This window comes from Ursus americanus, chromosome 2 (assembly GCF_024610735.1).
Source record: "Ursus americanus isolate L20-20 chromosome 2, mUrsAme1.1.p, whole genome shotgun sequence".
Taxonomy (NCBI): domain Eukaryota; kingdom Metazoa; phylum Chordata; class Mammalia; order Carnivora; family Ursidae; genus Ursus; species Ursus americanus.
Genome location: NC_142128.1, coordinates 18,209,708 through 18,280,107, shown reverse-complemented (window position 1 = coordinate 18,280,107; position 70,400 = coordinate 18,209,708). Strand labels below are relative to the sequence as shown.

The following is a 70,400-nucleotide window of genomic DNA, read 5'->3' as shown; positions in this document are numbered from 1 at the left end:
AGGATTGGAAACACTGTCACAAAACTCACACTAGGGGCCCTCTAGGAAAGGGAAAAGGGATGTGGGATAGAGATAAAGAAGTCTTGAGGCTTCTCTGTAATGTTCGAATTTTTTTTTAAGATTTTATTTATTTATTTGACAGAGATAGAGACAGCCAGCGAGAGAGGGAACACAAGCAGGGGGAGTGGGAGAGGAAGAAGCAGGCTCATAGCGGAGGAGCCTGATGTGGGGCTCGATCCCACAACGCCGGGATCATGCCCTGAGCCGAAGGCAGACGCTTAACGACTGAGCCACCCAGGCGCCCCTGTAATGTTCGAATTTTAAAATAAAATCACAAAATTATATATTCACAGAGTGTCTAATTTTCCAATACAAGCAATTATGCCTAAATGCTAACAGTGGTTACTGTTAAGTGCTGGGAAAGTGGAGGACTGTCACTTTGTTCACTTTCACTGTTCTGTATTTAAAAACAATTTCTAATAGGAAAATTGAACATATGAAAATGAATGAAGAAGTTATTTTTGTTTTTTCTAGAAGTACTTGGCCATCAGTGGAAAGGGGGAGAGGCAAGATCAGGTTTCACCAGAGCCCAGGTCAGACCCTTTCCACTTTTCCATGATGGTCCTCTTTCCCATCTATATACTCACATATTTTTTTGGATTCATTACATTTTAGGTTGGATCCGGTGGAGGTGATGGGTATGAGCCAGCAGGGCAGGAAGGGAAAGCGATTCCCCTCTACTCATCCTTCATCTTGGAGGGTTGATGACAGGTCCCAAAGGTCAATTTTAAAAATGATTCCTGTTTAAAGTCCAGGAAGACTCAGACACGGGATTGAGAAATATGCCCACTGCCAGAGGCCGGTGTAGACTGTTCAATCTTTCTGAAGGGCAATTTGGCTGTGCTCATCAGGAGTGCACACATAACATGTTCTCTGACCTTGTAATTCCACTTCTGGGAATCCATCTGAGGGAATAATCAGAGACACACACTAAGGTTAATGGACAAAAAAAAAAAAAGTGCTCAGAGCCTTAATTTTATCAGGGAAGAATGGCAACAACTTGAATGTCTCCAGAGCTAAAGAGAGGAATGGTCAGAGTAAATAAAAATGTTGCAGAATATTATGTAGCCTAAAAATCATGTTTTCAAAACATAGTTGAGGTCAGAAAAAAAAAAGCCATAATGCAGAATATTTTAAGAGAGAGAAAACTAGACGAATACATGTACCAAATATCAGTGACTAGCCCTGATTGGGGGGATTATAGGTACATTTTTTTCTTGTCACTTTCTTCTGTTTTTCAAATTTCTCCAAAAGCATTTTTTATTTCATAAGCCTAAGAAATATTGTCTTTCAAAATAAATGGAGTCTGTGATCATAAAGATTTTGGGTATAATAAAATTGATGCTATGTACAATTAGGAGATCATTAAAACCATATTTCTCCAGCATCTGAGACTGTTTTATGTGAGTGAATATTCCATATAACTAGATTATCCCTTCAAGCACGAGCATTTAAAAAACTTTTTCTATTCTCTGTGCTTATAGTTCTAAAATATACACTTATCTGCCATCGTGAGCAAACAATGACTTTTTGCGATGAGTACAGGGCCATCTTTGAGGACAGTTACTATGTCTTCATGCCTTTACACAAAGTACCCCGACTAACGCAGGCCGTTAACTGTGGAAATGAAAAACTCGTGCTTGGGGGTGCCAGGGTGGCTCAGTCTGTTAAAAGTCTGCCTCCTGCTTAGGTCATGATCTTGGGGTCCTGGGATGGAGCCCCGAGTTGGGCTCCCTGCTCAGCAGGGAGTCTGCTTGTCCTTCTCCCTCTGTTCCTCCCCCTGCTCCTCTCTCTCCCTCTTTCAAATAAATAAATGCAACCTTTTAAAAAATATTTTATTTATTTATTAGTCAGAGAGAAAGAGAGAGAGAGCACAAGCAGGGGGAGGGGCAGAGGAAGAGGCAGAAGGAGCCTCCTCGCTGAGCAGGGAGCCCCATGCCAGACTGGGTCCCGGGACCCTGAGATCATGACCTGAGCCAAAGGCAGATGTTTAACAGACTGAGCCACCCAGGCACCGCTAAATAAATGAAATCTTTTTTTTTAAAGATTTTATTTATTTATTTGACAGAGATAGAGACAGCCAGCGAGAGAGGGAACACAAGCAGGGGGAGTGGGAGAGGAAGAAGCAGGCTCACAGCAGAGGAGCCTGATGTGGGGCTCAATCCCACAATGCCGGGATCACGCCCTGAGCCGAAGGCAGACGCTTAACCGCTGTGCCACCCAGGCGCCCCAATAAATGAAATCTGAAAAAAAAAAAAAAAAAAAGCTCATGCTTTTCCACCTCCTTGCCTCCGTCAAGCCACCAGCAGCCCTACTCTCTTCTTATAATTGCCTTCTTTTAATGCCCCTTAGCTAGAGCAAACAAATGTCCAGTCTTGTTGGAAAAGTGGCCAAAAATAAATAAATAAATAAATAAATAAACAAACAAACAAATAATAAATAAAGCTAAGGATCAGTAAAGTGTGCAAGTTTCAGCATGTAGAATTTGTTACACTTATTTTTCCTTCCTGGGACCCTGCATTGTTCTCAACGATTTTCTAGAGAGCGAAGCTGCCAGGGAAGGTTTCCAGACCAGATGCAAGGTCACGGTGCTCTCCTAATGGACCGACTGACAAAGAAAGCGAATCAAAGGTCGAATTCACGAATTCATGACAAGCTAATCAAAACCCCAACTGCGGTATGGTCCCACATAGGCCTTTTAAGAGCTCTAGAAACTGCTGGGACCGGTTCGCATCACAGAGGGGTATCCCGCACTCATTCCCCCAAGGGTGGTCGGTGAACTAGCAGCATCGCCTCCCCCCTTCCCGGGAGCTTGAGAGACCTCTAGCAGGATGCGTCTGAGGCTCCGCCCGACCCACTGGGGCAACTCTGTATTTCAACACGATCCACAGGTGAATGGCACGTATGTGGAAGTTTGAGAAGCGTTGATTTCCAACACACTCACATTTATTCACCTCTCCCACTTCCCATGCTCTCAAAGCTCACTCCAACGAAAGCATTTCCTCCTTCCCTCCCTCCCTCTCTTTCTTTCATTGGGAGCAGGTTATAAATTGTTTTTACTTCCCATGGATTTCTTTTAAAATGAACAAAAGCAGGGAATCCCCTCTTCTCCGTGGTTTTCTACTGGTTTAGCAGCTTCCCGGGACACTTTTTATTTTTTATTTATTTTTTATATTTTTTGAAGTAGGCTCCCATGCCCAGCGTGGAGCTCACCCCAGGCAGGGCTGGAACCCACCACGCTGAGATCAAGACCTGAGCTCGGAGGCTTAACTCACTGAGCCACCCAGGTGCCCCCCCCACTTTTTTTTTTCTGATTTGAAAATTACAAATCCCTTGAGGAGCAACAAATAGTTCCAGATGGTTCTCCCCTTGTCTACGATATAATGTTAAACGTCAGGAATGGGGGTGGGTGGGATAGGGACACACAACTAACAACCCTACATCAAGTGTCTGTCATGAAGTAGGAGCTCAGTGAATATTGCTGCCATTCTGATGTTTCAAATGTATTTTTATTCTTTGGCATTTAAGAAAATCTTCTTGATGTTATGACAACCAGTGATAATGTGAAAAATATATATGAACTCTGATATATAGATATATATATAAATGATATATAGAGATTTATATGGCATATGATATAATGATCTGTAGTATGATATATACGATATATAGAGCATGGGTCCTGTCCCCATGCTATAATAAAAGCACATTTTTTTGAACGGAAAAAAAAAAAAGAAAGAGAGACAAAGAAAAACCAAAACCCAAGAAACCTCACTTGTAAATGGTTTTGGAAACCAAGGTTAAAAAGAAAGCACCTAGTTGACTCACCAAATTTTTCATTTTCTTTTGCTTTTTTGCCTTCCTCCTAATGAATGATCAAGAACCTTAGAAGGTATACAGCAGTGTGCTATGATGTAAAGATGAGTCTTCGGCCCTATAGTCAGGTTGATTTAAAAAATAGCTGGTAAAAAAATTAAGATGCATACACGTTCGTAAGTGTAATCAATGAAAAACCTAAGTGGTCTTAGAATTTACTAGTTAAGCTATTTTAAGTGCCAGAAACTGACTCTGGATGACTTAAGCAAAAAAAAAAAAAAAAAAAAAAAAAAAGGTTTATTGGAAGAATACTGGGCATATGTTTATTATTCAGGACAGTCCAGGTCATGGCGCTGTAACAAACATCCTCCATGTGTTACTTCTAGGGCATGCCACACGTCCTGTGTGGGTCAGTGGAGGCTCTGCTCTGCACTCAGCCGGGGCTCAGACGAACAGAGGCTCCCTAACCTTGTAGCCACATCACCTAAACATGAAGCCTCCGTGACCAGGCAGGGATCTCGAGAGCCTGGAGGTTGGCACAGGGGCTTTCTACTGCCTCAGCTTGAAAGTGCCACGTGTCATTTCTATCTAGTGTCATCAGTCAGAACTAGTCACATGGTCTGCCCTCACTGCAGGGAGCCAGGAAACATACGGGGGAAAATGGAATAACTGGTGAGCTCACTGTCTCCGGTACAGGGAGGTTCACACTCCAAGGAAAAGCTGAAGCATCACCTCTTACAACAAACAGGGATCCGAGCACCGTGGGAGGCCTGGCCATCAGGAGATGCGGTCGGGCCGTCACCTGTTTGCAGACCTTTCTGTCTCCCATCTCAGGATTTGCCCTGGAGGAAGGGAGCAGCTGATTGGTTCAGTTGGGTTTTATGTTCCAGGACAGAGGTTAAGTGGACAAGTCGATGGATGGTTCCACCAAAAAGGAGGGCTCGTGCGTCCAAACGAAATTGGTGAGCTGTTAGGACAGAAAGGGAGGTGAGTGCAGGTGGGCCAACCTACCCAACTCGGCGGGCTTGATGTAATAGTGGTTTTATAGGAGAGGTGGCATTCGAGATGAGCCTTGAAGGAAGGGATATGTTTGATGAGGGGGAAAGATACCCCAGGCCGAAGGCAATATAAGCAAAGTGTGGATGCAGAAGAGTGGCAGTCATCCGCAAGAAAGAGAAGATGAGTTGACTGTGATCAGAGACAGTGATTCTCAGGGACTGGTTCACCACAACTGACCTGCCTTGTCTTTGCTCCACTTGGACACAAGTGGGTGAGGACTGGTTGGAATGGTTCCACCTCCATCACCAGTTTGAGGTCTTGGTCTTTTGTGTTGGCTGAGGTTCTCAGCTCTCCTCCACGTGACCTCCCCTGTGGTTAGCTGACACTGCCTCGTAGCATGATGGTCTCGGCACAGGTGGATTGCTTATTAGGGCAACTGAGGGCACAAAAGTGGAACCTGATGGCTCGTCTTGGCGCAGACCGGCAGAGCATCAGACCCTCTGCTGAGGTCTAGGGGTTAAGCTATTTCATGGGACCAGTGTAGATTCAGGGGAGGGGGCTGCACAAGAACGTGACTGCTGGGAGACAGGGTGGCCTTGGGGCCATGTCTGCAGACCAGCTGCCAAGGAGGACGTCCCTCTGCTTAGGCGTACCACCCCCAAGCTCCAGCATAAGGTATGCAGTGGGAAGTGGGTAGCGTTGGAGGAAAGAGAAGTTGGGGGCCTGGTCCTAGAGTCCAAAGAGTTTATGCCAGCCCAGAGAGCTTGAACTTCTGAAACGTAAATGAAAATGATGGCAGCTGGGAGGGGCACGGAGGTCTTTCTCTTCATGCGCCTCTTTCCAGATTTGCCCCTTTTGTCTTATTGGCCAGAATGGGGTGATATTGTCACCCCGCTGCAAATGAGTCTGGGGAAGTGAGAATGTGCTCCGGGGGGAATGGGATTTCTTGTGATTATTCTCTAGGTGTGGGCCATTGCAGGCTGAATCAAGTGGGAGGGAGGAAGGGGTACAATGGTACTGGGGATGGGGGTGGTGATATACAGAGATAGCCCCAGCAATGCAAAGCAGGGAAGGGTGTCACTTTAGGTCATACAAGAGGGAGTTAGAGCCTGGGCCAGGACAGAGGCAACAGTGAGAGGAAAACAGGCCGGATGTGAACATGAATACACAAGTAGAGTGGACCGATTGTGGTGACTCGTGTTTATCTTTCATGAGAGAGAAGGGGAAGGAGAAAGAGAGACAGAGACAGAAAGAGGGAAGTCAAAGAGGAGGACGTGGTTTCCAGCTTGCTTAATTGGATGGTGAGGCCATTAACCCAGGCTGAGAACACAGAGAAGTGAGCCTGGAGAAAGACTTCGGTCTTAAGCATTTGGAGTTTGACGGATTGGAGAGTTAGCTGGGGGCAAAGGCCCACGAGACGTGGGCCGTGAAGCACTAGGACATGGGAGGATGGACAAGGTCAGATGGAGAGATTGGGGGTTATCAGCCTAAAGCTGGAGAGTGGTCACCCTTATCTGCAGTTTTGGTTAGTCTAGGTCAAACTCGGTCCGAAAGCAGACAATCTTCCTGGTATCATCAGAAGGTCGATAGTCACCTCGTGCTGCGTCACAGTGCCTAGTCATTCTCCTCACTTTGTCTCATCATGTAGAGATTTTATCATCTCACATCCTCACAAGAAGGATAGGATAATAAGTATAGGATGAGATATTTTGAGAGAGAAAGACCACATTCATGTATCTTTTATTACAGTCCGTTGTTACAGTTGTTCTCTTTTATTCGTAGTTATGCTAGTAACCTTTTACTGTGCCTAGTTTATACATTAAACTTTATCACAGGTATGTGTGTATTGGAAAAAATGTGGTATATATAAGGTTCGATACTACCTGGAGTTTCAGGCGTCCACTGGGTGTCTTAGAACAGACCCCCCCCCTCGGATAAGGGGTGGAGTACTGTAGTCAAAACCATGCTATCAAATTATGTCTCTGCTTCTGCAAGGTCCAAAGGAATGTACGCCCAAATACTCACAGAGGCTCCTTCTGGGAAGAGGGAGGGGCAGAGGGGAGGGAGGTCCAGGGGAAAATGTTCACTGACATTGTATACTTCTGCATTGCTGAAGCTTTGATAATGGCCACATACCCAATGAGGGGAAAGTGCAGTTAGAAATGAGCTGAACAAGAAGAGAACGGCAAAGCAACAAGATGAGGATGTGGCAAATGCTTCCATCTAGGGGAGGATGAGAAGGAAGAGGGGGAGGTGTTTAGAGAATTAGAGGATCAGGATTGAACCCTAGGAGAAGAATGAGTGAATACAGAGGTGAAGGAAGACCAAAGGAGAGCCTGAAAAAGACAGGCTTTGTGTTTTGTGAAACCTCATCGCTGACCCTAGACAGTGCGGGTCGTATGCAGAGGAAATATGGTCACGTACTTGTGATGGGGTTCACAGCAGGCCGCCCTGAAATATGCCGTTTGGCATATTGGTTATTTTGAATTCAAGTTATTTAAGAAACAGCCAGTGCCAGAAGGACACTTTGACCCCCCCCCCGTCCCCCCTGACCCTCCTCTGTGCCCCCACCTTGTGGAGAGCGCCCTCCCTGCTCCTGGAAGGGAGAAACATCCTTATCACCAGAGATGGGGAGATCAGGGCCAAGAAGGCTGTAGAAACAACCATCGTTACTTCTTCATTAATTTGCTTGCCCCTGAGCCCAAAGTGCTTTGTGTTGTCAATTCTTCACAAATACATCATGTCTTTGTCTAAAAAGCAGAAAAAGCTGCCTGCTTTGGTCACTTCTTGGAGTCTTAGATTTTTATGAGCCCCTATGCATATGAAGTTGAGGTTGTCTTTCTCCTGTTCATCTGTCTTATGTCAATTTAATTATTAGGCCCGGCTGAAGAACCTGGGAGAGAAGGGAAGAGATTTTCCTCCCCTACACACAGAAATGTGAGCCCATGTGAGAACACAGGAGCGTGAGAAAGCAGAGAAATGATATTTCGTGGCTACATATCCCTAAAAGACCTGTCCTTAAAATGTCTCATCTGCCACCCTCCTTGTTTTTCGCTTGTTTTTGACCCACCGTAGGACCCCCCCAAACCGAGAAGGATCATGTGAACGTGAACAAGGTGCACGCCAGTTATCCTTGCAACATCCTGCAGCACCATGGGACCGGTAGTCGTTGTGGTAAAAATAGGTTGTGCATTCGTCTTTCCCACGAAATTTCTTCTAGCCACAGAATTAACCAGAAACAAGAGAAGCATAACCCCTGCCCCTCCTTTTCTCAGCCACGGAGAGACAGAGTCTTCGATACAACAGAATGAATAACGTACCACAGCTAAGTTAGAAAGACCACTGAAAAAGGTTAGCCAGGAAGTGTTTCTTTGCCAGCCGATAGCCCTCTGACCTGATGTTCCAATTGGGATTATGGGAGCCCCAGATTAAACAAAACAACACTGTGTGATAATTCAGAGCAAAAACAAAGCCAGAGGAATTTGGATTATTCACTTGTGAGTGATTCTTCTCCCCCACTCTTTGGTACTTTTATTTGCTGTGTGTTTACTGGCTTTCCTACGAACACACTGCAGAACTACCATGGGCCAACACCCATCTATGACCTCAGTTGGCAGCCAGCTCTCGTGCTAATGTGACCTGGGGTGGGAGTGGGGGCTGGACAATAGAAGGTGCTCACCAAAACCCCACTTACCCGAACCTCCAAAAGTCCAGGATTCCCACCCTGGCCTTGCCACTTTCTTTCAATAGTCACGGAGCATAAATTTCTGTAATAATGTATGCAATGGAGTAGTTTCAGCTGCTCGTACCAACTAAAAGCAGCTTTCATAATAAGGTCATTTCAGATCTAATTTGCCAAAGTGTTCTAAGATAGGAGGTTCCAGGGTTGGAGCAGCAACTCAACAATGTCATAAAGGCCCCTGACTCTTCCATCTTTCCACTCTGACATCTTCCACATGCTGACTTTTCTAGTGAGCGCTGCCCTCATGGTCACAAGATAGCTGCCACAGCTCCAAGCATCACCTCTTTCCATGTCAATGTCCAACATCTCTTTCCATTTTCCTGTCTTTATCAGAGGGGAAACTCTTTTTCCTCCCCTGGCACACTCCCAGTCTAGTCCTGCAGCTCAAGATTTGGTCACATGCTTATGCCCAGCTGGCAAGCAAGGCTGGGAGATGAGTACTTTACATTTTCAGTTTCTGTAGTGGGAGAAAAGAGCTGGGGATGACTGTTAGGTAGGCAATCAAGCAACCACTGCAAGTAACAATGATGACAACAAAAAGTAATCATAGCAGCTAATATCAGTTGAGTCATTACTACGTGTCAGGCACTGTTTTAAGGGATCGGCACCCATTACTTGGGTTCATCCCAACCACACTACCACGAGGTTGTATTATTGCTGCCCCCATTTTATAGGCAGGGAAATTGAGGCTCAGAGAGGTTAGAAAACTTGCCACAGTCACAACTGGAAAGCCCACTCTTGGCTTTTTGGAGAGCAAGTTCAACGAGATAGTACTTGATTTCCAAAGACTCACAGCTCAGAGGAAGGTCCGGGGTGGGTGGGGGGGAATAAATCACTGTAACGTGGTGAGATCAGTGCTAATCCATGTGCAACAGGGTGTGAGTTAATAAGAAACCGTCTGGCATCAGCATCCCTCTCCCCTTCCCTAGGCAAACCAGACCACACTGTTTCTATTGAAATCTCCCAGGGAGGAAGGAAACAGAAGTGCTGGTGTGTGTGTTTGGGGGGGTGTAGATGGACAGAAGCAGGGAGCCTCAGGAGGGGGAGAGTTACCCAAACCTGGGGGAGGGGGTGGAGGCATTTTGGGGTGGCGTGACAATGCCGTGCTGCCTTGCGGTGCCCCGGAGGTGACAGGACCCCAGTGGGACTGCACGATGGAGGAGGGGGGTGCCCAAGCTGGGAAGGAGCAGTGAGGACACCCGTCGTCCTTCTGGGGGCAGGCAGAATCAGACAATAGCCACTCAATGGTGCCTTTTGCAGATCAGAGCCCAGAGGACTCTCCGTAAGCATCTGTCCTGTGTATGACACTTCCACCCTCGTGTCACCCTGGAAGTAGAGAGAGACTCCGGCAACCTCTGAGAGCATGAGGGCTTGGCATCGGGCTTAGTTTTATTTGGGACAACAAATTCCTGTGGCTTTTCATACATTCAGAGAGGAAGCCAGCCTGACATTACAGCTGCATGCGCAGATAGGTGGAAATGCAGAGAAAGGAATCACTACCACTGTCATAAGGAGAAAGAATCCGGGTAAGTCTCCATAGGTGAGGTGCAGCTTAAGCTGGGTCCTGAAGGCTGAATAGGAGTTCACCAGGGGGACAAGAGAGGGAAAGGGTCTATGCAAAGGCAAAGAAGTATGAAAGAGAATCTCTCTAAAAACTGTGAGTATTCTGAGCATTGGGTAAATGGCACAGAGGTCAGGAGATGGGGCCGGTAAGGAAGACACTGGGGTATTATCTGAGCTGCAAGACCATGAGTAGGTGAAACTCTTAAAATGAGTCTGAATGAATGAGAGGTTTCCAAACTCGCACTTTCAAGTAGCAGACTATTTTCTTATTCGTGATCCCCTTTAGAAAAGTTGAAATTAAATGTAACTCCAGTATATACATCAACTGTAATAGGGATACATTTTTCCCTGACTACAATTGTCCTAGATGCGGGAAGTATGATTTTACTAATAAATGAAATTAAGCCTGACCCTGTGTGCTCAGTGACGGGCCGGCGATAAAGCTACCTTCTCTCATAAACAGGAGAACCTTCTTCCATCCAGAGTCACGTGAAAATCCAAGGTCTGATCCAGTCCAGATGGTTGAGGAAGGCTTTGATTTTTCATCCACACAGGTGATGACTTTCAGAATGCCCACTGTCCTCTCCTGTCACCCCAATGCTGGCCCCCTGATACAGGACACAGGATTCTTTCCCTGGTCCAGCTTCCCTGGGGACACAAGACAGCCATTTACCTCTGAGCTGGGCATGAACCTCAGCTACTCCCCAGGACCTCCAACTAGTCCTGGTCCTAGAGTGGGGAGTCGGCCCAGCTGAGTCCATGTCTGGGCTCCTCAATCTCCCCAGGCTCTCTCGGGTTAAAGTTCAAGTGCCTTAACCAGTTCTAAAGCAATGTTCTCCAAACTGCAGGGCATGGCCAATCGATGGCTTACAAAATCAATGCAGCGGGTCATGACCATGTTTTAATTACTGTATTTATTATTTATTATAATTTAAGATTTGAAGGGGGGAAATGAGTCACTTCTTAAAAAATCTAATTAATTGTTAGTTTGTTTTGGTCATACATACATTTATTCATTTTTATCAACCACCTCACATCTTTTTGACATTTTTTTACCAAACATCTGGTTAGGAATATTGCTCAAACATACCAAAGGGTTGTAAGAACTTTATGATGAATACCCGTAATCCCACCACCTGGATCCTACCATTAACCTATTTTTAAAATTTGTGTAGATTAGGGTATAATTTACATACAGCGAGATTCACCTGTTTTAGAGTACGGTTCTATGAATTTGGACAAATACAGTCACGTAGCCACCACCCCATTCATCATACAGAATAGTTCCTTTAATCCAGAACATTTTCCCCCGCGTTTCCAGTGACCCTTCTTCCCACCCCTGGCCCCTGCTACTGCTGGTCTATTTTCTCTCCCTACAGCTTGTCCTAGAAAGAGAGTCGTACAGCACGTGGCATTTTGAGCCTGGCTTCTTTGGTAACGCATAGCGCCCTGGAGACTTTTCCATAGCGTTTTGTGTATCAGAGGATTGTTCCTTGTTATTGCCGAGCAGGATTCCATCATGCGGATGTACCGAGGGTTATTCATTCATTCATCACCAGCTGCGGTGCATTCGGGTTGTTTCTTTTTTCTTCCTCTTTTTTTTTTTTTTTTGTTGCAATTACAATTGGAGTCACTGTATGGAGACATTTGCAGACAGGTTTTTCTGTAAATGTGTTTTCATTTCTCTAGAGTAATACCCAGGAGTAGGACAGTAGGTCATATGGTGAAACATGTTTTACTTTATAAGAAACTGCCAAACTGTTTTCCAAATGACCATATTACTTTGCACTCCCACCAGCAATGTCTGAGAGCTCTGGTTGGTTCGACTTTCACACTTACTTGGTATTGTCGGTACACTGAAAAAATTTGAGCCATTCTAACGTGCGATGAGGTATCTCTTGTGGTTTTAATTTGTAATTCCCACATGACTAATGATGTCGAGCATCTTTTCATGTGCTCATTTGCCACATGTCTATATTTATAGGTGAAATTCCTGTTCAAGTCTTTTGCCCATTTAAAAAAGTTGTCATTTTCTTATTGAGTTTTGAGAGTTCTTTATATATTATGGATACAAAGCCCTTTATTAGATATATAATTTGCACATATTTTCTCACATTCTGTGGCTTATCTTTTTATCCCCTTGGTACTGTCTTTTGAAGAGCAGAAGTATTTATTTGGGGTGAAGTGCAATTTATCAAATTTTTCATTTATATCTACAAAAACATTTTTAAACAGATTTACTGAGATGCAATCCATAAATCATATTACACTCAAGACACTGGGTGTCTCAGTCAGTTAAGTGTCCAATTCTTGAATGTGGCTCAGGTCATGATCTTGGGGCTGTGAGACTGAGCCCCCCATGGGACTCTGCACTCAGCAGGAGTCTGCTTGAGATTCTCTCTCCCTCTCCCTCTGCCCCTCCCCCATGCTCTCACATGCATGCATGCTCTTTCACTCTCTCTCTCAAATAAATCTTACATAATAATAAATCGTTAAATAATAAGATTTATTATTTATAATAATAAATCTTTAAAAAATAAAAATAAATGATATAATATAAAAAATGAAAACAAATCCTATAATTCACTCATTAAAAATGTACAATTCAATTGCTTTAGTGAACTCACGGATTTGTGCACCTTTCACCATGATCAATTTTAGAACATTTTCATCCTCCCAGGGAAACTCTGCACCCCTTAACCATCAATCTCCTACTCTGCCCTTCCCACCTCCAGCCACACTACTCTGCTTTCTGTCTCTGTGGATTTGTCTACTGTGGACATTTCATATAAATAGAACACACAATATGTGAGTCTTTGCAATCGGCTTCTTTCACTTAGCATCACGTTTTCCAGGTTCATGCATGTTGTGGCAGGAACCAATACACCCTTCCTTTTCATTCCCAAATAATACTCTCTCGTGCGGATACGCTACATTTTACTTACTATCAGTTGATGAACCTCTGGGTCGTTTCCACCCTTTGGCCATTGCACATAATGCTGTTGTGAACATTTGTGTACAAGTTTTTATGTGGACACATGTTTTAATTTCTCCTGGGTTATATGCCTAGGAGCGGAATTGCTGGGTCATAAACCGCCAGCCGGTTTTCCAAAGTGGCTGCAGCATTTTACATCCCCACCAGCTGCATACAGGGTTACAGTTTCTCTACGTCTTCGGCAACACTGGCAATCGTCCATCTGTTTGCTAACTGTTGTCCTGGTGGCTACGAAACAGTATCTCAGGGTGGTTTTTATTTGCATCTCCCTGATGGCGTTGAATATCTCTTCATGGGCTTGTTGGCCACTTGTCTATCTTTTTTGGAGAACTGTCTGTTCAGATCCTTTACCATTTTAAAATTGGGCCGTCTGTATTGTCATTACTGAAGTGTCATTGTTGCTCACACAGCCTAGAGACAAGTCTCTTATCAGATATATGACTGGCAAAAATGTTCCTCGATTCTGTGGATCATCTTTCCACTTTCTTGATGGAATCCTCTAAACCACAGAAGCTTTTCAAGTTGATGATGTCCAGTTGCTTTATTTTTTTTCTCTTGTTGATTGTACTTTTTTGTGTCATAGCTAAGAAACCATTGCCTAATCCGAGGTCAGGAAGATTTATATCTATGCCTTCTCCTAAGAGTTTTATAGTTTAGCTCTTGTATTTAGGTCCTCAATCCGTTTTGAATTAATTTTTGTATATGATGTGAGGTAGGGATCCAGTTTCATTCTTTTGTAGGTGGATATCCAGTTATTCCAGCATCATGTATTAAAAAGACCAGTCTTTCTTCATTAAGTTATCTTGACAAGCATTAGCATTTTTATTATATTTTCTTTATCACACTTCTGTCAAACTTTCCATTGCTCTAACCATTTCGAAGTGGTGAGTTGCAGATACCACAGTACTTCCTCCTAACATTTCAGCATGCATTTCATCAACTACAGTACAATTTTTGTTCACAATCTTTTTTCTTTCGGATGTAAAATTTACATACAATGAAGTGCACAAATCTTAAGGGGACCATTTGATGCGTTTTGACAAATGCATTCACCTGTGCAATGCAAATCCTTCATCAAGATATAGAACGTCAACACCGCCCGAGAAAGTTCCCTCACACACATTTATTTTTATGTATTTGTTTTTGACAAATGCATGTGCCCATGTAACCACCACCCCAATCAAGATATAGAAAATTTCCATCTCTTGAGAAAGTTCTCTTCCACTTCTTTGCAGTTAATCTTGCCCCACCCGGTCCGCACCCCAGGCAGCCCCTCATGTCATTTATATCACTATAGATTAGTTTTGCCTATTATAGAATTTTATAGGAATGAAATCATATGATGTGAACAATTTTGTGATCAGCTCACTTCACCCCTGACCAACATTGTAAAACAAATATCAGAATGAATGCCATGTTGCAGGGGGAAATATTGTTTTGCTGAACTTTGCTTCAGATATACACACATACGTGTGTGTGTGTGTGTGTGTGTGTGTGTATGTGTGAATGATTGTACAGGGCCAAAATAGGAAATGCATTTCTTACTGTGGTTTGTAATTTAAAAAAAAATTAAAAGCCATTGTTCTCCTGAAGCAGAACCTTGTTTCTTTTCTACCTGTCTTTGTTACTCTCCCTGCCCCCTCACCTTCCCTGATCTCGTATCAATTACCCCAGTGATTGGTCTCACCTTTACACCTTTGCAAAATTTGTTCCTTCGCTTGGGTCACTCTCCCCACCTCATCCCAATCACCCTCAAACTGGAGAACTCCTATTCATCCATCAGATGCCCACTTGGTTGGCCATTCTCTAGAAAATTCTCTGTTTGCTTGCTTTCCTCTCAGAATTGGTATCACGTTGTACCCTAATTACCTGGTGACTCTTTCCTTCAGCTGACCACAAACTCCCTGGGGTACAGGGACCATGTCTCACTCACCTTTGCAGTCCCTAGCTCCTGGGATGTGATGACACAGAAGAGGCATCAATAAATATTCATTGAACAACTGAATGAATAAACCCTGGGGTTCGGGATGACAGATAACAAACCAGCCTGATTCTTTCCCAAGAATCTTTCCATTCCTGCTTATTTTATTGTCCTGTGTATCTCTGATTTCTTAACCATCGTGTTTTTATAACCTCCCTCAACCGCCCTGAGACCTTAGCCTTTTGGTCTTCCTCTCTCCACGCCCAGTGCTAATCCTTTCATCATTGTTACTTCCTCCCAGATGTGCTGAGGCAACAACTACCCTTTGGAGGATGACATCATATCCTTATCTTTGTGGCCTTTGCCCCAGAACCCTCTCCCATCTTGCCAAAGTTATAGTAATTCTGTGACGGGGGATGTGCATGGAGGTGTCTATGGTGTGTATGCCCGTGCACATGGAGAAATGTTCACCAAAATGTCACCGGGGGGCTACCTTTGAGATTTCGGGTGATTTTCACTTAATTTTTTTTTAAAGCTTTTCTATATGGCTCCAACTTCCTGACTGAGAAGTGCATCAATTATCTGCTGCTGTAGGAAAGCTGCCGAAAGCCCTCAGGGGCCTGCGTGAGAAGTTTGTATTGCTGACGTTGCGATGGTCGGCCAGGTGGCTGTGCCGATCTTGGCTGGGCTCTTTCATGTCTGGGCACAGTCTGGCTGTTGGGTGATCTAGACTGACCTCGGCTTGGCAGTTGATGCAACTCGGCTCCACATTCTCTCCTACCCTGTGGGTGGGCCCAGCCTCCAGGCCTCCTCCTGGCAATGGCAGAAGTGCAAATAAGTCCAATCATGGAAGCGAATTTCAAGCTTCCGCCTCCCATCACATCTGCTCATATCCCATTGGTCAGAACAAGTCATGTGGTAGAGCTCAGACTCCCAGTGAGAGGCACGGATCAGTTACAAGGCAGGGAGTGTCGATATGGGGAGGGTTGAAGAGAGGCCATCATCACAGTCTCCTACAACACATGTTCTGTCTTTATATTCAGAAGTGGTAAAGCTGGTTTCAAGCAAGATGGCTGCCAGAGCTCCAGCCCCACAACCTCCAAGGGGTACAGGTGGGGCACCTGTGGAAAGGACAGGTGGCTCTCTATTTCAGCAGCCCCAGAAGAATCTCAGGGTCTCATGGGCTCCAGTGAGTCCCATGCCCGTCTCTTACCAAATCACTAAGGGTAAGGGACCAGTGTGTTCTGATTGGCCACTCCTGAGTCACCTGCCCACTTCTGAGCCAGGGTAGAGTCAATTCTACCTAATTTATAGGGACCGAGAGCCAGGGAGGGTGGCTCATCGGAGGAACATCAAGGGTGCTACAAGAGGTGGCTGACTTAGGTTAGGTCGCCCCCGAAGTCCCTCAGACAAGGGCTGGAGAATAATTTACATGGGACGGGATCCCAGAAAGCACTGGGAGAGAGTGGGGCAGTGAAGGGGGTGGGAAGGGAGCCAGGGCAGGAGTGCTGATGAGCAGGTTAATGCTGGGGGACTAGCGCTCCCTCTCTCTGGAGCCTCCGGGAGACTGCAGAGCATGCCTTTAAGTTGTCCCGGCCACGTGCCCTGAGAAGCAAAGAAACTGAGCAACTTACCCACCAATTCCAATCACGATTGGCTGAGACCTGCTCTGTGAGCACCAACTCTCTGACACTTCTGCTTGCCCTCTGCACAGGCCAAGCTGTCTCCTGGGGCCAGAGAATGTCCTTGGGCAGAGTCGCTGGTGCTTGCAGCCAGAAATTGGACTGGTAAGTGCTAGGGGATGGGGGGGGGGGCATCAACAGCACCTACTACGAAGGGAAAAACAGGTCACAGGTTAGGACGTTGGCTCATTTTGGCCTGGGTCCTGCCCTTGAGACAAAGAAGCCCATAGGTAGAGCCTCTGGAAAGAATCCCAGAGAGGAAATATGGCAGCATGGTTCAAGGCACAGGCTGCGGAGTAGAGGAGATAGAGGGTGTGGTCTGCTTTCCCCACTTGCTAGCTGTGTGACCTTGGGCAAGTTACTTAACCTCCCTGCCCTCTATACAATGGGAACATACAGGGTTGTTTGAAGATTGAGACAACTGATTACATGGCAGGGGGCACATGGTAAGTTTCTAAGAAATGAGAGCTACAGGGCTGAGTCCAGTCTGGAGGAATGACATTTCCAGAAGTTTCTCCAAGTGTCCTGAGACAAGGAGCAGGTACAAGAACCAGCCAGAGGTAAGCTGAGTTAAAGACACGGATGGCGCTAAAGGACCAGCAGAGGATGTCACCAAGGTCAAGAAGCATTGATTGTACCAGGGTCTGTAAGAAGACCCAAGAAGAAAGTCTGGAACCAGGAGGCCACTCCTTTTAGGAAATGTACTTTAGGCATGCAAGGCACACATTGGTTTGTCCCTTGTTTAAAGGATCTGGTGCTCTCCTGCCTTCTTCTTGCAAAGCAGCCAGAGGGCAGGAGCGGGGTGCCACCCTGTTGACAGCTTTGCCATGGTGCATTCCTATGTCCTTCCACTGGGGACTAACCAGTACCAAGGTTTCCTTGCCACAGGTTGAGCACCAAGTAGAGTACTGCAAGAGTTAAGATTGAAAATCCAACAGACTGGCTTGAGAAAATAACCAAAATGTAGGTGAGGTGAGATTTTGCTGGCTTCAGGCCTGGCTGGATCCAGGGGCTAAGACAGTGATGTCGCGACCTAATTTTACTCTCTGTTTCTCCACCCCATGACTCCCTGCTGTGGCTTTCCATGTACAGAAAGGACCTCTCTCCTGGCGGTTATAAGATGGCACCCAAGCAATGAAGTTACAATCCACAATTCCATGCTCACATCCAGGCCAAAAGGGTATTAAGGCTCTTGTCCCAGCAGCCCACCAAAGCCTTGAAGTTCACCCTGATTAGACGCTAGCTGAGGGCACTCAGGTCACACGCTTGCCCCTAGACCAAGTTTTGTGGCCTTGAGGCCAGCGGCACCAGGTATAATGAATGATGCAGGCCAGGACCGCATGCTCCCATCCTAGGAGCCCTGAGCATGTTTGTGGATGGAAAGTTGAGGATGGCTAGATTCCCCAAAGGCAAAGGAGGCTGTCGCCTCACAACAAGGGGACAGGTGTGTGTGGGAGACAAGCCATTCCCATCCACTACAAACATGTCCGTAGTTCCTACATCTTTGGCCAGCTAGCTGAAGAAGCAGACAGGTCTGCTGACAGGTGTGGGAACAGAAAACCTCACAGAAAAGCCCCAGTGTGGAGCCCCATGTGCCATGCACCCGTTTCCATATTCTTTCAGCCCTGCCCCAGCTACATCTTGCCAGGCCGCCATGGTTAAGTCACCGAGCCTCTCCAGGTCTCAGCCGCCCATGTCAACCACCCCACGGTTCATGCGTTCAAGCGTTCATGCGCTCATTCACTCACCAGGCCCTCTGGGGCTGCGTGGGATACGAGACAGTTGTACACAGCTGTTTCCCTGCACCTAGCACGGTGCCTGGCACATACAACGTGCTCGTTCAATATCGGTTCAAGGAATAAACGCACGAGACAAAGTCATCGCCTCCACATGCTCACTGTCTCCTAGAGAAAACAAACGAAATCATAACCAGCCCTCTGTCTGGGGCTCAAGAATTCTCCACCGAGGAGGCATGAGGCCTTTAAGGAAGAGGGTGGATGCTTTCCCAGCCTGAGGAAACAAGGAAGCGCACAGCTAGCCTGGAACTGCATCGACAGTGGCACAGAGCTGGTGGGGAAGAAAGTCATGCTATTAATCACTGACAGGGGCTGGAAATTTTATATTTGCCTTTACACCCTTGGGAAGGATTAGCATGTATGCAGCCAGAAGTTGCACAACGGAATCAGAGGACGCTACCTCCTGCTCTCCCCTCCGCTGGGCCCTAGGTCTCACTTGGATTATTGTGACAGCCAGCTGTATCTCCCTCAGGTTCACCATCCACATGGCTGCCTGAGAGAGAGGTTATTATATTTACTTATTTATTTTCGAGACAGAGAGAGAAAGCGAGCACAAGCAGGGGGAGGGGCAGAGGGAGAAGCAGGCTCCCCGCTGAGCAGGGAGCCCGATGCAGGACTCGATCCCAGGACCCCCGGGATCATGACCTGAGCCGAAGGCAGACGCTTAACCAACTGAGCCACCCAGGCGCTCAAGAGAGGTTATTCTAAAAACCAAGGCCTCCAACCCTTGCTCACACTGCCCTTTGTGACTCAGAAGCAGTCTTCCCTCCCACCTCCGTTGCAAAGCTTCTCTACCTTCCGCTGCAGCTCTCTCCTCTTCAGAGATGCCCTCAGGACCTTTCAGAGTCCCCCCCCCCCCCACTCCTTGGTACTTCCCATGCTTTCTGTTTGCATGGCTTTCTTCCTGACCACAGTCTGGTTACGCCTGATTTGACCACTCTTTCTTGAGTCATCATTGCTCTGAGCTACAGATCAACCTGGGGGGAAGAGAAATAGGAATAAGAGTGGCACCCCACCCTTCGGGGAGCCCACCATCTGGCACAGGTCTTCCGAGACCTGTGGTCAGATCACTTTCTCTAGCTCAGAAGCCTGGTTCCTTTAACCCGGTGGTTCTAAAGTGGGGGCCATTTTACTCCCCCTCCCCGAACAAGTGGGCATTTGGCAACATTTCGGGACGTTATGATTGTCACGACTGGGAGGGTGTTTCTGGAATCTGGTGAGCAGAAGCCAAGGATGTGGCTAAACGTACTAGAGAGCGCAGGGCAGCCTTCCACGGCAAGGGCTCATCCAGTTCAAAATGTCAGTAGTGCCGAGACTGAGAAATTCTAGCAATGGGGAGCTACAGAGGGATTCTTAACTGAGAGAGAGGGCGAATGATTGATTCAACTTTGTGAACTCCAACAGCTGAGTCAGCGGTGGCCTGGAGGAAGACAGCCTGAGATCAGGGTAAGTCAGGACTTTTTCCATTTCCCCCAGGAAATCAGTGAGGTGAGTAAGCTGAAGTCTACTGCTTTTCAGCCAGAAACACTAAGCCTCATGTACATTCCTCCCAGGTGGTAAGTCGTACCCATGGCCACAAGCAAAGTGAGCATCTCATGTCTATCAGGTTCCTGGGAGAAGTTTCTCGTTTCTGAGAAAGTGCCTGCTGGTTCACACTCACCAGTTACCGGATCTGAGCAAGTTACTTATCCTCTCTGTGCCTATTTTCTGATCTGTGAAAAGGAGCTAAGAAGAGCACCTAACTCCTAGAATTTTTGTAATTAGCATTTTAGCCTACAACGGGGTCTGGCACACGGTGCCACAGAACTATACAAGTATTAGTTCTTAGCACCATCCTGTCATTAGCACCAGCACCATCATCATCCCATCATCATCAACATCATCACCTTCACTCCATTGTCAACAACATCCTCCCCACACCCATCAGCATTACCATCATCACCATCATTACCATCATTGTCATCATCACCATCATTACCATCATCAACATCATCATCACCATCATCGCCACCATCATCACCATCATCACCGTCATCATCGTCATCATCACCGTCATCACCGTCATCATCATCGTCATCATCACCATCATCACCATCATCGTCATCATCGTCATCATCACCGTCATCACTGTCATCATCACCATCATCACCACCATCATCATCATCATCACCATCACCATCATCCTCATTCTTTCTCTAAACAGTCTCCTGTTTATGGCGACCGCCTTAGTAGGGTATGATTGGATGTCATTCTGCCCCAAGAGTGGTAGCAGAAAAGATCAGCTCTCAGCCTCTTTGACACAGTCTCCTTGCTTTGTCCACAGAGCTCAGCTCGGGGTCGTTGGCTATCCCTATCCCTCTGTCTTCACCTGCCAAAGCCAAGGAAGCCACAGTGCTTGGAGGTTTCAGACAGCTCTAACTCTTGAAATAATCCCACTGGGTCTGTTCTGTTAAACTGCAACAAAACAAAGCACCCCCCCCTCACAAAACCAAGCAACAGAAGCATAAACAGAGGTTCAAGCTTCTCCTATTAAATGGTGTCTGGAGGTTGGCCACAGCTGGTGTGATTCAGCTGTTCAAAGAAGTCACGGAAATATTTCTCGCCTTACAAGAATTCCAGATACTGGCTGTTGCCGGAGTCCAGTTGTTCATAGATGTCAAGGCTCCCACAATGCACTTGTCTTGGCCTTCTCTCATGGTGGCAAGATGTTCTGTGGTCACAGCAGGAAGACCATGTCTATCAGGAATGCTAACATTTTCCCAGAGGCTTCTCCCCACAGACTTGCATTTGTGTTTCATTGGCAGAACTGGGTCACTCAGCCACCCCCGGGGACAAAGGAGGCTGAGAAAGCTGGAATAGGATTGCCATGATTGGCCCAAACAAATCATGATCCATTGCCTCCACCAGGGTACCTCACTGCCCCTAGATAAAGTCTGCGTTCTGTTGGCAAGGAAGAATGTGGGAGGTGATTATCATGGTTATACAGCAATTCAAGGTACTATGGCAGCATAAAAAAAAACTATCCCCTAACTTAGTGGCAGTTATTCTGTCCATAAATCTGTAATCTGGCAGGGCTTGGTGGAGACAGCTTGTCTCTGCTCTACTTGGCGACAGGTTAAAACAACAGCACTTATTTTGTGCGTGATTTTGCAATTTTGTTGGAGTGAAGTGAGCTTAGCTCATCTCTGCTCCCCTTGGTGTCAGCTGGGATGACTCTGGAGCTGACCGTCTGATGACTCACTAACTCAAATCTGGACCTGGGCTGGAAAGCTCCAAACACCTGGGGCTCCTTGGGCTTCTCTCTGTATCTCTCTGTGGACTCTTCATGTGCTCTCTCCAGCGTAGCTGGACTTCCCACATGTCAGCTCAGGGATTCCAAGGTGTGAGTTGAGAGAAAGAGAGGGAGGGAGAGAGAGAAAGGGATGGAGGGAGAGAGGGGGATGGGAAGAACGGAAGGAGGGAGAGAGAGAGAGAATTCCAAGGGGAAGCTGTTTCTCCTTGTTAAACCTAACCTTAGAAGTTACTGCATCATTTCTACCAGATCTTATTCATGAGAAGAGACCCACTGAGGCCAGGTCTTCCATAGGAGAGGGGAACTAGACTCCTTCTTTCGTGGAAGGAAAAATCACTGGACATGTTTTAATGCCACATCAACCTACCAGTGACGGAGACCTAAAAATAAAACAGACGGTAAAGCATTGTGTTGGATGGAGAATGAAGAGGACAGCTGACAAATTCTTTGAAACACTTTTTTCTCTCTAGATCCTAACACTTAGATCATGCTGCTTTTAGAAGAATCGGAGTGGGTTTTGCTCAGAAAAGGAAGTCATTCCTCATTTTAGAGGCAGAGCCACCGTGTTGCAGTTCCTTCCTTCCCGTGTCCCATCAGCTTTGCCGTCTCCTGACTCCCAACCGCCAGTGCAAGCAGCTCTTTGAGGGCTTGTCTCCTGGTTGTTGGAACCTGCTCTGCTCCCCTTCCCGGTCCCTGTTCCACTTCCACCCCGGTAGCTCTGAGCCAATGGCTGAGAGGAGTAGGTGTATAAATACCCCAGCTCTCTCCCCCTTAGTGAGATGACTTTCCGGTGCATGTTGTCCACTGTCTCCTAGACTTGTGTAGCGGAACTGAGCCTTAACTGACCAGAGAGATTGCCTGCTCGGTGATGCCAGCTGTGTTCACGCTTTCCCTTCCCAGTTGTACTTCCCATACCTCTCCTGGTGGTCCTGGGACCACTGGCCAAATAAGCTGCTTGTGTTACAATCCTAATCTCCGAGTCTGCTTCTGGGGAAAACAAACTAAGACAACTAGGCTTCCAACTGGGGAGACAGGACTTGGAGTTCCAGCTCCGACCTGGAAAGAGTTTGGAAGTCATCACTGCCATCCTCACAACGAGAGAAAAGCTGAACAAAGTGAAGACTGAGGACTTTTCTTAGACCCTTTAGGGAACGGAGGTCATGGGGCAGGCTGTCACCTCAAAAGCTGGGGAGACAAGGTGAACACAGAATTTCACAGCTAAGATCAGCTTACTGGATGCAGAAACCACTACAGCTAATAACTGGTAGGAACACTTGAGTGATACTTTTGATAAATTGCAGGAGGTTGAGTGTGAACTAACTTGGGAGATGAAAACTGGGGGCCCAGTCTTAGGAGGACCCCATACTTTCATAGATTTTACCTTGAGGAGCCTACCACACGCTCCCAGTTAATATCAGAGAAAAAAAAATCCCCTCATGTTTTGGGGTAGGGAGCAGGAGGGAAGTGACTATTCTGAAATGCACAGAGAGCGTTCTCCGTAACAAAGGCCTGCCCTCTGAGGGAGGCTGCTTTACCAGAGCCACATGGGAGCTGAGGGAAGGGAAATGCGGTCAACTCCAGCTCCATCTAGCCTTCCTGTCTGTAGGAAGGCAAGAAAAAAAAAAAGTCTAAGAAATGCTTCTGAAGGCCACAGACCAGGAACTCAGGCCCCCTAGAAAATCGAGATTTAATTATATTACTATAGACGGCCTCTCCTCTCCAACACCTCCCCCCTCCCATCAACAGGGCTCCCGTATAATAACAGGGGAGCACAACTGAGAGAACTGAAGGACGATAACTACATGACATACATAAATAAAATAAAAAAGACAACAAATAAATAAAAGACATTTTATTTAAGAAGGAATTCTTAGGAAAACCTAAAGGCCACAGAGGGTTAAAAAAAAAAAGGAGGGGCGCCTGGGTGGCACAGCGGTTGAGCGTCTGCCTTCAGCTCAGGGCGTGATCCCGGCGTTCTGGGATCGAGCCCCACATCAGGCTCCTCCGCTATGAGCCTGCTTCTTCCTCTCCCACTCCCCCTGCTTGTGTTCCCTCTCTCGCCGGCTGTCTCTATCTCTGTCAAATAAATAAATAAATAAAATCTTTAAAAAAAAAAAAGAAGTTCTTTGGAAAGAAAGAAAATAATGTCAGAAACTCAGATCGACATGAAGAAGAGTGTCAGAGAAGAAATAAACTAAGGAAAATTAAAAATTAAATTGTAAAAAAATCTTAATTGACTTAATAGATAACTATTCAACGTAAGAGTAGTATTAGGTGATTATAACATACGGGTAAGTGAAATGAACGGCAGCAGTGTCATAGGGGATGGGAGGAAGGAAAACTGGGAAAACTTTGTTATAAGGTAACCGCACTACTTGTAACACAATACGGCATTGTTTGGAAGTGAATTTAGATTAAGTTGTAAACACATATTGCAAATTCTAGGACGAGCATTAAACTTTTTAAAAAAGAAATACAATTGATATGCTAAGGGAGGAGAGAAACTTTAATCATATAAGATGCTCAGTGAGGACCAGAGAAAGCAGAAAAAGAGAATGTTAAGAAAAAAAATAAGTGCAATGAATACGAAACAGTTAACCAGCATGGTAGATAGTAGCCCAATTACGTTGATAATCACTTCAAATGTGAATGGTCTAAATACATCAACCAGAGAACAGAGACTGTCAGAGTGGATTAAAAAACGAGACCCAACTGCATTTTGTCTACAAGAAACCCTTTTCAGGGGCGCCTGGGTGGCACAGCGGTTAAGCGTCTGCCTTCGGCTCAGGGCGTGATCCCGGCGATCTGGGATCGAGCCCCACATCAGGCTCTTCTGCTATGAGCCTGCTTCTTCCTCTCCCACTCCCCCTGCTTGTGTTCCCTCTCTTGCTGGCTGTCTCTATCTCTGTCGAATAAATAAATAAAATCTTAAAAAAAAAAAAGAAACCCTTTTCAAATGCATACATGCACTTAGATGAAATCTAGTGGGATATAGAAAGATATACCATGCTAACCGTTCATCAAAAGAAAGCTGTAGCCATATTAACTTCAGACAAAGCCGACTTCAGAACAGGGAATATTAGCAGGGAGAAAAGAGGGTATTATGTAATGATAAAAGCGTCCGTTCTCCAAGACGACATAACAATCTTTAATGTGAACGCATCTAACAACCGAGTGTGAAAATACATAAGGCAAAAACTGAAAAGTCTGCAAGGAGAAATAGATAAATCCATCGTTATGTGGGTAATCATATATTGGGTAATACTAATAATATTCGAAGTTGGAGACTCCAACACCTTGTCCGTAACTGAGAGATCCATGAAGCAAAAATCAGTAAGCACATGGCTAAACCAAACGGCCCTATCAATCAACTGGATCTAATTGACATTGACAGAATACTTCATCTAACAACAGAAGATTATACTTTCTTCTCAAACTCACATGGCACATTTGCCGAGACAGACCACATTCTGGACCATAAAACAGACTTCAACAAATTTAAAAGATTAGAAATCATAGAAAGTATATACTTAGTCTACCACAGAAGTAAACTAGAAATCAAAAATGGAAAGAGATCGGGGCGCCTGGGTGGCTCAGTTGGTTAAGCGTCCGACTCTTGATTTTGGCTCAGGTCATGATCTCTATGCTGGGCATAGACACTGCTTAGGATTCTTTCTCTCCCTGTCCCTCTGCCCCTCCCCTCCCTTAAGAAAATAGAAAGATAGCTGGAAAATCCCAAAATATTTGGAGAATAAAAAGCACACTTCTCAAAAACACATAGATTAAAGAAGAAATCACTGGGAAATTTTAAAAAGTACTTTTAAATAAACAAAATAAAAACATAACTTACCAAAATTTGTGAGGTGTGAAGGAAGTGCTTAGAGGAAAATCTATAGCACTGAATGCAGATATTAGAAATGAAGAAAACTCTAAAATCAGTAACCTAAGAGACGGCAAAGAAACATAGAAAAAGGTGCCCGACATAATATGTCCTTTAGGGAATTGCGAATTAAAATAATGACGATATATACCGTTATACATCCACCACACTAGCTAAGATCCAAAAATATCAACAATACCGTGTGCTGGCAAGAACGCAAACAAGCAAGAACTCCCACTGGTTACTGGGGGGAATGCAAAAGGGTAGAGACTTTGGAAGAGTGTTTCAAAGTTTCTTACAAAACGAAGCGTCCTCTGAGCATATGATCCAGCAATTGCACTCCTCAATATTCACCCAAAGGAGTTGAAAACATGCCCACGCAAACCTTGCACACAAGCGCTCATAGCAGCTTTATGCCGAATTGCCCCAGACTGAAAGCAATTGAGGAGTCCTGTAACAGGTGAACGAGTAAATGGTGGTATATTCAGATGATGGAATTCAGCGCTTAAAAAAAAGGCAATCAACAACAAAAGGACAAGGAGGAATCCTAAAATCATATTGCTAAGTGAAAGAAACCAGTCTTAAGAGACTATATGCAGCCTGCGTCCCCCTGTATAACATTTTGAAAAAGGGAAAACTGTAGGGACATTGAACAGACCAGTGACTTCCACGGCTTCCACGGTCCACATTGCTATATTGGTGGATACGAGTCATTATGCATTTGTGTGCTCTCTCTCTCTCTCTCTCTCTCTCGGGAACGTGCATGCGTGCAGGCGAGGAGGTGGGGGGAGAGGCAAGAGGGAGAGAGAACCTCAAGCAGACTTCATGCCAAGTGAGGAGCCCGACTTAGCGCTCAATCTCACGACCCTGCGGTCAGGCCCTGAGCCAAAATCAAGAGCCAGATGCTTCACTGACTGAGCCACCCGGGCGCCTCTAGCTTCCTTTACTCTAAAAATACAGTGTATAATACATATGATATGCAAAATATGGGTTAATCAACTGTTTGTCTTGTCGGTAAGGCTTCCCGTCAACAGGAGGCTATTAGTCGTTAGGTATTTGGGGAGTCGAGAGTTACACGTGGATTTTCCACTGCCCAGGGGTCGGCGCCCCTAACCCCCCACCCATGGTGTTCAGGGTCAGCTGTAGATGAGTTGGAGTCCCTGTGTGTGGGTGTGAATGTGCGTGGCGGTGTGAGTGTGCATCAGTGTGAACACGTGGAGTGTGCGGATGACTGTAAGTCAGTGCCAACATACGGTGAATGAGTGTGCGTGGATGAGTGTGAATGTGTGCAGGGGTGTGAGTGGGTGGATGTGCGAGTCCATGACTGTGAATGTGTTTGGGGAATGTGAGTGAGTGGGTGTAAGGATGGGCGTGAATGTGGGTGCAAGCTTTTCTAGGCAGGATCAAACCTTCATCAGCAAAGCGATGTCTACAGCTGCCCCGGTTGCGCTTCGCGGAATTCACGTGAAATGCAGAATTCCCATCTGACCTGTTGGACTTTGCAGCTTGGCCAAGCTTCCTGTCCTTGCTGAGGTCTGTCTGCCTGTCTGCCTGGGCTGCCCCCCTCCAGTGTTCATTACACCCAACTGCTTGCGTTTCTTACTTGTCAGGGCCCTAGCCAGACCCCCAGGGCTAGGAAAGCGGGAGATGGGTCTGTATTTCTCCCTTTCCGCAGCCCCCAGCACAGGGCCTGGCACGATGGAGGCATCAAAACAGAGATGCTGAATAACTGTAGTCTTTCTCGCCTCCAGGTATTTGCTCACCCGGTCGCCTCTGCCTGAATGCCTTTCCCTTTCCTGCTCTCTCCTGCACTGACCTGTGGAGGCCACCTCCTCCAGGAAGCCATCCTTGACTCCCAGAGACTGTCTACTGTCACATACTTGAGTTATAAGGTCTCAGAAAGCAAGGATTGTGTTTGTTTCATATCTTCATATCTGTGTCCTCAGCCCTTGTCACAGAGGTTAGGCAGCAGGGCCAAGAAAGCGTGAGTGCATGAAGAATAATGAAACAGAATGGAAGTACCATGTCCCCTCCCACAGGAAGCCAACACTTACTCCCTGCTTCCCTGGCTCACCCCCCAACCACAGCAACCCCATTGGGCTGTCCTTGGCTCTGAGGAGTTTGTCACTACTCAGACCAGGAGCTCCTTGAGGCTAAGATGGGGTCAAATTACTCTTGGGGTCCCCAACACTACCCAGCTTGAGTCTGCACATCCCTTACCTCACCTCCTCCCCTTCTTCCCTCCTCAAGGCTCTCCAGCCAAGCTAGCCTTCAGACAATTCCTTAAAACATGCCACCCCAGGGCCTTTGCACATGCTGTTTTCATTCCCAAAACTAGTCTTCCTCCATATTCTCTTCAGATTCAGCTCAAATATCTCCTCATCAGGGGCATCTTTCAACCACCGGCCTCACTGGCCTTACATGTCCCTCTCTGTTTTACTTTTTCTTGGGACCTCTTCTTACCTGAAATACTTTATTCCTTAGTGTTCTTCCCCACCGTCTGGCTCCCCTGGGGCTCTTCTGGTGTCCAGTAGTTAGTGGTTTATGGCGCCTGGGTTCAAATTCCACACCTGCTGCGTGATTCTCAGCAAGTTGCCCCTTTGTGCCTCAGTTTCCCCGTCTGTAAAATGAGTGATAGTAATATAGCTCCTTCATAGGGTAGTTGGGAGGATCAAATGAGTTACTACATGCAGCGCCTCAGAGCAGAACCTGCCAGATTGTCCTAGCTATTGATATAAGGGTTGTTTCACTATTTAAATTCTTGTGGCGCCTAGCATATGGTAGGCACTCAATAAGTATTCTAAGGAGGAGCACCTACGGGCACTTAGCAGAAGCCAGAAGCCGGGCTGTTGGAAACGGGAGAAGGACGAAAGCTGCCCACCCACCCCCACCCCCCGCAGCCCCAGATGCACCTGCCCCTCCGCAAAGCGCGGCTGGGGGCCTGGGGCCGCCCGGAAGACCCCCACAGGAGCTGGGACTTTATTCCGCCAGCCAGGGGGAAGCACGGCCGGGTTCTTCGCGGGGGCGGCCGCGCGCCCAGGGGGGCGGGCCGGGGTGTCGGGGCCGCCCGCTGCGAGGTCTGCGGCCGGCCGCAGAGGGCGCGGGGCGCGCTGCCGGGACCGCCGGCAGCCGGGCGCAGGGGAGGGCGGCGGGGGCGCGGGGCGGCGCCTGCGGCGGGGCGGGGCGCAGGAAGCCGGGGCGTGCCGGCTGGCGCGCTCAGGAAAGCCCCGCTCGGCGCGGCAGGACGGGCGGCGCGGGGGTCCCCCACTTCCCGCTCGGGCGCCGGCGCGGCGAATGGACCCGGGGCGCGCAGGTAGGACGCGGGGCTCGCGCGCGGGGCGGAAGCGGGGGCTCGGCCCGGGGAGGGGCGCGGCCGCCGGCGGGGCCCGGGACGGCGGGGACCTCCGGGGCCGCCCTGACCCCATCGGGGGCCGCCCGGAGCCCGCCCCTCCCCGCGCCTCGAGCGGCGGCCGGCTTGGCCCGGGTCTCCGGGGGCAGCGGGCGCGCGGTGCCGGGGACCCCCCTCCCCGGCGCGCCCCCTCAGACTCGTGCTGACCCGGAGACCCCAGCGGAGACGGCACCTCGGGGAGTCGGGGACGTCGCAAGCGTGGGGTCAGGCGGAGCTCGGGCCACGCAGCCCCCTGGTTCCGACGGTCACCCCCTGCCCCGAGCGCAGGAAGTGGGCGAGGACCGGGGTGGGGAGGAGGAGGGGGAGTTCCGAAAACTGAACTTGGTGACCAGGTCGAGTCGTCTGGGGAAACCGGGTCCTGTCGACCCTTTCCCTCCTTATTTGAAATACTGGATGGACCCAGTTATAATAGAGAGCAAATATTTACAGGACTCATTTTGCACAGGTTCTTTCTGGAACTTTGAAAGTATTCTGAGTTAAATCGCAAAACAACCATTTTGGTCGGTGCGATGTGTGGATCAGTCCTTTTTTCAGATGAGGACGCTGAGGCCCCCCGGGCAGTTTAGATAGTTTGCCTTAGGTGACTCCTGCCTGCAAAGTGTGTGGCAGGATTCGAACCCGGGCGGTCTGACGCGGAAGCCTGCTGTCTTCCACCTGTCCACGAAATTGGTCAAACTATCCCTTAAAGGAATTATTCAGGGGGTTTTAGTAAAAGACAGATTCCCAGGCTGCCTTCAATGAGATTCCGATTCAGTAAATCCAGGAATCTGCATTTTAAAACACACACACACACACACACACACACACACACACACACAGAGTCTGGATTTCTTAGTTCAAGCAAGACTGAGGACAGGCCAACTCCGTGTCCCTACTGCTAGGATTTGCCTTTGGCTCCCGGGCCAGCACTGATCCTGCTAGAGTCCTAACTTCTCCTCTGTTCTTCCCCAGCCCTCTGTGAGGTCCCACCCCTGCAGCTCCTCCCCTAAGGGTGGCCTTTTAGAAGTGTGGGCATCTGCTGGGACATCAGTGCCTTTATTAAAATCCTAAAGTCTGACGGGGAGACTGAGGGTGAGGCATACATTTGTCTAGGGTGTCCCCCACCGTCAGGGCATTCAGAGTCCTGCAAAGGCCCCCAGAGCACTGTTCACCTGCCCCACGGTGGAATGGGAGGCAACCTGTCCTGGCCATCCGCTTGTTCAGTAGCACCCACTGGGCTCCTGCCGGGCATGGCTCCAGTGGTGCTGTGGAGGAGGGAGAAGCCAGACATGGATGGGATGGGAAGGTGGGTCTGGCCACGTTGTGGAAGGAGCGTGGCCCGGTGCACTTCGCCTTGCCTGAGCGCCCCCCCCAAATCACAATGCAGATTCCTGGGCCCCACCCAGGACCTCCAGAGCCAAATTCAGAGGAAGGCCATGGGAAAGGAGCGAGGAGGAAGAACGGCTAGTGAGTCAGTCACCCTGGCTACCATACGACAAGTTACCAGCAGGTCTGGGATGACCTGAGGATTTCCAGATTCTGGGCAGTGGCTCAGTAACTGAGTCACTTATACAGCACGATCCCAGGGGTGCAGAAAAGCCAGGCGGGGCAGGGAGGTGGTCCCCAGAGGCAGTCAGTTTCCTGCTGTTCTGATTTAGAAAGGAGCTGAAATGCCCCGTCAAAGAAGTGAGGAGTGAGCCTGTCCTGGACCCCTCCTCTCCCTACATCACTACCCCTCTACCCCCAGGACAGAGGAGAGAGTTTGGGGTCAGCTGGCCCACTGCCCTCTGCTGCCTTAGATGGCACCTGGGAGCGAGGCAAGACAGAAGCTCCCCCGCCCCCCACCCCCGGGTGCTTCACATTCGTCAAGTTGGACTATATGAGGCTTGAGGGCATCACGTTTTTTGAAGATACTTGACACAATTTCCAACACGTACATCACAACACATGTCCATGCCTCTTTTTGCCCGTTAAGAAGTACAGCTTGGAGGTTAAGATCATGGACTCTGGAGCCAGATTGCCCAGGTTCAAACGCTGGATTTACAATTTACTAATTTCTCAGGACCTCGGTCTCCCCATTTGTGAAATGACAGTGACTACTTTATACCACTGTAGTGATGATTCAGTGAACGATTAACTGTCAAGCATCTAGAACCGTGCTTGGCCCTGAGCGAACACTGTGTGTTTGTTAAGTAAATAAATGAACCCCATTGGATGGGATTTAATCTACCCATTTTGCCAGGGAAGAAGCAGACCCAGGGATGTGTGCAGTGACCTTGGTGGAGGCGGTATATCTAGGAGTGACAGGGAGGGATTTGAATCTGCTTTTCTTCCCAGCCTGCGTTCCTTCCCACTGTGCCAGTTCGCTCGGGTTGCCAGGGGGGACATCTTTCTGAGCATTCCTCGTGGCCGGAGACCTGGCCGGTCGCTTCTGGCCAGAATGACCTTGGCTAGTCTGGAAGAGAGGCCAGTGGCTTGCCTGCACGTCGTTTGAACTTGCCCTCGCAAGAGTGTGGACCAGAAGCCCAGCGGAGACTGAAGGGTCTTGCGGTGGCCGGGGCATCCCGCATCACACAGGTCGTGTCCCTGATGTGACTTCCAGGAAGTCGCTACTTCTCTGAGCCTGAGGCAGAGAGAAGAGCACAGGCTTGCAGACGGGGGGGCCCTGGGTTCAAATTTAGACCTTGCTATTTCCTATCTGTGTGATCTTGAGCAAGTTGCTGAACCTCTCTAAGCCTCAGTTTGCTTGTCACTAAAATGGGTATTTTCATAGGCACCTTGCCCGTGGCTCAGATAGCTCTTTCTCTTCTTCTTAGGACAATCAGTCCTCCATACCCAGCCGCTGGGTGTTCATTTCTTTGAGTATTTATCAATCACCTGTACGTTCCAGGAGCTCCCGGTAGAGCCGTGGACGAAGTCTTTGTTCTCCTGGAGTTTCAGTTCTAGTTGAGAAGACAGACAATACACAAGCAAATAAATAGAGACAGATCTGCCCCCCGCCCCCGATTTCTAATGCTGAAGTCTGCAGGCTCTGGAAACCGAAAGTTTTTCCGTAACCTGATGGGAAGCAAGACCTGGGGTGAACGAATCACGAGGCACTTTGGTGTGTTCGTTTATATTCCCTGACGGGAATGCTTGTGTGTCTCGATGCAGAGGAATTCATGGGATCAATCCAGGGAGTGCTGGACACACTGGGGGGGAGGGCAGGGTGGTTATGTCAGGTGGCATTTTATACCAGATGACCTTTCTATAATCTGAGTTTCTGTGAATCCTGAGACCCGCCTGGCCCCCCGGATTTCACACAGGAGAACAGGGACCTGTGGTAACCCGTCAGGACTAGGAGGGAAAGGAAAGCAGGAGGAGAGTGGACTCTGGGGGAGCCTCTGTGAGGAGGGACGTTTAGGAAGTCGAGGGGCAGGGGTCTGGGGAAGAACGGGCCAGGTGGCGGGAACCACAGGGAAGGTCTCGTCCACCCCACCAACCCCACTTCCTAGCCCGTGGCTTATCCCTGGCTCTGGGCGCACAGATCTGTCGAAGCACGCATGTGTTTGCCTTTCCAAGAAGTGGCCATGCCTCTGAGATTTCAGGTTTGGCTCCGACTGACTCATTCTCGCCCTTGGGGCCTGCATGGCCTTCTCGAGGTTACTTTAGAGATCCACGGGCTTCGCTCAAGCAGGCCTGGGCGCCGACTCACTGGAGCTGGATCTAGTCCCCCCACTCCTCCCCGCCACAGGGAGAGGACATGCGTCCATGTAAGGGGAAGAGAGCTTGGCCCCCTGAGTTTGGTGGAACACTTCCTAAAGGGGAAGGACTTAGTTCTGAGCAGCAGGTTTATAAAGGGACTGACTGCGCCCCTTAAAGTAACGGGTACCCACATGTCTTGAGTGTCAGCACCAGGCTTACACTCACTCAGCAAACATGTTAGGGACAGGGGACACAGCGGTGACACAGAAGCAAGAGCCCTCTTGGAGTGGACAGTCTAGTGGGGGGGGGGGTGACTTTTGAGCTGAGACCCGAGGTGAAAGGACATGTGGATATCCCGGGAAATGAGAGTGATTCCCACAGAGGCAACAGCACGTGCAAAGGCCCTGAGGTGGGAACAAGCTTGGTGTGTCCGACCCCCGAGGAAACTGCTGTGGTCGGATGGAATTGAGCAAGGCAGAGGTCAGGGAGGTAAAACAGGAACCAGAGGCCTGCAAACCTCTCATTCACCTTGTAAAATAAGCTTACAGAGTAGGAACTGCTCTCATCCAGACTTTACAGATGAAGAAACAGGCACAGGATCGTTGAGTAACTCGTCCGGGGCCACACAGGGGGCAGAGCACGGCTGCGAACCCGGCAGCTCCAGCATCCTCGGGCTTTACCGCGGTGTTTGAACACATCGCGTGGGTGTGGGCAGGCCAGGATGGTGTTGCAGATGACCCAGTTGTTGTATGCATCATTTTACAGGTCATTTTACCAACGAGCGCCTTCCCGGCCACAGACAGCGGAGACACAGCAAAGCACGGGTGGAGGGGGCGGTTGTGGAAGAGGGTGCATGGAGGCCCCTCTCCATTTCACGCACTGAGCTGGGTGAAGGTGGGTAGATGAGAGGGCACCTCCCCTTTTCCCTGAGGAGGAAACTGAGGCTCAGGGTGGGGACTGGTCGGAGTGACAAAACTCCAAAGAGGCAGAGTCTGGGTTCAACCCCGAGGCTGCTGAGCCGGGAGCCTGTGCATTGAACGGCTGTTCTGAGCCAGCCCGCCCAAGCAGGAGCGTCTAAAAGGACTACCTTTCTTGGTCCGAAGTGAGGGAGTACAGTCACCAGCAGCCATTTTGGAGAACCGATGTAGCCCTGAGGTTTTCCTGGGCCAGGAGAGGGTTCTGCCTTTTAGAAAGAGGAAACGGAACTTTTCTGGAGAGGAAAGACACCAGATCTCTGGACAGGCAGCCCTCCAAGCCCATGGAGCCGCAGCCTCTTAACAGTCTTACATCTGGAGATGGACAGTAGGCCTTCCAGAAGCCACATTTTCACAGCTGGACAGCTCTAACGGGGAGAAAATCTTTCCTGAGATTTAGCCAAATGAACTTTCCAGTAGCAGTCACGTTCTGGCTCTGGTTCTGCCCCTTGGAAGTTGTAAACCAGCTCCCTCCAACCTGAGCCCTGTATTTCTCTTACCCGGAATATATAGTCATAGTTCTTTCGGTCATTCTCCCTGACTCAGGGAATTGTAAAGAATTCAGTCTGGCTTTAGACATGATTCAGTTGGTCAAAGTCAAACCCATTGCCTACACACACACACACACACACACACACACACACACCCCGGCAAAGCCTACCCAGTCACGGGGGAGGGAGACTATCACCTCCTTGGATTTGGAGCCCATACCTCTGTTGATACAACCTGTAGTCATGTTTCTGTGTGGCCTCATCCCCCTTTGAGTTCACATTGGGCTTGCCAGCTAAAACCTCCAGATCTCTGTTCTGCATTGCTGTCCATCAAAGTTTCTTCCGTTCTGAGACTCCTTCTTTGAGGCTAACATTTGTTTTCAGGCTTTCTTGTTTTCTAGTAAATCTGCTTCAGGCTAAGTGGCTACAATTTTTTTTTCTCTTTTTGCTCCTTTGGCTTCATTCCATGGGTCTTATTATACAATGTCATTCACTGCTAAAATAACTTATAATTTACCTTTTGATTACAGGTATTATGCACTTCAAACTTTTTTTAAGATGCATGGATTTTTTTAAAGTTATCTTTGTATTGTTGGAGTCTAAATTTATTGCATTGTGGTCAATATTTATGGCTTGTGTGATATCAATGATGGAGAATTTGTTGAGATCCTTGTAAGATTCCTCTGGTCAGTTTTTCTGTATGTTCTTCTTGTATTTGAAAGGATGTGTATTTTCCGGTGGGTGTAAAGTTTTAGAAATCTATGAGATCAGACTTGATCATTACATCATTCATATTTTCTGTTTTTGTGTGTTTTTCTCTATCTGATTTATCTCCCACTCTGATAGAAGATCTGTTCATTTCTCCTTGACCTTTTCTTGTTTTTTGTTTTGTTTTGGTTTTGATTTTGCCTTATTTTTAAAGCCATATTGTTCGGTGCATATAAATAGAATATATGAGTAGAAAGAGGTTCATGATTTTTATACCCCCTTGGTGAATTGCTCCTTTCATCATGAAACAGCCACCTTTCTCTCTTTTATACTTTGTTGCCCTTGAATTTCATTTTATTCAGTATTCATCTTCCTATTCCTGTTCTCTTTGTGTGCATTTTTCGTGACTTTTCTTTGGCCCTAGTCTTCGAGCCACATAAATTGAAAAAACAAAAACAAAAAACAAACAATGTACATCTCCGTCTCAGCTCAGCAGTCCACTTGCTCTGTAATCTGGGGCAAGTCCTTTTGCCTGTTTGGGTCTTATTTTTGACATCCATAAAATGGGGCTATAACTCACCTTGCCTCTCCTCGCCAGTTCCCGTGAAAATAGCTAGAATCGTGGATAGGAAAGGTGCTGCCGACATCCCTGTGTGCGGGTTAGTCACTGGGAGTGAGTACGGGCTGGCGTTCCAGGCAGTGAGGAGGGCGTGAGCGGAGGAGGACCTGGAGGGGGGACCGCACCCAGGGGTGAAGGTCAACTTTACTGCTGCCGCCCCTGGTCGGCTGCCTCCTCTGTTCGCACAGATGCATGAGTAAGACACAGTCTCTGGCCTGGAGGAACTTCCAGTCTGGAAAAGGAGAGGAAAGAAGGCAAAGCTCACTACCCCTGAGACTGGCGGGGATGTTGGGACGGAGGCACAGCCAGGGGAAGGGCTGAGGGAAGAGCAGGGCTTGAGCAGCGGTGTCCCGTGGGGTGGGCACTGAGAGGGGAGACTGTGGCCCGTTTGGGGACAGGTGGAGCGGGGCTGGGAGAGGGCAGGGTTGGCAGGGGCGCGTCCTGTTCCGTGAAGGAGGAAGGCAGGGGGCTTGCAGAATTTTGAGGATCCCCCCTTGACCCCGAGTTGCTGCTCAGCCACAAAGAACAGGCGTGGGGGGGGGTGTCTCCAGCCCCTCTCCCTTCTCATCACCATGACAACCACATCCCGTAGTGAGCAAGAGGTAATAGGGACAGAGGGCAGGGGACGTTTGCCTTTGGGGGTGCTGGTGCCCAGGGAAGCTGCGGGGTCCCACCTGTTGCTGCTTGCGCATCTTGATGGTGGCATCTCGGGACACCCACACACCCCAGAGGACATCAGCGGGTGGTCGGAAGCCAAAGGGGGGCCACAAATGGGCGGCGTGGGTTTTGAAACTGGAACTGTTTTCCAAATTTTAAAAATCAGGAAAATCGGTGTAAAAATCTGGATTTCTAGCTTCTCTTTGAAACGTCGAAAGACCTAGCAGTGCCCAGGCCTTCGCGGATGTGGCAAAGAGCAGCTGAGTGGTGTGGCGGCTGCCCTTTGGGACTGGCCCTGGGCCCACTGCGCTGTCCTGTGTCATGTCATATGGGTCTGTCATTGTCATGTGTCTGAGTTCCCTTAGATCCTGGAGTCGACTCTGGAGTGGGGGGTAGCTATGAGCAGCGAGAGCAGAGGCAGGTGCTTAGAGGGTCAGTGGCCCCAGGAAAGGCCGAGGGGGGCTGGAAGTGCTGTCCGGCCCTGAGCCCGGAGGCCGCAGCCTCTCTCCTCCTTCTCTCTTCCTTCTTTCCCCTTTCCTCCTTAGCGCGGCTTCTGTGCACACGGGCGTACAGCTTTGTGCTTTTTCCCGACGTGTGCACATGTGTTTAGAACGCAGCCTAGAAACAGAGCTTGACCAGGGCCCCAGAAGCTTCCCTCCTGCTCCCCCACCCCCCGCCAGGGACACTTTCCCTGACTTCTGACCCCAAGATCGGTTTGTCTCCTTTGGAACTTCTCGTAAATGCGGTCGATTTGCCCTTTGGAGCCCAGCTTCCTTCTTTCCTCCCTTCCGTGTGCCCCTGTGAGACCTGACCGTGGCTGTCATGGGCACTGGCATGTACTCAGGGTCTCAGAGCCTTCGCCTCGTGCTTGGAGGTGACCTTTTGCCACCTGCTCCATCCCCACTGTCCCAGGGCCTCTTCCGCCCCGCCATCGTCTCCTTGTCGCCTTACACCACCATGAGGCAAGTGGTCCTGCCCTCACTTCACAGATAAGGAGACGGAGGCCCTGAGAGGACCCCCAGCTTGCCAAGGCCTGTCAGACCGTCAGGCCCAGAGTTAGGCTTTTGTGTCTCCAATGTTCCAGGATCCCTGCCCATGTGAGTAGCCCCACACGTTCGTGTGTCCCTGACCATGCCAGGAATAATATGGGGGGGCGGAGGACAACAGGAACTGCTCCAGGGAGAGACCCCTCTCCCCAGTGCCCGTCTGCGGACAGAAAGTGAACAGGGAGCTCTTCCCTGTGCAGACCTGGTTGGCCCGGCTTTGGGTTAGCCCGGGGGGCAAAGTCCTGGTCACTGTTGAGACAAGTTCACAGATGACGGCTGGGCAAACAGGGCCAGAAGGCACATTCTAGCCCAGTCGGCTTCCTGCCTTGTCACCTTGGGTGATTTCGGAATGCCTCTGAGCCTCGGTTTCCCTCTCTGCAGGGGCAGTGTTGGACCACATCTTCTACGTGGGGCTTGCCATGAGGGACAAACAGATGTGCCCAGAAGGAGTGAGCTGGTGCCAGGCTCTGGACCGCAGACTCCAGGGCCAGAAGGTCTGGGTTCAAATCCAGGCCCCCCGCTTACTAACTATGCGTCATTAGGCCGGTTGCTGAACCTCCGGGCCTCAGTTTCCCCGTGTCTGCGGTGGGGATGATACTGCCCCGGCCACATTCTTTGGGTTGATGTCAGGGTTAAGCGAGTCGGTGAAGTTCAAGTGCAGAGCAGAGTCTGGTGTGACCGAGACTGAGGCCGGTCAGTCTGGGAGGTGGGGGTGGAAGCCACGGGCAGAGGGGCCCAGGGCACGGTCTCTAATGGCTGGAGGACCTGGGTACATGCAGGGGCATTCATGGCGACCTTGGCAGACCTCAGGAAGCAGGCCTGCTGGGAGCCACGACTCTCACGAAGACAGCCGAAATCTAATCAGTGTCCCAGGGCCGAGCCCATAATCATGGTAATGCCCCAGTTACCAGCTCTCTGCGGTCAGTTTCCCGGGTGGCCAAGTTCAGGGCCTGCATTGAGGAATCTAAGGACGTTCTGAGCCAGAATTGGTCTGTTTATCTGGCTGTGAGAGGTGGGTCATTCCAGCTCGGGGGGCTGTGTCTCCCTCCGTCTTCATCAGGGGTGGCTGTCCAGGCTCCCTGCAGTCAGCAAATACCCCTGGCCCCTCCGCTGTGTGCTGAGCGCTGTACTAGGCCCTGGGGCCCCAGCAGCCAACAGGGTGGACGCAGCCTCCGGCGTCGTGGGCGCTGGCGTCCTGGGGGGCCCTTGGACAGTGCTCAGCACGGGTGTGCCTGTGGCAAGCCGCAAGGACTAAGTGCTGAGCGGAGAAATGGGCTTGCAAGTGACAGGGATCAGCTGCTGCTTTGGACCACGTGGTGTCTGGGTGCTCGGCTCGCTCAGGCTCCACCTCCTCCGGGGCCTCGGGGACCTTCTGAAGCTAGGTGTGGCTTCCAGCTCCTCCGTGGGGCCTCCCCGCCTCGGCAGGGTTCCCACTGGCAGCTTGGACTCCATGTAGGTACGGCCAACATGGGTGTCCACGGTGCCATAAAGTGGCCAGCGTGTCCCCAAGACGGTAGCCCCTCCAGCCCTGTCCCGTGGAGGAGGTCCGGGGTCTCCAGCGCCCTCCTGGCCCTCTCAGGCAAGGCTCTATCTCTCTCTGCACAGCCCCCTCGGCCTCAGACACAGCCGAGGACCCTCAGGCCCGCCTTTAGCCTGAGCCTTCCTTCTGAGCTCCAGGCCAGTGGAACGTACTGCCTCTCGGACGCCCCCCAGGGGCCCACCACCTGCTTGGACTCACCGTGTCCATAACGTGGCGTGGCACGTGATCTTCCTGGCCCCACTGCCGGCCATCAGCAGGGTCACCATCTCTGCCTCCCACACAGGGCTGAGTCTGCCCCTCTCGTCCAGCAGCACCTGCCCTCCTAACCCAGCCACCTCGGTCTCGAACCCACAGCGCTTCCCCACGCACGAGCTGGAGTGGACTTTCTGGCAGGGGTACCTGCTTCCCCTCTCCTGCTTAACAGCCTTCAGTGGCTCCCCACTGCCCTGGGGACAGACGGAGTCTGAAGCATGTACTGTGCCTGCTTGACCTCTCCTTTCTCTCCATCGCTGCAGCCCAGGGCCTGCCTTGTGGGGTAGGGCCGCGCCCTCCCTTCTCCCTGGCCATTCCCGCATTCCTTGTTCTCCCTTCCTCCTACCTTTCCCTCTCCTAAGACTCATCAGGACTGACAATGGCTTATTATTGTAGTCCTCTCAGAGGAAGGGTTTAAAGCGTCTAGAACAGTGCCTGGCCCTAAGGGAGTGCTATGTAAGTGTAGAAACAAGAATAAAATAGAAGACACATGGTCGTTTATTGAGGGGCGTGGAGGGGAGCTCTGGGCCAGGCGTGGTGTTCTGCTTACAGAGGATGAGACGTTGCCTGTCCTCATGAGCCCACAGCGCCTCCCACACACTCACCCCTGCCCTCTCCTGGGGAGTTCTCGTTCGTTCCTGCAGGGACGCCTGGCCCTCAAGGACCAGCATGGATCTTCCCCAAACAGTCTCTTACCTTTCCTGATGCTCCTTCCCACAGCCTCCCTGCCCCTCGCAGGCCTCTTTCTCACACGGGGCCCTCCCACACCCCACAGCATCCTGCCACACGGCACCTCCAGCCTTCTGGTGGGTTGGGAACAAACGAGGGTCCTGCTCAACTCCTATTCATTCTCTTCCCAAAGTCCATTCTGTCAGCGAATCTTGTTGGCTCTGCCTTCAGCCCGTCTAGAAGTCAGCCCATTCTTGCTGACCCTTCCCGGCACCTGCTGCCTGGACTTCACCGGTCGCTGCTTCTGCCCTTGACCCCACGGTCCTTTCAGACCACACAACCAGAGGGATGGTTTGAAAAGTCTCATAGGGTCACATCTCTGCTCCAAAACCTCCAGTAACTTCTCTTTTCAAGTGTGTGTCAAAGGGAAGGAGGAAGAAATGAATGAGTGAATGAATGAATGGCTTTTCCCACGTCTGTAGTTGCTGGCACATAGTAGGCACTCAGGAAACACAGCAAGAACATACGTGGGCGCGGGCGAGTGGGCGAGGAGTGGGAGCGCACAGTAGGTCCACAGGAGTCTGCTGGACTCTGCTGGCCGAGGCTGCTGATTCTCGCCCCCAGTAGGAGTAGGACCAGCCGGCCGCCACCCGTCCCCTCCACTTGCTGGGCTGCGAGCCGAGGAGGCAGAGGCCAGGCCATGTTGGGGCCCTGGCCTGGCCTGCATCACCAGCTGGGTGGGGCTGCTGACGCGGCTGCCAGTTCTGGGAACCCCAGCCGGGCAGCAGTTCTGGGAAGGCTGCTGCTCCGGGGAGAAGTGTGTCCCTGGCCCCCCGCCAGGGCGGCCCAGCTGTCCCGGAGGACAGAGGAAGCTCCAGGCCGGCTTCAGACTGGAGTTTCAGGGTCCAGCAGCTCCCCAGGGAGGCCACCCGGAGCCCCTGCTGTCACTGGCTTCCTCTTCACGTGTGCTTGTCATGGGACTGGCTGCATCCTGTCTGCCCATCCAGCCCCCCTTCAAGCCGGTTTGCGGTCAAGAGAGGGAAGAGGAGCGGGGCCCAGGAAGAGCCTCACGGTCACCTCCCAACCGCTGCTGGCCTCTGACATTTCAACACTCGCCACTCACGTCCTCCCAGATAAAAACAGTAAGTGAAGAGCACCTCACGGCCGGCAGGAGGGTTTTCCCATGTCTCGCTGGCTCAGACTTTCGCTGGTCGCTGCTTCCTCCCTCCCCGACCTTGAATTTGTCGCGTGCCGTCTCTAGACCTCAGTTCTGGCCCATAGCACCACATGCCAGGATGGCAGGCAGAGGCTGCATTTCAAAAGGAGCAAAATCAGTGGCCAGGCACGTGGGATCTGGAGTGAGGCTGCCTGGGTTCAAATCCTACCCATGCAACCTCTCTGTGCCTCAGTCTCCTCATCTGTAAAATGGGGGTTTTAATGGCACCTGCCTCATAGAATTGTGTGCATAGCAATTACCATAAGCAGAAGCTTGGTACCCCGTGTTTAAAAACAGATTCTAGAATTTGCTATTCTTGAGTTTTACCCAATCACGCATTTAATAGATGTTTCTGGAACACACACTATGCATGTGTTAGGCACTGTTTGGGTCCTGGGGACAAAGCAATGGCTGTAAATCCCAGCTGTCCTTTGGCTTGGGGCTGTGTTCTCATGGCGGGGAGACAAACAGCACATACATAGACAAATAATTTAAATGTGATGGGCGATCTTTGATACTCCCGACGTCAGGAAGTAGCCGCAGAACGAGAGGGGCTGTTTCATATTTTGCCAAGATGGAATACTTTTTTGGGTGAATTACTTAGGTCCTTTGCCTATTTTTCTTAAAGGGATGTTTGTCTTACTAATTTGTAAGACCTCTTTATATATGAAGACCATTAACCCTTTGCAGTATAGATTGCTATCTTCTGGTCTTTGCTTGCTTTTTTCTTTTTCTTTCTTTTTTTTTTTTTTAAATGGTGTATTTTGACCCGGGGAAGTTGCAAACATTTTTGCAGTCGGATCTTTCAATCTTTGCCATCTACATCCTGAAATAAAATAAACATTCACACGTGTAACCTCAGCGATATGATTAGAGATGGCGATAAGTATATGACAGAAATAAACAGGGTGCTGTGAGAAGCAGTAACAGAGGGAACCCTTATTAGGTGGGCTTTCTGGGTGGAAAGGCTCTGGGCGTGTCAAGGCGCTCAGAGGCCAGTGGGATCAAAGACTTGTAGGGTCGGGGAGGCGTAGGAGGGAATGGTGGACGTGTGGCAGGAGCCAGATCATCAGGGGACTTTAGGGGTTTTTTGTGTGTTTTTGTTGGGTTTGGGTTTTGCATTTTCTTACACTTTTTATTTTAAGAGAATTGTAGACTCACCGAAAGTCATAAGAAATGATAGAGGCAGGTTCCCCCAAGAGTACCCTCTTACGGAACCGCAGTACGATACCCCCACCGGGATAGCGGCCCTGGGATCATGCACGGAGCTCGTTCAAAAGGCGCCTGTTCTACTCGCACGCGTTCGCGCCCGTGCGTGTTTGTGCGCATGTGCGTGCGTCGTTCTGCGCAGTTTTATCACACGCTCAGGTTTGTGTCTCCCGCGCAGCAATCGCGATGCCGGGAGCCGCGTGTTGCCTTTTATAGCCACGCGGACCTCCCTTCCTACCCGCCAACCGTGAATCTCTTCTCCATGTCTATAATTTTGTCATTTCAAGAATGTTACATAAATGGAATCACACAGTGCGCGCCCCTTTGGATTGGCTGTTCGCACTCTCGGGCTTGGATTTTATTCCGAGTCGGAGACGCTCCTCCTGGTTGGGCCGTGAAGTGCAGGCATCTCTCTTTGTGCCCCTGGGTGAAGACACCCTTTGGGAGCCAGAGGCCAATGAAGGGCATGAGCAGGGAGTTCGTGGCCTGGTTGGCGATTTTTAAATGACTCTGCCTGCAGCGCGGAGAAGAAATGAAGTGAGTCATGTCTGCAGGAACCCCTAACTTCCCCCCTGCCCGGCCTGTCATTCTCTCAGCCCCAAACTGAGCTTTTGGAAAATCTTGTCACCGTTCACGCTCTTAAAAACTGCTCATTGCCTAGAAGGGGGGCTTTGACCTGGAGTCCTTTCTTTGGCTACAGAGAGATCTATGAACCCCTAAAATGGAATGCAAAATTTAATGGGTGCGCTTTTCTAGAAGGAGGGTTTGGAGTTTGCATCAGATATTCAGATGGATCCGTGATCTCCAAAACACTAAGGACTGTGGCTTCTAGACAGAGATAGGGGTTGAGAGAGAGCCTGTAGGGTGTAGGGGGGAGAGTCTTTCGGCAAAGCCTTTCTAGGCCCTCTGGGATTTTCAGGTCCTCTCTGTGTATCCTCTAGCCAAGCTTCATTCAGATCAGCAGGGTTTCTTCCAAAGGGATGCATGGGCGTGATTGGGCACTGTCACCTCCCTTGTCCTGGCTCTCATATCTCTGTTAATATGACTTTCACTGGGTTTTTTTGTCTGATTTTTTAAGCTGCTGCCTCACCTCTGGCTTATGGGGAGTTGGTAGACAACAAAAGCCCTAGGTCTTTCCTGCTGTTCCTGGTCCTGTGCTGGGGCAGCTGGTATTTGAAATTGACAAGCAGGAGGGCCAGCTCTTCCGGGCTTATTTCATTCATCAAGTTGGGTTCATTCTGTGGTTCGAGGAGAAGGTGAAGACACTGATGTATTGGAATGCACTTTGGGCTCAGAAGCCTCACTCTCTCCTCTTGCCAGCTGTGGGACCTGACGGGCAAGTTCCTTGACCTCTCTGGCCTCAGTTCCCCCAGGTGGAAAGTGGGACTAACAGGCCATCCTGCAGGGTGCTTGGGCAGATTCAATAAGGTCATGCTCCTACTGCGCTTTGCTAAGTGCCAAGCACCATGTAAGTACTTGACAGGCGGGATTTTGTTTTCATGAATCTTTGGCTCGACCTAAGAAAACGGTTTCCAGTCGTTAGTTCTGCTCAGCCGAGACCTGGAGATGAGCATCTGTGGAGGAGGGGAACAGACGCTGGACTCCAGCCTGTCAGAGAGAGAGAATGTGCAGGGCATCACTGTTTGGGTTGGCAGTAGAGCCAGGGGCTGCCTGCCAACTCAACAGGTCAGGAATCCCATGATTGAGAGTGTGACCTTGAAATTATTTTCTCTTGTCATATGCTTGACCCACACACTTGGTAATTATTCTTTTTACTTCTTCCATTTATCTGTGTCTTTGTCCTCCATCCCTATGATATTCACGGAGGCTCTCCCATTACTGCACGTTGTGGGCCGTGATTTCCCCTGAAGGCAGCACCTGCTTGTCCGTGAAGCCAGCTGGCGTGTGCGTGTGCGTGTGTGTGTGCGTGCACGTGCACACACGTGGTTATGGGCATACGCGAGTGCATATTTGGTTGTGCCCTCTGAAACAGATCGAATTCAGCAACCCTGACTGCTGTAGATGTGACGGTTTAGTCTCCCCTGCCTGGGTGGCTTGACTTTATCATAAAAGCCCTTCTGCTGTGTGACCTTGTACGTGTTATTTTGCCCTCTCTGTTTCTCTTTATTCAGAATCGGAGCTAAGGTGACACCTTTGCCATTTCTGCCGCAGGATGCTGTGGGCATGTGTGAACCTGTCAGTGGAAAAGTTACCGGGACTTTGTAGAGAGAGGACACCAGCATCATGGGTCCGACACCACATTCCCACCCTTTCTTCCTTGCTCTTCACTGGGACTCCTCAAGGGAAGCGAGTCGGGGCTTTGCGCAGGTCCCGAGTGCTCCCTGGGGAGAGTTTCTGGTCCCGTGCTGAGCGTATTAGCGGCCCCACATCATGTCCAAGGTGATATTCACAAGCACTAACTGAACAGGTGCTCTGCGCCAGGTAGCCTGTGGGGACTAGGAAGCCAGCAGTGAACAAGACAAAGGCTGGCTCTTGGGATGACAGACAATTGGAAGAGAGCAGCCCTCCCACACTGTCCTCGCCTTTTGCCCCCACACCCCACCCCACCTGCTGGCATGTTTTGAAGAACACAGGCCAGTTCTTTTCTAGACTGCCCCTTGGTTGGGTTTGACGCTTCCTTGCAATCTGTGCACTTGGGGCAGGAACACCAGAGAAGCAATGCTGTGTTCTCAGGGGATAGTTTCAGAAAGCTCCTGACCTTGATTTGTTCCGTTCCTGACGACCGGTGAAGGCGGTACCTGCCAGGTTTCTGGATGGAAAGTTATATACGATTATATTTCTCTATAAAGTATTGTGTGTAAAGTATCGAATGTTCTTAAGTTAGTAAGTATTTTCACTCCTCAATTAATAAGCAATACAGGTCTTGGGGGGAGGTACTTAGAGGCTGCCATGGAGACATGGAACTGCCCCCTTCCCCCCACTTGTTGATCTAAAGCAGAACAGACTCGTGCGTCCTGTTTAACTCCAAGGGTTACAATCGGTTACTATATATTTATTGCGTTGCTTCAGTTATGCCCGTTTGAGCCAATGGACCCTGTTTAGCTGTGGCCGAGTCCCCACTGTTCCCGGGTGCGTCCTTACTTCTGACACAAGGATTCCAGGCTTATCGTGCACTTTGCCTGCTCCTGGGGTCAGCCACTTCTTCAAGGAGCCGTCGTTCCATTCGGTGTGGAACGGTGCTCGAAGCCAAGACCTGGGTGCTGGCATGGCACAATGATCAGGTGTAATGCACGATCCTAGCCGGGGTCCTGGGCTTATAAAGAGCATTATGGAGGCAATTAGCAAGGTGGAACTAGGTAGGGTCTGTGATCTGATGGCAGTAATGCCTCAAGGTTAATGTCCTGATTTTGATGGTTGCCTTGGGAGCTCTGGAGGAGAATGAATGTCCTTGTTTTCGAAAGATGCACCAGAGTCTTAGGGGGGAAGTTATCCGTTATGGACAACTGAATGGATAAAATGAATACATGAGAGAGAGACAGAGAGACTGAGAAGGACTGCAAGAGGAAAGGTACGGAGGTGGGCACGGGTTTGGTGTGTGGGAAGGGCTGCAGGAAGTAAAGATGTGCGGGTGGCAGGAACGCCATGTGCAGGTGCGGGGCCAGGTGGAGGGGGAGGCCGGGGAGGTCCTGCGAGCGGATCGCTTCCAACAGGGGCATGAGTCCTTCCTGTGCTCCACACCCTGCAGAGTGCTTTAGGTACACACCTCACTTCCTCTCTGCCCTACGCCTGGGAGGTTGAGCTCAGTCTCATTTCCAGGTTGCAGATAAGGAAGCCAGTGCTGTGAAAGATAGGCTAACTGCCTGAACAGCACGCAGCTACCGAGCGGCAGAAGGAAGCCTGGAAGCCAAGCTAGAGACCCACGCGGGGGTGGGGAGGGCAGGTGCTCTCAGCACTGCCGGGAACATACCTCAGTACCCTGCTTTTTAGAAAGCCTTGGTATTATGTGCCGGGAGTGTTGCGGGAAGAGTACACGCTCTTTCACCCCGTGGGAGTCCACTGTGGAGCATTTTCCTTAACAAAAGTCATCAGTGACCACTTGGACCATGACTGTGTTAGCTCACTTACCGCTCACCAGACCCCGGTCAGATGGGAGCTGTTCTTAGCTCCTATTTACAGGGTGGGAAACTGAGGCACAGAGCAGTTTGCTCAAGGCTCACAACCAGTAAGTGACGGAGCAGGTGTTTAAACTTCAGGAAACCCACTACACAGCCATTGCAAGGAGGGGTACTGGGCAGTATTTCATGGCACAGAAGTAAACACGCTGTGAAACAGAAGACGTACCAGCCCATTCTGTCACAGCAGATATGCACAGAAAAGACTAGAAACGGATGCAAAAAGGTCACCCGTGGTGTTTTCCCAGGTGATGGAATTACAGGCATTCTTTCTGCTTGTTTGCTACGTCCCTCTTATCTACATTTTCCACAGCGATCACAGTGGCTTTTGTAATACGAGAAAAGATCAATAGCATACCTTTAAAAAAAGAAAAAAGAAAAAAAAGATAAGGGGCGCCTGCGTGGCTTAGTTGGTGGAGTGTCCAACTCTGGAGTTCCGCTCAGGTCACAAGCAGGTCGTGAGATCGAGCCTGGTGTGGGGCTCTGTGCTCGGCAGGGCGCCTGCTTCTCTCCGTCTGCCCCTCTCCCTGCGAAAATACATAAATGGATCTTTAAAAAAAAAAGAAAAAAAGGAAGCTTAAGGCAAGGATCAGAGCAGTGTGTGACCGTGGTTCGCCAAGGATGGGCACGGTCGCTGCGCTGTGTTCACAACAACGCAGTAACAGTACTAACGGCTAAAAACCCAGTGGCGGACACGCAGGGGTTTACTACGAATTTGCTGCTTCGGCTCTGCAGCGGTACAGTGATATTTAATGATATATTAAATATTAAAATTATTTCTTTTTAGGTGTCTGTACTTTCCGATTTTTATTCCCCAGTCATGTATTATGGGATGCCATTAACACAGTAGGGGTGGTGGACCATTCCATTTATATGAAACACAAAACACAAAGGTCATCTATGGGTTTAGAAGTCAGAGTGGAAGGGTGATGACCCGAGGGGGAATGGCGATAAAGCACAAAACCCCAGGAGCGAGTGACAAGAGACGCTTATTAGCTCAGGCCTGGCGGGCCAGCTTCCCTGGACTTGGCTGAGCTTGCTGGGCTCAGCCAGGCACCTGGGGCCAGACTCGGGTCAGCCGCACAGCGCCGCTCAGCTGCCGATATGCTGAGCTCACTCACATGACTGGGGGCGGCTGCCTGTTGCCTAATGCAAACAGGGCTGCTAGAACAGTTCCATGTCACCATTCTCCTGCAGGCTAGCACGGCCCGGTTCTCAAGGCAGTGGTCGTGCAAAAGCAGGCTTCTACAGTGCATCTATTTGCTAATATTCGGCTGGCCAAAGCTAGTCCCATGGTTGAGCCCATAATCCAAGGGCAGGGGCGAACGCCTTGCCCAGAGCAGGGGTGGTGGTGGTGGAGACATTGAGAGGTTACATGGATCCAGGAGGGGTGTGAAGAATTGAGGCCACTGATACAAGTCTAACAGCAACACACTCAAGCATCATTTTTATTGCATGGATATACCACCATTTATTCAACCAGCTCTATAAAGCTAAACAGATTAACATCTCCAAAGTATATGTCAAGGAATTATAAATCTTTTAGGGGTTTAACTGGGGTTTTAACACATCCCCACACACACACAAATGAAGGTTGAGTAGGGAAATAAGTTGGTAAGTGTTGGGTTAGATGAGGAAAGAAGTTTCTTTGCTGCAGGACTTATCAGAGCCTTTACATGCAAATGTGCATTATGAACTTCCAAAAAGCTTGCTTATATTTAGTAGGTCATGGGGTTTTTTTCAAGTAGTGTCTCTTGGGACAGGCATTCTGTGGTTTTCATTCTGGGCTTTGTGCAGTTGTGTTGTATTTCTTGATTATAGAGATGGATAGATAGATAGATAGATAGATAGATAGATAGATAGCGAGCTCTGGTGAACACAGAGGGCTCATTGTTGGCACTAACCTGGCTCACTTTCTCTCAGCAGGTATCTTAGGATCTCCCAATGGGGCAGCTTTGCTCTGGGCTCACATTCCCTGTGAGCTGCCTGATCCTGGTATGCGTGGCAGGCTCCGGTAAGTCACCGATTCCCATTCATTCCTTAGTGCCTTCATTCGATCGTTCATTCAGCACATGTTTATTGGTCATTTAGATGCCAGGCTCCTGGGATAATCAGTAAACAAAACAAAGATCCCAGGCTTCGAGGAGCTTACACTATAGTGGGAGGGGACAGCTAGTGACGAATGGTCCTAATTATAAATACGTTGTGAAGAGTGTTAGAAAGTGATAGGAAAAGACAGCATGGAACAGAGGAGGGTGGGGGGTGGGGGTCAGATGTGAGTGTGGGACACGAGGTGAGTTTGAGATACTTACTAGAAATCTAAGGCTCTGCCTAACATGGTCAGTCCTTGCAGACTCGTGTCCGCTATGGCTCGGCTGGTGCAGGGCACCAGAGCAAGAAAGTGCCTGCCCATCTGTGGCTGGGCAGTCTAGAGCCAGGGCAAGGGCTCTCGGGTGATTTGGCAAACCCAGGACACACCCTGCCAGCTTCACACCCAGCTCTGCACCGACCAGTTGGAAGAAATACCCCAGCCTTTCATCCTGCCCTTGATACTGCCGAACCCCTTTCATCCTGCCCTTGATACTGCCGAACCCCGATACTGCCCTTGATACTGCCGAAGAGGACAAGGGCATCTGGGTGGCAAGACCATGGGGGGGTGGTCAGCCTCCTGAGCACAGAGAGGGGTGGAAGATAGACCAAAATGGAAAACAAATGGATAACAGCCCCTCCTCCTGCTTGCACTGCTCTGGGGCAGATGCCTGTGATGGTGACTTAGACTAGAAATTTCTTAGATTAGAAATTTCCTTTGATTTGGCCTCCAAGGGGCAAGTAGTGGAGTTTCCAGAAGATAAAGGTAACCCGGGCCGCCTGGGGGTATTCTTCGGCTTCAGGAATCTCCTAGCTGGCTGAGAAGCTCCGGAGCCCCTTCTTGCCCCCAGCTCCGTGAACACCCGCACGGAACTGTGCCTGGGCCTGTGGTCTCCTTGTTTCGTGACACACTCCTCGGTCCTGTCTGGGCTGGTTTCCGATTTGTCCCCCTTGCTTGTCTGGCTCTGGCTGCTCAGTGCCCTCCTGTGTCTCCCCAGGGAGTGTTAAGGTCCTGCAGGAGCCCAGCTGCTTCTCCGACTATGTCAGCACGTCTGTCTGTCAGTGGGAGATGGACGGTCCCACCAACTGCAGTGCCGAGCTCCGCCTGTCCTACCAGCTGGACTTTATGGGGTCCGAGTAAGCCTGGGGTGGAGCTGGGATTTGGGGGAGGCTGTGCCCAGAGGGTCGGGGAGAGTGTGTGAGTGGTGGAGTTCACCGTGATGTTTGGGGGACCGTGGAATCCGGGGTACGTTGTTCCCGCTGGGTCACCGGGATAAGCCATGGCACCTGGGCTACTCTTCCAGGCGGTGCTGAGGACATGATCGGGTACCGAAGGCACGCAGTTACAAGGGAACCCCGGCGTATGCCGCACACCAGAATGTAGGGTCCCCTGATGGAGGCGTCCCATGCTATACCAAGCTGGACGGGTTGTGCTTCGAAGTGTGGGACACTGGCCTAGACCAGGGATCTGCAGACTATGGCCCGAGGCCCACATCCGGCCCACCACCTGCCTTTGTAAATAAAGTTTTATTGGCACGCAGCCATGCCCACTCGTTTCTGTATCGTCTCCGGCTGCTTTTGTGCTCCAACAGCAGAGTTGAACAGTTGGGACACAACCAGTATGGCCCTCAAAGCCCCAGATATTTACTATCTGGCCCTTTGCAGAAGACGTTCGCTGACCCCTAGCCTAGCCCAGGAGACGTGGGCAGCTGTCCACTGCCCGTGGTCCACTGGGATAAACCGTGCTACCCGGGGGTACACTGGGACACACACACATTGTTACGAACTCTTTAGTGCCTTTGTTTCTTCCCTTTCACTGGCTTTCAAGGGCGAGCCAAGTTCCGGGACCATGACCATATAAGAGTTGGTAGAAGAGTCCATGGTGGGTGTGGCAGGTGGCCGTGGCCAGCAAGGAGAGCGGAGCTCGTCTGTTGTCCTCACCACACCCTGGGCCCTGGATCTGGTCTTGGGGGCAGGGCCGTTGGGAAGCTGGCAGAGCGTGTGTCCCTCGAGGCATGTCCCAGGGATGCCCGTGGGTCACAGCCCGCCTGAACACGGCAACCTAATGCCACACCTGTGTCTGCAGGAACCGCACGTGTGTCCCCGAGAACCAAGAAGGTGCGGTGTGCGCGTGCAGTATGCTGATGGATGACGTGGTCAATGCGGACGTCTATCAGCTGGACCTGTGGGCTGGGAAACAGCGGCTGTGGGGAGGCTCCTTCCAGCCCAGCAAGCACGGTGAGTGCGGCAGGCTGGAGCTGGCCAGGGTTGGGGGGGGGGTGGTTCCCAAACCCCAGCCGGGCTCTGGGGCAGGGGAGGCAGACTCCAGTTGGGGGAGTGAGGTGTAAGCAGTCTTCTGCGTATTCACAGACGTGATGAGATTTTGCCCCTTTCCGGGCCTCAGTCCTCCCATCTCTGAAATGGGACTGGCCTCCATAGTACATCAGGTCCTCTTCAGCTTTACTATTTCAAGCACCGGAATTTAAGTGCCCAGATTGGGGTCATGCTTGCTGCAGAGCAAAACTGAGCTGGGTACTGCCCTTCCGCCCTCTGTTGCCTGGTCCGCTCCTGCTTCTTCAGATGGTCTGGACCATGGAAGGCTGACATCCTGGTAGCCCGAGTCCCCGCAGCAATTCGCCATGATTCTGCTGTGGTGTAGTGACGGGAGTTTAAAACATCATTTATTGCTGTGTGACCCTGGGCAAGTCACATTACCTCTCTGAGCCTCATTTTGCAGAAGAGAGTTCTCCCCATTTTACAACTGAATATAATAGAGAGAAGGCAAGTAACCTGCCTAAGGTCACACAGCTACTAAGCCACAGAGGCAAGAATTCACAGAGCTCAGGGCTCAGCAGTTCCTGAAGGGCCCGCTCATGCCGCCCACAGTCAGTGCGCTGTTTAAACAGACCAGTGAACGAACCCATGAATTCAAATCATTTCCGCACGTGTGCGTTGATTTTAATACATATTACATACTTATGATCTCCTGGACAAGATTGCTTAAGAGGAGACGGAGTTTGAAAACACACGAATCAAAATACACAAAAACAGTGAGTAATAACATAATACATAGATGTGGCCACACGTGTGCAGGACAAAGGTGAAAAAGGCAAATTTGGGGTTAGTTTGGCTCACACATTGTACATTTCACAGTAGAAAGCTGGTTAATAATCACGAGGGCTAAGTAGAGTGTTTAGCTACATTATAACTAGTATTATGGTTGTCGTTCTCTGCTGAGACTCAATCCATGTGGGATTCCAGAAATGTGCTACGGAGGTGTGGTTGACTAAAAATCTAAAGATGTATTTATTTATTTGAGAGAGGGAGAGAGGAGTAACAGAGGGAGAGGGAGAGACTCGCAAGCAGACTCCGCGCTGAGCAAGGAGCCCGACGCGGGGCTCGATCCCCTGACCCTGAGACCATGACCTGAGCCCAAACCAAGAGTCGGACACTTAACCGACTGCGCCACCCAGGCATCCCCACAGTTGACTAACAATGACCGTGACCCGTGTCCCGTGGGTCATCCCCCTCCCCGTACCCGGACGAGAGCCTCACCAGGCACTGCTTCTCCACAGTGAAGCCCAGGCCCCCCGGAAACCTCACGGTTCACCCCAACGTCTCCCACACGTGGCTGCTGATGTGGACAAACCCGTACCCTACCGAGAATCACCTGTACTCCGAGCTCACCTACATGGTCAACATTTCCAATGAAAACGACCCCATGGACGTGAGTGTGTGCACTGGGGGGGTTCCTCCACACCTTGTGGGAGTCGGGCAGGGGAAGACTGGGGCCCTGGGGCCCGACTGTAAACTTGGGGACCTAGAGCCTGGCTTCCACTTTGGCTCTGTGCTGGGTTCAGTCCTTTTTCATGGAGAGAGGAGGCCGCAGGCTCAGAGCCTTCCCCACCAGAGAACCAGTTCAGCCATCATTTAACGCTGTCGTTTGGTCCTCATTGCATTGACTCTTATAGGATGCTAATAGCCTCTGGTATGGGCTCTGCCATCACAACAGTGATTGTGGGGTTGCTTTTAAAATGAATGTAGTGACAGGTTTTTAAAAGGGAGAACTGATGGGCAGCAAACTATCCAGTAAATACTAGCGGGGGCTGTACATGGCGGGTGGCTTGGCTCCCTTCCCTTTTAGTTTCCTGTGGGGATGGAATTTATTTCCTGCCACCCTCATTTCCCCCTCACACATCCCCAGGGGAGGGACAGCGTCAGAGCCCCACAGAGCTGGGTTCCAGTACCTGCTTCCACTCATCAGCTGTGTGATCCTGGCCATGGCGGGTAAACTCCTCATGCCTCCATTGTCTCATCTGTAACACGGGGCTAGCAAGGGTACCTACTCCAGCAGCTACCAAGAGTGCTGAGTGTGTGACACAGACAGGCTTCCCTGCCAGGCACCCAGTGTGTCGTAAACACTGTTCTCCTTTTCTCCTGAGCACCACAGGCCTCGGAAAGCCCCATCTGCCTTGCCCTCCCACACCTTGGTCTAGAACTTGCTACGTCAGACTCACCGAGGGCCTCCTCTGAGGCATGCCTCGTGTCCTGAGACCCAGGCTGACCTGGCTTCTGCTTCCAGGCTCCACACATCTTAAACTCCCACATCAGCCTCTGTGGCTCCTTCCTGTCTTCCTACCTCAGCCAGGGAGGGGGTGGGCGTTGATTCACATCTCTCAGGCTCTCAGGTGTGGTTTCCCCCCTGGCACCAGGTCACAGGGCCCCTGTGTGGGGTGGGAATGGAGCAGCCGGGCTCTCCCAGCGAAGGCTCAGAAAGCATGGGGAGGGGCTGCACAGATGCCAAAGAGAGAGGGGCAGTCTCCATTTTGTAACTAAATGCCCTCCCCATGTTCTGGGAAGTGCAAGACTTATTAAGAGGGGAGAGAAGGGTGTGACCTATAAGGTCCAAAGAAATGTTCCTTATTTGCTTATCGTGGCTGGCTCCAGGTTCCGGGACTCTATCCTCTCCTTGGCCCCGCTCTATTCAGTATTGGCTTCATTTTTAAGCAGGCTCTTCCCTCATGTAGTGGCCAGCGTATCCACCAGGAGCTCCATGCTATATGCTAGCTATCTGCTAAAGCCACAGTGGGAGAGGTTTTTCTTTCCCGAGAATCCCAGTAAAAGTTCTGGGGATGACGCTCAGGTGCCCGGCTTGGCTCACATGCAAATCTCTGCACCTGGCGCAGGAAAGAGGGTGCTGGTGCTGTGCTCTGATTGGCCAGAGGTGAGTCACGTGCCCACCCCTGGAATTGCAGGTGGGGTCAGCTCCACCCAAGCCAGCTGGGTGGAGAATGAGGGAGGGGTGGCTCCCCAGCGGAAACTCCGGGGAAGGAGAAACAGGAACAAGGCTGGCGGAGACACACAGTCTGGCTTATTAGGACCTGGCCCCAGAATCTAGGCAGCAGGTAGAATTAACCAGTGTACCAGGCTCTGGCTCACTTGTCAGATACACGCTCAAGGCTGCCCAGGGCCTCAGAATTCTGGGTCCAGCTTCTCGTGTTGCTGGGGTGGAGGCTATCGAGACACCCCTCACCCATCCCTCCCTTCCCCAGGGAGAGACCCAACCTATAGAATTCCCCTCATTGGTCATTGGCCAGAGCTGGTCACGTGCTCCTCTCTAACCAATCACAGGCTAGGGAATGGAATGGCCACCATTGGTCTCGACCAATAAGGATTAGCCCTGGAGCTGGAGCCACAAGGTTACCATCCTGAGCTTTGAGTGCCTGACCCCAATGGCTTAGATGCTGGGTGCCTGTCTAGCCTGGTCTGCTACCTCCTTGCAGACACCAGCTGTGGCTCAGAGTGGATGGGACCAATTCTTTTCTTTTTTCAAATTGATGTATAATTGATGTACAATATTATACTAGTTTCAGGTGTACAACAGAGTGATTTGACGTTTGTACACATTGCAAAATGGTCCCCGCAATGAGTCTAGTTACCACCTGTCACCATACGAAGTGAATAGAATATTAGTAGCTGTAGTCTCCATGATGTATGTTCCATAGATGGGGTCCGGCCTAAGGAGACATCTTAGAAGTTTGCTGTGGGATTGGAGGGATAAAGCTACTCAGGGTCCTGAATGATTTCTGGACAAAGTTCCGTGAAGGAGGGGGAGTTTTGGCATTGGCACTGAAGGGTGTATAGGAGTTTGCTAGATAGGGAAGGAAGGGATGGGTAGGCTGCGTGGAGGGAACCACATGAGCAAAGGCTTGGAGGTATGAAGGTGCGTGGCATCTCTTGAGGAATATGGGGTGTGGCAGTGTGTGCAGGGTCATGGATGCCACGCTTGTGGTCCTAATGGTTCCCATTTCCTGCATGCCTGAAATGTGCTAGGCTCAACCCGGATCGCTGTTGGCTGAGAAAGCCCTGCAGGTGGGAGGGTGCTGGTCTCTTCACTTTAGTGACAAGGAAACTGAGGCACGGAGAGTTGGACTGACTCACCCAGGGTAAGTGGGAATGGCAGAGCTGGGGTCGGAAGCCAGGATTGGAACTCCAGAGCCTGTGCTGTTTCTGCCGCCTTGGATCTTTCTCTCAGGGGCGGCCTCCCAAACACCTGGCCTCTTTGTTGAAACACAAGCCACAAGCAGATCCTTGGAAGCTCCAATTTCTCTTCTGTTTCTTAGTAAAACATTTCCCAATCCCTTAGTCCTCTCCAGGGTATACGATTCCTTTGGAGAACTAGGTCCAGCTGTTGCTTCCTGCTTACTCATATTTAGAAAGAGAAGAGGACTGTGAGTGAGTGTCCTTGTCTTCCTGCTTTCATTTCCTCCCTCAACCCCTACCCTGACCTCAGCTCCACTGGGAAGCTCCAGCTGCCCCCCAGTCTCTCCAGCGACCTGTTGGGGTTCTGTGTAACACCACCCTTCGGCTCACTTTACACCAGACCATTTCTCCAAATGTGCTTCCAACCCCCAAGCAGAAGCAGAGCCGAAAAGGGACAAACCTGGCAGGGAAAGGAGCCCCGGGCTGAGGATTCAGGCTACTCCCATGCCATCAGACTCGATCTGGCACATAGATTTTATTTCATTTTTTTAAGTTTTTTTAAATAAAAGTAATACATGTAGTAAAAGAATTCAAATGGTATGAAAGGACTTAGAATGGTAATATGTTTCTCTTGTGACCCCAACCTCCAGTTCCTCTTCCCAGAGTTGACCACTGCTCCCATCTCCTGCCAGGAGGTCAAGGAAGGCCAGGCTAGAGCCAGCAGAGGCCTTGGAGGCATGTGTGTCCTTCCAGAGAGTGTATGCACGGACAAGGAAACGTGTGCGTTTGTCACTGTTAGTTTTCTCTCGCTATATAATATTATCACCACAAGCGTAGCTGCTTTAAACAGCATGTATTTTATTGACCCACAGTTTCTAGGAGCCAGGAGTCTGGGTGAGGCTTAGCTGGGACCTCAGCTCAGGCTCTTGCAAGGGTGCAGTCAAGGACTCGGCTGCGGTTGTGGTCTCATCCGAGGCTCGACGGGGGAAGATCTCTCCTGCATGTCAACTGTGATGTTGGCAGCATCGTTCCTTACAGGCTGCTGACTGGGGGCCATAGGTTCTCACTGGCCCTTGGTGGGAGGGGCTCTCGGTTCCTTCCCTATTGTCGTCTCAAAACCAGCAAAGGAGAGAACATCTCCTAGCCAGTTGGAATTATAGCCTGCGCGTGTGGTCCCTACCTACCCATCACCTTTGCTTCATTCTATTGAATAGGAGCAGGTCACAAGTCCCACCCACACTGAAGAAGAGGGGATTACACAGGGGTGTGATACAAGATGGGGACCAGGGGGCCATCCTAGAGTCTTTTTTTTTTTAAACATAAAAAATGGCAAACAACACATATTAATTTTCATTTACCTTCTAACAGGTCTTAGAAGTCCCTTCCCAGCAGTTGGAGCAGGGCTGAGATTCTAGGCCAGAGTTTGGGCTTGAGTATGAAGGCTCCAGAGAGCCCACAGAGGAGACAGAGGGACATAGTGACTTTTTCTGTGCTGTAGAAAGGTCTCTGTCATGCTTCCTGCCTGCCAGGCCGTCCTCTGTGTTTACCTGTTTTAACCCTCACAACAACCCCTGGGGGGTGTGGACTTCTATTATCACCATGTTGCAGACAGATCATATCAAGGTCTAGAGAGGTTATGTCACTTCCCTAGGGTCACACAGCTAGAAAGTGACAGTAGGGTCTCTTACCCTCATTCTGCAGATGAGAAAACGAAAATTCAGCTTGCCCCAGTATTGTTATATAGCTAATCAGGGAGCTGGGGGGGTGGGGGGAAACGGGGTGAGGGCCAATTCTCTGACTCCTCTTGCTTGACTCTGGTCACAGCTGTGGAGGTGGCAAAGAAAGACCTGAAAGTGGAGGACTAACCAACTGCCCAGGCTGGTGGCTCTTACACACCGTGGGCTCAGCTAAGGAGACAGCGGCCGGGGTGGGAGCTGGTACGTCCTCTCCCCCAGCTGGCGCACTGACGTGTTCCTGTCCTCTACCAGTTCAAAGTCTATAACGTGACCTACATGGGGCCCACCCTCCGTGTGGCGGCCAGCACCCTGAAGTCTGGAGCTTCCTACAGCGCACGAGTGAGGGCTTGGGCTCAGAGCTACAACAGCTTGTGGAGTGAGTGGAGCCCCAGCACCACGTGGCTTAACTGTGAGTATCCACAGGGAGGCGTGAGCGGGGGGCCCGTCGGCTCGCTGTGGCCAGACACCTCCTGTGGTTGAGCGTCCACGTTTCCATTGTGTCGAGTGCCTCTGACCGCGGGTGACAGGATTACTACTGACCTGGTGTACCGGTCAGGGTAGGTAGGCTAGGCTGCGGTAACAAATGAGCCCCCAACTTCTGTAGAAACACCGTAGGAGAAATGTATGTCTTGCTCACGGAACAGTCCAGCATGAACTTAGCAGGTTGGTGGCTGGTTTTCCTCCCTGTGCTTCCCTCACTCCCTAGGACAAAGGTTCTTACCCTCTGTGTGTCATGGACCCCTCTGGCCGTCCGGGGAAGCCTGTGGACCCCATCTCGGGATACGATTTTCAGATGTAAAAAATAAAAAGCGTAGGATGACAAGGGAAACTAACTTTATGAAATGAGGTTATGAAAATATTTTAAAATATGTTTGCTCTCTAGGAATATGGGCTTCTTTATTAGCACCATAAAAACAAGATCTGGTGGTACTTCTAAATACTGTCATTTTCAGAGTAGGTGAGCGTCAGTGATATTTCGTTGATTTCTGTTGGTGCCGAGTGGCTGATGCTGTTACAATTATGCTTTGCTCTCTCCATCCCTAATGGGAGGCCATGCAAGCTGTCACAACCTAGTGAAAATAAAGAGGTCATTTCTTTCCCATCAAGTTCCCAGACCCCCAGATTCTATCAGCAACCTTGTTGGAGATCTGTGGACCCCCAAGTTCAGAACCCCTGTTCTAGGGCCCTGCCATCACCTGCATCCAGCCAGCAGAAGGGGAATGGGAACAGAAACCACACCTGCTTCTTAAAAAAAACCCGAGCCCAGAAGGGACACACATCACTTCCTCTCAAATTTTGTTGGTGGAACCAGTCACATGGCCACACGTAGCTGCAAGGGATTCTGGGACATCAGTCCCTCACTCGGTAGCTGCCTCCCCTAACCGCTCTTTGCAACACTGTTCCTCGTGGCTTTTTGCAACAGAAACATTGAATTATGTCATGTAAGATGAAGTCTTACCTAGGGACCTTTTCTAGTTTATACAGCAGCTCAGTGATGTCCCGCCAGAGGTTTGTCTTCTTTCCCTCTGTCCTCCTTAGCATGGTAGCGTTTTATCCTTTGACTTGTTACCCCATGGCCCCAACGTGGCTGCCTCACACACCCTCCTCCCCCAGGGATGAAGAGAAACGAAAGGCCGCCACAAGCAACTGTACCTGGTGCATCTCTTTCTTTTATCAGGAAGCAAAAATCTTACCGGAAGCTTCCCTAGCGGACTTCCCCTTACATCTCATTGGCCGGGACTGTCACAGAGCCTCTCCCAGTGGCAAGGGAGGCGGGAAGCTCAGACATCTGGGAAGGAGAATAGGGTAATCATGACTGGCCCAAACCTCAAGGGGGGGCACATTGCTCCCTCCCTGGCAAAGAAGCGTGGGTGTAGCTGTTGGGTAGGGGGGCTGCCTCAAGCACCGTCTATACCATGGAAGAGGAATAAGGGCTGTTGTCAAGATTCAGTGAGAGAAGGGATCTTCAAGGTGCTGGGCACAGTGGCCGTTGGTGGGTACCCCAGTCAAACGCCCCCACACCCCCTCAGCATTGCTCATCTCGTCCCGTGGCTGTGTCTTGACCCATGTATGGGCTGCAGTCTCCATAGGTAGGATATGCTTTGTGTGTATCCCTCTGGGACGCGGCGCAGCGCCCGGCACACGGTAAGTGCTGGGTGGAGTTGCATCACATTGATCTGATTCTACCATTGACCTGGGGAAGGGAAGAGAGAGGGAGAGAAACGGCTTGTAGGGAACATGGACGAGGGGCTGGACGCTCCTGCGTTATTTCCACATATCTGCATCGAGCCCCTGCTGCATGCCTGGGGCTCAAACCTGGGGAGTCAGCGGTGAACAAAACAGACAAAAAGCCCTGACCTCGTGGGATTGACATTCTGGAGGGGAGACAGAAAATAAGCAAAGAAAAAAATAAATCAGAGAACTCTCGATCCACATGACAGTAGGTCCGGGGAGAAAATAAAGCAGGGTGAGGGCATGGAGGGAGGGGAGGGGGTGGCAGGAGAGAGGGCGTGGGGGAACTTTCTGGAGCAGGTGACCGTGAAGTAAGAGCCAGCTGTATACATTCACCAGCAAAGGCTTCCAGACGGGCGGGCCCTATTCCGAGTTCTCTGTGTATTACGTCATGTAATCCCCGGGACAAGCCTATGACATAGTGGTGTATTAACCCCAGTATACAGACGAGGCCCAGAGAAGCTGGGTCACCACAAGGGTACGACAGGGTCAGGCTTTGAACTCCAGTCGTCCAGCTCCAGAGTCCCTGTTCTTGACCTCTGGGCTTCAGGAAAGAACGAGCAGCAAGTTCAAGATCCTGGGGTGGCACCGAGCTTTGGACAAGCAGGGGACAGTGAGGCGGCCGTGTGACAAGGGCTCAGAAGGAGGGGATGAGGTGGGAGAGCTTGGTGGCGGCCAGCTCACGCAGGGTCTCAGACGACCCTTTCCCAAGGCTTCGGTCTCTGGCTCTGGGAAGCATCGAGCAGGTGGTGCCCGGCACGATGCAGGCTCACGGCTTCCCTCCAATTCCAGACTACGAGCCCTGGGAGCAGCACCTGCCGCTTGGCATCAGCATCTCCTGCCTTGTCATCCTGGCCATCTGCCTGTCCTGCTACGTCAGCATCATCAGGTGAGTCCTGGGCTTCGGCACCCGACGCCACCGAGCCGGCCGCCCCGGGGTGTGCGGTGGGTGGGAAGCCCCCCTCTGACCTGTCAGCTTCCGGTCCCTTCGTTCAACAATAAGTATTTACGGAGCAGCTACTGTGCACGGGGCACGGAGGCAAGAGTCGAGAACGAGGCTGATGAGGACCGTGGGCTCCTTGTGGGGAGACAGAAGACGCCAAGTCAACCAGTAACCACAGCTGATTTCCATAGCGATCTGGGTGCTGAAGGGAATTTACCAGGGCGAAGGGAGAAGTGTTTGGGGTGCTATTTTGGATGGGGAGGCCAGGCAGGCCCACCTGAGCTGAGGCCTGATGGGGAAGAATGAGCTGACGAAGGACCTTCCTCTGGTAGAAGGGAGAAGGGTCACCCTGGGGACCCAGGGTGTGGTCCACACACTCGGGGCACGTGGCAGTAGACAGAGGCATGCTAGACAGTCACCCCGACGGAGTCTGGAGATCTGGGTTCAGATCCTGACCTTGGAGTTCGGTAGCTTTGTGGCCAACGAGAAGCTGACCCTCTGTCCATCTTGGGTCCCGCCTTTGCAGGTTAAAGGAGCGTATTTCATGGGTCCCGAGAGAGTCTTGGATCACCGTGGGTGGGGAGGGTAGAGAAGCCTTGTTTCTAGTGAGCTCAGGCGCTTGGAATCCTGGTGTCTCACGGCCTCAGCTCTCCCATCTCTGAAATGGGTCTGGCGAGCCCTGGCGAGCCCCGTAAGGCTTAGCGATGGCTGGGGATTGGCTGAGAGAAGGAGTCTTGCACTTTGCAGCCACGCAGCTAGTGCGTAGGGAATGCAGGCTCCCCTCTTCATGTCTTGTCACCGATGGCTCTGCATGACCTCAGGCTGGTCGTCTCCCCTTCTCTGAGCCTCAGTTTCCTCTTCGCCTGTCCTCCCTCCTGCCAGGAAGGCCCTTTCCCCAGGCAGCGCTGTGGCTCCCACTCTACCTTCAGGCGCCGCTCAGAAGTCACCTCTGAGAGGCCTTCTTGGATCACGCTCTCCATTCCCTACTTCTCCCCGTCATCTTTATTTTTATTCGTGACACTTAAGTAGCTATGGCTGATGTCTGTCTTTTCTAGAAGGTCAGTTCTGCAAGGGCAGGGATTTTTGTCTGTCTTGTTCACTGCTGTGTTCCCAACATCTGGCCCAGGGAGTGGCACATAGTAGGTGCTCAATAAATGCATGCAGCCCGATCGAGTGGAGTGGACAGGGGCCAATCAGAGGCGATCTGAGAACCTCCCCCCCAGCGCCAGATACTCTGTGGCTCCAGACAGACCTAGGCAGAGAGAGGAAGTATGTTTCTCTGGGTGTCCTCAGCTTCTCAGACCATCCCAGGCCTCTCCTGGGCACCTTGCCGTCGGCCGCCCCAGGGAGGGGATTGCTGATGGGGAAACCCAGAATTTTCTGTCTGCCGCTTGGGTTTCTCCTGATTTCCTGGGACTTGTTCCCACCAAGGACAGAGGCGGCCACGTCAGGAACTCCATCCTCCTGGAGTGTGAATCTGGCTGTTCTGCCCACAGTCCAGCTGTCACTTCCTTTCTGGGCCTCAGTTTCTTCCTCTGTAGAATGGGATTAGGGCAAGACATCCGAGAACCACTCAGCGTGGTCAGAGACCCCGTCATGGAAGGAGCATCAGCCTGGCCATGACGTCCGATACCTCTTCCTTTTCTTTTTCAGGATTAAGAAAGGATGGTGGGACCAGATTCCGAACCCAGCCCACAGCCCCCTAGTGGCCATAGTCATACAGGACCCACAGGTAGGAGCGGGGGCTGGGGAGGGTGCTTTGGACTGCATGCGGCAGGAGATCGGATTCAAAGCCGCTGGGATGTTAAGGATCTCTGGTGGCTTTTGGAACTGCCCATGGGAAGTCAGGAAGGTTCCAGGCTTTCAGCAGCTTCGTGTGGTCACTAGGAGCCCAGGGGCCTTTGCTCCCCACCCCTTGGCTCCCATGGCTACTCTTTTAGCCGGAGAGGGCTCCTCTGGGTTGGTCCCTTGGTTTCTTACCTCCTTTGGAAGGAGGTGACCCATGAGGTCACCTCCGTGTCATCTCCTGGAGAGGTGCCTATACCAGGGCAGGAAGCTACAAGGTGGGGGAGAGAGGGGAACAGGCTCCTGTATCTTCCCCTTATGAGCAGAAAACTGCCCCCAACGCACCAGCAAATCTCTCCTCAATTCTCATTGGTCTGAATGGTGCCACATGCCCGTCCCGAGGGCATTCACCAGTAGCAGAGTGGGAATACCTGGAGACCAGCCACATGGCCACCCCCGAGCTAGGGGTGGGCCAGCTTCTCCAACGAGATGACCGTGTGGGGTTTCCCGGGGCAATCAGGGTTCTCAGGAGGGAGGGAAGGGGGCATCCAGGCCCTGTCTAGAATAGCCGAGTGTCCTCATATCTCCCGAGTGATTCTGGAGTCCAGAGGTGCTGGCTCTGAACCCCAGCTCTGCCGCTTACCAGCAGTGTGGCCTTGGGCAAGTTGCTTAACTTCTCTGAGCCTCAGTTTCCTTGTGAGGGCTGTAGTTGTGCTTACCTAACTTACGTTGGAATTCATGAAGCCAATACATATAAAGTAGATATCATGGGGTCCTACACACAGTAGGACCTGCTGTTCACAGTCTCAGCTTCGCTGTGTCACAAATCGGCCCACAGTTCAGAGACAAGAACCACTGATGGAGCCCTTGCTTCGGCAGGCGGGCAGTTTGGGCTCCATGCGGTGGTGCGGGCAGAGGGATCCGGGCTGGGCCCCTTCCCAGGGGCCTCACTCAGAGGTCTGGAAGTTGACTGACTCTCACCTGCAGCATGGGGGTGACTAAGCCGTGTCTGTCATCCTCGAGCTGGCTGACACAGTGTCACTTCCACGGCATTCTCTCGGTCAAGGCCAGTCCCCCGGCGAGGCCAGATTCGAGGGGTGGGGGGAGCTTCAGAGGCCCGCGGCCATTTTTACCGTCAGCCCCAGCACCTTAGTATCAGGACAGTCTCACTGATCCCCGGGAGGCTGAGGCTCGGAGAGCTGAAGTGACCCGATCGCACCTCCGGCTGGTGTGATGTCAAGACTAACCGCCATTTTGCAGCAGACATCGCTTTGTGCCAGGCTGGGCTGCAGGGCCTCTCTGCCTGTTTCACTGGCTGTCTCTGTATTTTAGGTGTCACTGTGGGGGAAGCGGTCCCGAGGCCAGGAATCCGCTAAGTGCCCGTATGTATATGAACTTGGGTCACAGCCTATGTGGAGATGGAAGGGGTTGGAATTGGGGCAGTGGGCCCACCTGAAGAGTGGGGTCCCACCCCACCTCCACGTGTGCCTTTTCCTCCTTAGCATTCAGCACTTGTCCTGTGATATCGGGCTTGGAGGGGTGGCAGGAGGAGGGGTGGTCTGGGGAGGTGGGCATGGTGGCTAAGCCCCCTGAGTTTCACTGGGCGGGGGGGTCAGGCCCATGCAGAACCCCCTTGGAAATGTGCAGTCTGGCCTGAGCAAGGCTGATAGAGGTCACCAGCTGGACAGTAGCTACAATGTTGACGTAATTACATACTGGTTGGCAGATAGCCGCCTTCTAGAATCCTTGAGTATCTGATCACCACCCTGGCCTCCCATCACCTCCATCACTAGCTCCTCCCTCAGGGCCTCCCCGACTGTCACAAGCCAGTCACTAAAGGGTTGATAGCTGGCCCAGCAGGGGGCTCCAGCACACCGCCCCAGCCTAGGACTCCACGGCCACAGTCATAACTTAGGCGGTGGTATTGATATTTTAAATTGACAAGTATTTTAAACATCATCGTCCCTGACAGAGACGTTTCCTCGTTCAGCAGACTGAGTTTGTATTAGCTGCCAGGTGATGTGCGGCTTCCAGAAATTCCAGAATAAAACACAGGCCCCGCCTTCAAGGGGCTCCCAGGGTAGCAGTGGAGACAGACTGGTAGATCATTGGTGATGAAGTCCGGAGGCACGTCTGCAATAGACAGCCGTCAGTCCGGGATGATTTCAAAGCTGAGCTTTGAAGGGGGAATAGGAGTTTTTCACGCGGAGAAACTGAATCCTGAGCAAACTTTCCTCTGCTCTCGCAGACACTGGAAGAGCTGTCTTACGAAGCTCCTGCCCTGTTTGCTGGAGCACGGCGTGGACAGGGACGAGGAGTCCTCCAAGACCGCCAGACACGCGCCTTTCCAGCCTCCTGGAAAAGCAGCCTGGCGCCCTGTGGAGGTGAGCAAGACCGTCCTCTGGCCAGAGAGCATCAGTGTGGTGCAGTGCGTGGAGCTCTTTGAGGCCCCGGTGGACAGTGAGGAGGAGGAGGAGGTGGAAGAAGATAAAAGAAGCTTCTGCCCATCGCCCGAGGGCAGCGGGGGCAGCTTCCAGGAGGGCAGGGAAGACATCGCGGCCCGGCTGACGGAAAGCCTCTTCCTGGACCTTCTCGGGGGGGAGACCGGGGGCTTTTGCCCACAGGCTCTGGAGGAGTCCTGCCTTCCTCCTGCTGCAGGAACTGAGGGCTCCCAGGGGCGCTGGGCTGAGTTCCCAGGGGCGGGGCCGCAGGAGACGTCGCCCCAGGGCCGGGAGCAGCCTGTGCACCCCGAGTCCACCCCTCCGGCCTCTCCGACCCAGCGGCCAGTCAGCCCGGCTTTCCTGGAGATGCCCCCCGTCATCGCAGACAACCCCGCGTACCGCAGCTTCGGCAGCCTCCTGGGCCAGTCCCTAGCCCCCGGGGAGGCTGACTTGGAGCCAGAGCTGGCCGAACGCCCCGGGGAAGAAGACGCCGGCATCCCCTCCGCCCCCCGGCCCTCGGAGCCACCGGAGAGCTGGGAGCAGATCCTGCGTCAGAGTGTCCTCCAGCACCAGGCGGCCCCGGCCCCTGGCCCCGGCCCCGGCAGCGGCTACCGGGACTTTGCAGGCGCTCTGAGGCAGGGCAGCGCCCCCAATGCCGGGGTGGCGGGCTTCGGCCCTTCCGGGGAAGCGGGGTACAAGGCCTTCTCCAGCCTGCTCCCAGGGACATCTGGGGGCGAGGCCAGCCATGGGGAGGGGGGCTACAAACCCTTCCAGAGCCTCACTCCAGGCGGCCCTGGGGCCCCCATCCCCATCTCTATCCCCCTGTTCACCTTTGGACTGGATGTGGAGCCACCGCGCGGCCCTCAGGACTCGCTCCTCGCAGCCAGCACCCCAGGGCACCTGGGTGTGGAGCCAGTGGGGAAGGGAGGGGACAGCCACAAGACCCTGCTGGCCCCAGAGCAGGCCACAGATGCCTTCAGGGACGACCCGGCTGGCAGCATCGTCTACTCGGCCCTCACCTGCCACCTGTGCGGCCACCTGAAGCAGTGGCACGGACAGGAGGAGCGTGGCCAGGCCCAAATGGTGCCCAGCCCCTGCTGTGGCTGCTGCTGCGGGGACAGGTCCTTGCCCCTGGTGAGCCCCCTGAGGGCCCCAGATGCCCTGCCAGGTGGGGCTCCGCTGGAGGCCAGCCTCTCTCCAGCCTCCCTGGCACCCTCGGGAGTCTCAGAGGAGGGCAAGTCCTCCCTGTCCTTCCAGCCTGCCCCCAGCAATGCGCAGAGCTCAAACCAGACCCCCAAAAGGGTGGCCGTGCTCTCCACAGAGCCCACGTGCACGAGCGCTTCTTAGGTGTGTCCTCGCATCGCTGCCGTCTACAGGGGCGGGCCGGGCCCTAGCCATGCCCACGACAGGCCTCCCCCTGGAGGGGGGCTGGGCTGGCAGACTCACGAAAGACTTGGAAAAGCCCAATATGAAGTTGTGAAGGGGTCTGACGCGGGGGTCCCGAGACCGGACCTCCCACCCCATCTCCCAGCCTTGGCCCGGGCTCAGCACGTCCCATGGGAGTGGGTGGCGCAGGACAGAGGCAGCTTCAGAGATCAGGAATTTCTTGGGCACCTCGGCTTGCGCACCAGCCATTGGCCACATCATCGGTCCCCAGCTTGTCCAGGGTGCTGTCCCTGCCATGCCCCCCCAGGCCTGCTCTGTCCACCTCCTCGCCCTGGTACTCCTGTCGTGCCCAGTTCTGGGATCAGCTGCTGCTGTCCCGTGGATTGGACACCGAGCCCAGAAACTAACCAAGCCAGTGCGGGAAGGACTTGGGAGGCCTTGGGAAATGGATGGGACATTGAAGTCCGGGAAGGGTAAGTCATTTGCCCGGATGCCCATTCATTCAACAGACCTTCCTAGGGTTGACACTGGAGGCGGGATCTGGGCTGGGGGCGGGGCAGTGCTTTGTCAAGTGTGGACAACAGACACAAAAAGACACGGAAGATTGTGATCGCCAAGCCACAACAAGTCGCCATCAGGTTCCCACACGACTGTAAGACTAGGGGCTCTTATGAAGCATGGGATCCCCAGAATAAACACAGCCACCTTGGGGCCGCTCTCTGCCCCCACAGATGCTTGCTGGCAGCCACGGAGAGGCCAGACAGAAGGCGTGGCTCCCATCCGGTGACCCGGCCAAGCTGGGCATTCCAGAAGGACCACACCAGGCACACTTAGCCTGCACATTGACCTTCCCCTCGGGTTGAGTAATGCTTGTTTCCATCTCAAAGATTATTTTATCGCCTGGTATTTGTCTAGGCTGGGGAGGGTGGAACAGGAGGGTGTGGAGTTTTGTATAAATAAAGGCTCTTTATCTCCTTCCCCGCCCATTTATTAAACAAACATACAGTATGCCAGACCTGGTTGTGAGCGCTTTATCTCTGTTAACTCGTTGAATCTTTCCATCCAGAGGAATGGAGGTCCAAGAGGTTAAGTAACTTTCTGTCTCTATTTGGGTTCGCCTGAGACAGGGATTCAAGTGGAGGTCATTGCTTTAGCGGGTGATTCCAGGACGCCTTGCTGGGGCGGGGGGAAGTGAGGGAAGGTCAGGAGGCAGGAAAGGGTGTGTTATCCGACATGGCTAGTCTGGGCAACTGACCTTCACCCCTCGGGAGCCTTGGGTAGCCACGCACGGCATCCCTGCAAAGGTGGGGGAGCTGGGGCGCTTGTCCACCATCTTCTGTCTGGTTGAGGGCTGCTTCCAAAAGCATTAATTCTCCAGGACTTCCAGCTGCTCCAGGAAACATGTCCCCAGGCAGAGCGAGTATCAGAGCAGCCTTTGGCGCACCGAGGAGACGCTGACGGAGTGTTGCCAGCAGCGGCTACACTTGGCAAGGTCACACAGCTAGTTAGTGGCAGGCTCGTCTGTAGCTGAACCCAGGCAGGGTCTCCATTAGCCAGGCTGTAGGTGGTCCATGCTCGACATCCAGGCAGACGGGATTTAAGCTCTGTGTCCGTGATCACTCTGGTCTCTGAGTAGCTACCGTGATGTCCACCCTTGCAAAATAGGGGGCTTGGTGGTTTGAGGTTCCTTTCTGTTCTGGCTATCTACACAATGCACTGGAAGCGATGGGGAGCTCACTACCCCACATGCAGCCTGATGTTTGTTAGAAATCTTGAGCCCTAATCGATTCCTTTGGATGCCCAAGTCGCGTCCCACCCTATGATTTACAGATGGGAGAACTCAGTGTTCGAGAGGAAAAGGGACTTGCCCAAGGTCACATGGTGAATGACAGAGCTTGAACTAGCCCTCTGGACTTTTTGCCTTCAAGAGCGCCTTATAAAAAACATATATAATAATTTAAGATCAAAATAACTATTTAGGGCCACGCAATATGCTAAGTGCTGTACGCATCCATTACGCCATTACTCTAGGACACAGGTGCGATTATGATCCCAATTTTATAGAAAAGGAAGCAGGCCCAGAGAGGTTGAGGTTTAGCTTAGGACCACACAGCGAGGACATCTGGAGCAGGACTTGACCCCAGGTCAGACTGCAGAGCTCCCAGCCACCATGGTATGCCACCCCATGTCCAGCAAGCCACCATGTGAATGTCAGCTCGAATCCATTTGGCCTGAGCGTTGTCTCAGAAAACATGCTTGTGGGAGTGGTGGAGTGGTGGTTGTGTTGGAAGTCCAACACAGAACTGAGGCTGGTCGCCTTGTCCCCTCCCCCAGGATCTTAAGAGAAGGGGACCCAGGTCATCAGCTGAGACTCCTATTACAGAGTTGTCTGGGCTTTGGGAAGTGAGAATAGAGAATTAGACTCCTCCCATTCCTTAGGTGGATTTAAATCTACCCTCCTAGGTTCAGGGAAGGGGGGGCAAGGCCACTGTTCTTGCTTCCCCAAACCCTCTTCTCCAGCTTAACTCAGGGAAGGACGTAGCAGAGTGCAGGAAAGCTGCACCTCCCACCCATACTTACTGAGCACCTACTAGGTGCCCAGCACTGTGCTGGGTGCTGAGGCAACTGAGACGAGGTCCCTTCCTTCCTGGATCTTACAGTTCGGTGCAGGAGACAGACATTAAATAGACAAAGGGGAAAGTTACAGACGCTAAAGGGTGCTATGGAGAAAAGGGGAGGTCTTTAAGGAGGTGACATTTAAGTTGAGCTCTCTGTGACTGGAAGAAGCCAGGAAGTGCTGGAGGAAGAGCATTCTGGGCAGAGGGTAGAGCAAGTGCAAAGGCCCTGAGGCATAATGAATTTGACCCCCTCACAGTTCGAAAAGATTGCTACAGCGCAATGAACCAGGGACAGTGGTGGGAGATAAGGTCAGGCAGGATGGAGTGAGGAATTTCTATCTTGGCTCAACTGCACATTAGCCCATGCACTGAGAAACATGGTCCGATGGAAACCAGGCACCCATCTTGAATCTCCCCAGTCCCCAAACAAAGCTACCCATAAGCAGGAGCCAGTGAGGGGAAGTGAAGCCACTGGAAGTGTTCCTCCATCCAGCAGGGCTCCCTCCCACCTTGCAGAAGTGGAGGACTCAGTTTCCTCCTGACAACAGCTACTGGGGAGGGGGCGGCCGTTTAAAATCCTCACTGCTGATATTCTCACTCAGGAGCGAAGGGACTTCCCCCAGGGAACGGCTGGCTGCCAAGGGCCTTCTTGGAATTTCTCCAACAAAGAACTCTTAAAAATCCCCTTAAAATCTGGTCCTTGGCCCCCCAGTTCTCCAAATTAGTCAAGGAACCCCAAGGTCTTTTGGGGCTTGAAGCCCCAGACCTCTTCTTTGCCACATCCCCTTTATCCTGCCCATGCCTTGGCTCTCTCCTTTGTAAAACAGGAAGGATAATAAAATCTGCATCCTAGGGGTGTCCTGGAGATAGTCTCCCTCATCATCATCATCTTCATCATCTCTCGGGCTTCCTCCAAACCAGGGGGTGGTCTGATGCCCCCCACCCGCCCTTGGTTAATCCTGACCTGGGAGCTCTGCAGCCCGTGCCCTCCCTCCATCCCCAGGCTCTCTGGTCAGGAGTTTGCAGCCTGGAAATTCACTCCTTCACTTGAATGTGTATTAACTACTCCCCCAGAGTCAGTTAGTTGTCAAAAGAAACACAAAAACTCAAATTATGAGCATGGATCAAAGTTTGATTTTTAGATTTGCAGGAAGGGAATCAGAAGGAAAGAGAAAAAGAACCTGTTGGCTCAAAGACCACTTTTTGAAAGGGATTTTTGTAGCAAGACAAATGAATGTCTAGCAGAGTGCTGTCCATCAGAACTTTTTGCTAGGAGGGGAGGGTTGTACGCTGTCCACTGCAGTCTACGTGTGGCTAGTAAGTGCTTGAAATGTGGTTAGCGTGGCTAAGGAACTGATTTTTACATTTTAGGGACTTAATTGACATTTCAATGTAAACAGCCACCTGTGACTAGTGATTATGGTATTGGACAGTGCAGGGCTACCTAGATCATTTTCTTCCAGCATACCTCTGTCCATTGTCTCAGTTTGGCTCCGGAAAGATCAAAGAAAGAATGGGAATGGGCTGCACCTAACGTTTGCCTCAAGAGCGGCGGAAGAGCAGGGATCTGGCTGACCAGGTGGGCCCAGCCCAGGACTGCCCCTCGCTGGAGCTGGAAATAGGCTGCGGGTGTGGGTGAAGCAAGATGCTAGCGGCGGGAGTTTCCCAGCACCCCTCGCGGGGCTGGACCAGAGGTGCACAGAGCAGGAGGTGGCTGGGCCGAGGAGACCCCCAGCAGCATGAGATGCTTTGATTTCAGGCGCCCCCCCCCCACCTCCAGCCTCGATTTTACAAAGATTTCCTCCTCCCGGCGGAGGTGTGCCTCTGCTTTATTTTATTTATTTTATTTATTTTATTTATTTTATTTTATTTTATTTTATTTTATTTTATTTTATTTTATTTTATTTATTTTTACACAAAAACCCTGCTTATTGTTTGTTTGTTTTTGATTACTAAATTGGCACGTGCCGGCCTTCTCTGATTCAGAGAAAACATAAAGGTATAAAGAGGAAAGTGAAAACCACCGGAAATCCCATCCCCCGATGGCTCCTGGCACCCTGTGGGCGGTCACAAAATGAATGTTTGTTTTTGAAGGTGTAGCTCCGTGAACATCCTGTTGAATAACCTTTCTGACTTTATTTTCCCACGAAAGTTATTAATCAAAAAAAGAAAAGGCCAGCAAAAAGTTTTTGAGCCACTGCAAGGGAGGCGTGAGCTCATCGGATCCCCACTGCGGGGCTATGACGTGGGAGGGACTTGCCCATGACGAGCCCTGACTCCAGACCACTCTCGGCCACCAGTTGCCCATATTTGCATACCCCTCTTTCAGGTCTCAGAACACTGAGACGCCGAGAAG

At 51.1% G+C, this 70,400-nt stretch overlaps 1 protein-coding gene and 1 long non-coding RNA gene across 7 annotated transcripts; one reads left to right on the top strand and one right to left on the bottom strand.

Annotated features, from left to right (window-relative positions):
- Window positions 1–12,614: 12,614 nt before the first annotated feature.
- On the bottom strand, window positions 12,615–28,867 carry LOC123778077 (uncharacterized). Its single transcript, XR_006775780.2, has 5 exons — window positions 28,659–28,867; window positions 28,210–28,366; window positions 18,527–18,682; window positions 16,731–16,925; window positions 12,615–15,909 (listed from the first exon to the last, which is right to left on the bottom strand). It is a non-coding gene; the product is annotated as an uncharacterized LOC123778077 (long non-coding RNA).
- Window positions 28,868–28,919: 52 nt separating this feature from the next.
- IL4R (interleukin 4 receptor) lies at window positions 28,920–66,441 on the top strand. Of its 6 annotated transcripts, XM_045775234.2 has the most exons (11): window positions 28,942–29,059; window positions 33,584–33,712; window positions 48,259–48,346; window positions 49,419–49,557; window positions 50,507–50,658; window positions 51,996–52,147; window positions 56,892–57,048; window positions 59,664–59,760; window positions 61,468–61,546; window positions 62,932–62,981; window positions 63,848–66,441. In XM_045775234.2, exons 3-11 carry the CDS (start codon window positions 48,277–48,279, stop codon window positions 65,385–65,387), a joined length of 2,436 nt encoding a protein of 811 aa, XP_045631190.2. In that variant the 5' UTR covers window positions 28,942–29,059; window positions 33,584–33,712; window positions 48,259–48,276; the 3' UTR covers window positions 65,388–66,441. The 6 variants fall into 6 exon arrangements, with proteins under 6 accessions (XP_087725511.1, XP_045631187.2, XP_045631186.2 ...); XM_087869385.1 differs by lacking the exon at window positions 33,584–33,712 and having other exon boundaries at window positions 28,920–29,059; window positions 48,256–48,346; window positions 49,419–49,551; XM_045775231.2 differs by lacking the exon at window positions 33,584–33,712 and having other exon boundaries at window positions 28,920–29,059; window positions 48,256–48,346.
- Window positions 66,442–70,400: the final 3,959 nt, after the last annotated feature.

Excerpts from the sequence above, each read along its gene's own strand:
- IL4R (XM_045775231.2), top strand. The coding sequence starts at position 48,277 with ATGGGGCAGCTTTGCTCTGGGCTCACATTCCCTGTGAGCTGCCTGATC. Across the intron at positions 49,558-50,506 it reads CTGGACTTTATGGGGTCCGA|GAACCGCACGTGTGTCCCCG; the intron begins GTAAGCCTGGGG and ends CTGTGTCTGCAG. Across the intron at positions 50,659-51,995 it reads CTTCCAGCCCAGCAAGCACG|TGAAGCCCAGGCCCCCCGGA; the intron begins GTGAGTGCGGCA and ends GCTTCTCCACAG.